At 34.1% G+C, this 72,089-nt stretch overlaps 4 protein-coding genes and 1 long non-coding RNA gene across 5 annotated transcripts; 3 read left to right on the forward strand and 2 right to left on the reverse strand.

Moving 5' to 3' along the window:
* Window positions 1-6,518: 6,518 nt before the first annotated feature.
* LOC140014318 (uncharacterized) lies at window positions 6,519-7,397 on the forward strand. Its single transcript, XR_011821043.1, has 2 exons — window positions 6,519-6,932; window positions 7,348-7,397. It is a non-coding gene; the product is annotated as an uncharacterized lncRNA (long non-coding RNA).
* A 13,169-nt stretch (window positions 7,398-20,566) lies between these two features.
* LOC113708656 (cold-regulated 413 inner membrane protein 1, chloroplastic-like) lies at window positions 20,567-24,136 on the forward strand. The gene is made up of 6 exons (XM_027231209.2): window positions 20,567-20,910; window positions 21,326-21,457; window positions 22,358-22,453; window positions 22,576-22,640; window positions 23,638-23,707; window positions 23,801-24,136. Exons 1-6 carry the CDS (start codon window positions 20,714-20,716, stop codon window positions 23,964-23,966), a joined length of 726 nt encoding a protein of 241 aa, XP_027087010.1. The 5' UTR covers window positions 20,567-20,713; the 3' UTR covers window positions 23,967-24,136.
* Window positions 24,137-24,684: 548 nt separating this feature from the next.
* On the reverse strand, window positions 24,685-27,364 carry LOC113708655 (uncharacterized). The gene is made up of 4 exons (XM_027231208.2): window positions 26,945-27,364; window positions 25,684-26,286; window positions 25,296-25,380; window positions 24,685-25,217 (listed from the first exon to the last, which is right to left on the reverse strand). Exons 1-4 carry the CDS (start codon window positions 27,003-27,005, stop codon window positions 25,034-25,036), a joined length of 933 nt encoding a protein of 310 aa, XP_027087009.1. The 5' UTR covers window positions 27,006-27,364; the 3' UTR covers window positions 24,685-25,033.
* A 37,709-nt stretch (window positions 27,365-65,073) lies between these two features.
* On the forward strand, window positions 65,074-67,754 carry LOC140014311 (uncharacterized). Its single transcript, XM_072064938.1, has 4 exons — window positions 65,074-65,494; window positions 66,153-66,755; window positions 67,059-67,143; window positions 67,222-67,754. The coding sequence occupies exons 1-4, from the start codon at window positions 65,434-65,436 to the stop codon at window positions 67,403-67,405; spliced, it is 933 nt and encodes a 310-aa protein (XP_071921039.1). The 5' UTR covers window positions 65,074-65,433; the 3' UTR covers window positions 67,406-67,754.
* Window positions 67,755-68,302: 548 nt separating this feature from the next.
* On the reverse strand, window positions 68,303-71,666 carry LOC140014312 (cold-regulated 413 inner membrane protein 1, chloroplastic-like). The gene is made up of 6 exons (XM_072064939.1): window positions 71,529-71,666; window positions 70,982-71,113; window positions 69,986-70,081; window positions 69,799-69,863; window positions 68,732-68,801; window positions 68,303-68,638 (listed from the first exon to the last, which is right to left on the reverse strand). The coding sequence occupies exons 2-6, from the start codon at window positions 71,077-71,079 to the stop codon at window positions 68,473-68,475; spliced, it is 495 nt and encodes a 164-aa protein (XP_071921040.1). The 5' UTR covers window positions 71,080-71,113; window positions 71,529-71,666; the 3' UTR covers window positions 68,303-68,472.
* Window positions 71,667-72,089: the final 423 nt, after the last annotated feature.

Consider the following 72,089-nt stretch of genomic DNA (forward strand, 5'->3'; position numbering starts at 1 on the left):
ATTTGACACTCACCAAGTAAATAAGAAGAAAAGGGCACTCGAAATTTAAGCGTCCACCGTGGGATCCTTTTGAAGTGCACCTTGTGTGCCTGAACAATTAATAAGGATTTATCACTCAAAATCCCCAATTATTACAAAGATTGCACTTAGTGCACAATCTAAGAAAAATTTCATGAAACAAATCCCAATCACTCGTAAATCGGGGTTTAAAATGGGATTTTTAAAGCACAGAAGCAATCGAGGTTTCATCTTGGAAATCAAGTTTAATACGCTCAAATAACATCAAAGGAATGAGGAGAATTCAAAAATTTCCATTTCCTTAAAATTCGGAAATTTCAGTTTTAGTATGAGATCTTTGAAAAATCGTATCTCATTCCTTACAAGTCCAAAATTGAAAAACGTGGTACCATTGGAAACCTTTTCCAAAGTACTAAAAGTTTCTAGAATACACTTTTCTAAGATTCCAAATGGAAAACATTCAAAATTGAGCTCAAAGTCGCTGTTTTGGTTCATAAGATAGATTTAAGTTGGTTTTTGGCCAATTTTGAAAATTTGGCAAAATTCACTTGATTGGAACTAGTTTTTGAAATTTGTAATTCTATTAGTGTTGTAATCGAAGTTTACAACAAAACAAGCATAACAAGAAACGGAGTTGTGACCACCAAGATATGGTAGCTCAAAGTTACCCAAATTTCCTTGTTAAACAAGGGTTTTCCAATATCAAGTCTTGAACTTTGGCAATTTAGTCAAGCAGCGAAATGGACTCGGATTGATACCAAATTCGGTAGTATAATACTCCTATATAAAGGGTATCCCTCTATCAATTTCATGGAAAAATACCTTCGGGAAGGTAGTCAACCAAACAATCAAAGTTTTGAAAAATCCTAAGGCAGAACTGCCTTGAGCTTTTTGGTTTTCCATTCCAAACATTTGGTCAAGGAAAATCCCTCAAACATGGTTCATTTGTGTAGGAAAAACCTGAGGAACATTCATGGTATATTTGGTAAGTGTTTTAACTCCAAGAAATTCAATTGGCAAGTCCACACCAAGTCTAGCATCAATTTTGCCCAAAATTTAGCGTTTTTAAGAACAGAGCAGGTTTCGAATTTTGATCACAAATCACTCAATTTAACTCGGAATTAAGCATGGTTGGTTGCGTTGGAAAAAAAATTCATAAAACTATAATTTCACAGAAGAAATAATTTTGAAATTCAGCACCCAACTAGCTCAAATTCGAGCCTCAAGTTGCAGCCTCTGTACTTCATTCCAGGAAAACAGAGAAACAGGACAGTCATCTTAAAATAGTTGGTACGGGCTACTTGGGTGGAACTAGGGGTTGCATTTTATACCGTTGGAAAGCTGGGAATGTATAGTTTCAAATTCCACTGACGGCCCTTGATTTCGACGTTGGAGCACAGAGTTATGGACGAAACAAGTAGACTGTCTGAGCATTACGGGAAAAATTTTCCAGGTTTACTAGCTTTGCAAGATTATTCCATTTGACCAACCAAACGTCAATATTTTTTGATGAAACTTTATACACCATCTATACAATATATAAACATCATATACAAGCCATCAAAACCTCAGAATTTCGAAAAAAGATGCACGATCAAAGCAGGGGCAGAATTGAAAATTTTTTAGCCATGCATTCCTTGAGGTTTATACTAGCTATGCACCATTAATCTACCAATTTGAGCACTAAACCAACATTAAATCCATCATCAATCATCATATCAGTCATCAATCCAAGAGTGGGAATTTATAGAACCCACCTTCACAATTTTTCCAACAATAACAAGCCACCCACATGAATAACTAAGCTCATAAGTGTAAATCAACTTCCATAAACCAAGTTTCTAGATTTAGATCATCACTTACTCTAGTTGATGTCCAAGGCAGTGATTTTCGATCTTTTTTTCTCCAGCAAAACCGTGAATATTAGCTCCTTTTTGCAGCTTAATCGGGTCTCCAAGTGTAGAGCTTAGTGTTGGTGAAATTTGGTGTGAATTGGATGAAGATTGGTGAAGTTTTGTGAAGAAAATTTGAAGAACAATGGTGTTCTTCTCCCTTGAGTTGGCCGGCCAAAGAGAGGTGAGGAGAGAGAGTATTTTGAGCAAATTTAGCTTCCTAAGGAAGATTCATTTGTGTGGCCCATATTTGTGCAAAAGTCAACTCTCTAATAGTGCACGTACGCGTGCGTTTCGTGCTCAATTCCTCTTGCATTTGTTTCACTAGTGCACTAAACCTCTAATGCACTTATATTCATATGAATATTATTCACCCTTAATTGTCCCAAAATAATAGTTTAAAGTCGCTCAATTAATCGCGCGCGTGAAAGCGCGTATTTCCAATTTAGACGCGATAAAGTGAAACCTTCGAGAAATTCTTATAACGATCGTACCACTAACTATCACTTGAGTACTTAAACCTAAAATTACCTATTTTAGGACCATTGTATAAGTCTCCAATTTTCCAAGCTTATTGTACTCCCAATTGGCTAAAATTTTCAAACACGTTTTCACTATTTTCGTTAATCGAGGTTCGAAAAATTAATTTTTGAAACGAGTCACTTTAAAAATATAATGAAGTCATAATTCCATGTATTGAAGTCTAATAAGGTTAGAAAATAATAATCGAAGCAAATATTAAGATAAATAATTAAATGAGCAAAAATAGGAGTCGAAAAATAATAATTTTTAGGAGTCCTCACAGTTTTGGCCAATTGTTAAATGTTCATTCATTCGTAAATCAATACAAAAAATGTAAGAGTTTGGTTAAGTCATAGACTATTATTGATGTGGTTGGTCTTGGATGACGAACTCTAAATGTGATTTCAAATGTCTAATGGTGTAACCCATTCAACCATAACGATATGGTGAAATTCAACCTTCAATGTCTTAGAAGATTAATTAATGTAGTTCAATTTTGTAGGCATGATTAAGGCCTTTAGCTTCGAAATGCTATAGGGCACTGATTTCCAAAACGAAATTGGATCCGGATGGCTTGACATTACTAATAAAGAATGCGAAGAAAAGGTAGAAGTATGAGTGCTTACATGTCCCCCAAGCAAATGTGAACAAACGAATTACACTTCTATGCTAATTTTATAGATTGTGTATGCTTTTTCAAATTGGATTCTTCTAAATTTCAACCTCATTTATTGTCTTCTTTGCATATGTTTGTATGCTTGAAAGCAAAATGCCTATTAGTTAGTAGAAATGTCAATGGAGTCGAACCAATCCAAGCTTGTTACGTTCGGTCAAAAAAAAAAACTCATTAAGCCTAAGTTTTAATTGAATTGGATAGAGATTGAACCTAAATATTAGATCCGAATTAAATGTGAATTGAGCTTGGGCTATATTAGGCTCAAACTCAATTAAAGCCCAACCATATATGAATATAATTATATGCGTAAAATATATATAACAATATCTATAATTTATAATTATCTATATGATTTATAAAGGAAAAAGAGGGGGTTTGAGGTAAACAAAAATTTGTCACTTTGTATACTTCTTAAACTACCCTTGATGATGGTGAAACTTTTGGTATAAACAAAAATCTATCTATCTTTGATAACTACCCACTACCAATATGATTTTTTACCAAGTAACATGTATTTTTTCATATTCTATTTTTCAACTTATTCAGTAAATCTTAATTTTAATTAGCAACTACCAATTATGGTTATGAATAACTATCAAAAAACTTCTTTTTATAAATTTTATTTTGTTGAATTTTTAACATATATATTTTCAAAATATAAAACCAATTTTCTTAAAAATGATTTCAATAAATATACTCAAAATACTTCACAAATATTTTTCTATTAGTAGCACGCACATTAGTGTGTGCTTTGAAGACTAGTATATATTATGACATAAAATGTTAATAATTTATATATAAATTTGTATTAATTCATAATTATAAAATATATATGATATATAATTATGAATCTGAGCCAAGTTTGATTTGAACTCGAAACTCATATAATAGTGTGAGCTGAATTTGACCCATTTTAATATGAGATCGAAGTTCGAAAATTCGAACCTCAAAAATGCATATAACTTGTGAGTCGAATTTGGGATTGCTGAAATCTGGTTCAAAAAGCTCGATTGACATCTTCAAGAACAACTTTTTAGTCCCTTTAAAGTACTATTCTCTCAACTTATATTTTTTTAATAATGATGATGATGAAAACACTTTGTTTTTTAAGTCATTAAAACTTTTACAATTTAAAGATATAAACACTTTTTTCACCATTCAATGGTAAATTTAGCTCGAGAATATAATATCTAAAAGGGAGTACAAAATCTCCTTTATAGAATCTTCTTGATTTAAAATCAAACCATGCTTAGTGTTCAAATCTTTTACCAATATTTAAAAAAAAATAGAAATCCTACTAGTTACATTTTTGCAGAAATTATTGTATTTAATTCTTTTTCGTCAAACGGTGCATGTTTACAACCCTGAAGACAAGAAAATTGGCATTTGCTTTGTTTATTTGCCCCTCTTCAAACTATGATGTTTGCCCCCCTCATACAACAACTCTAAAGGGATAACATTGGTTTCTAACACCCAACCCATAGTTTAAAAAGATTCAACATCCTTTCTTGATGGCCAACTTATTGAAGGCAAGCTGGTCCTTTTTCAAACTATGATGCTTGTGCATTAAAATCATTTTGAAGCCCCTCCATAACATTTTACAGAAAGCAAAGTATACATTAATACATATTTTTTTGATCAATTACTGATATCTACATTACTCCTATTTTAACCTACACTATCAAGCATCCAATTGAACTATTGGCGATAATTTCGCATTTAGATCAAAGGATATATTACTACACGCCGTTTGAATTTTACTACAAAATACCTGATTTACATTCGGACATGTATGTTATGCTTCTTCACCTCATGGTCATCTTCCTAAGCCAGTTAGTTTACATCACCCATTTTATCATGTTCTGAATTTCTACTGTAAATATGCATGTCACCGCGATGAAAAATTACACTGACCTCCCCTGAGGTTACTAATCCTTTGCAAATTTAGTCCAAATGATTAAAATATTATTTTAGGGAGTGAAATTAGAATTTTGTACTAGATTTTCCCTTTGTGCTACATATCCAATGAATGACAAAGTACTATAAATCAATTAACAATTAATAAATTTTAAGGAGTATAATTTATGGGCAAAATGCATTACTTTTTTAAAGTACCAGTTCTTTACGAGTATTTTACTTTTAAATATTTAATTTATGATAAATATATTAATATTTGTAAGTAAAATACAAAAATTGTTATAGTAATATTCTTTCAAAAAGGAAATCGATAGGTTATTTATTTAATATAAATTACATATTTTTTTAAAAAAATAAATGGCCCATAAAGTATTAATTTTTATGGCTTTCATCTATTACACGAGTAAAGTATTCGCTCTTTATGTGCATTTTATTCTGAATCATTTAATTTATGTTAAATACATAAATGTTTGTAACTAAAATTGAAAAAAGTGTTATATTAATATTTTTACGGAAGAGAGATTGGTAGGTTTTGTATTTAACAAAAATTAATATTTGAAAGTAAATACAAATCTGTATTTGAGCGTAAATATTTGTATTAAATTAAATGTTTGAAAGTAAAATACTCTTGAAGAACCAGTACTTTAAATAGTTACCGGTTCTTTATAGGCAAACACACATTACTCATTTAAAGTACCGGTTTTTTACGGATATTTTATTTTCAAACATTTAATTTATGATAAATATATCAGTGTTTGTTAGTAAAATTCAAAAAGTGTTACAGTAATATTCTTGCAAAAAGAAAATTGGTAGGTTATTTATTTAATATAAAATAAATATTTTTTTTAAAAAAAGACCCATAAAGTATTAATTTTTATGGCTTTCATCCATTACATGAGTAAAGTATTGGATCTTTATGAGTATTTTATTCTGAATCATTTAATTTATGTTAAATATATAAATATTTGTAACTAAAATTGAAAAAGTGTTATATTAATATTTTTACGAAAGAGAGATTGGTAGTTTTTGTATTTAATAAAAATTAAATATTTGAAAGTAAACACAAATATGTATTTGAGCGTAAATATTTGTATTAAATTAAATGTTTGAAAGTAAAATACCCATAAAGAGCCGGTACTTTAAATGAGTAATGCATATTTGCCTATAAACTATACTCTTTAAAGTTTATTAATTGTTAATTAATTTATAGTAATTTGTCGTTCATTGGATATGTAGTACAAAGAGCAAATCTGGTACAAAACAAAATTTTAATTTTACTCCCTAAAATAATATTTTAATCGTTTGGACTAAATTTGTAAAGGATTAGTAACCTCAGGGGAGGTCAGTGTAATTTTCAAACCATAGGAGAGGTCAGTGCAAACGTCAGAAACCTCAGGGGAGGTTTCTGCAATTATCCCGATAAAATATCATGTGGATCATTTGCATTGCTGGCGTGACAATAATTACATTATTAGTGTGCCGGATCGAGCGAGGATTGGGTGGCCCGATCTAGACAGTTGATTTTAAGTTTACTTTCTCTTTTTTCTTTTTTCTATTTGAAAAAAAACAAAAGATCTTTAACGGCCCAAATTAATTAGTACTCCAACAAAACCAAGTTCTCCCTCCGGCGAAGGCCGAAAGAAGCAATCAAACCAAAACAAAGCTAGAAAATAATAAGACGACGGCAGCGACCAGAACGAGAAGGAAGAAATGCGGACCCTTTCTCTTTCTGCGACCTCCTCTGCATTTTCTTTGTCTCTCCCGAACAAAAAATTGGCCACTTTGAAGACGAAGTGTCAGGTTCCTCAGTCTTGTTGCTCTTACCGCCGTCAACAGTATTCTCACACTCTTCAGCTAAATCAGCAACAACAGCCCGCCTCTACTTTTCTTGGCTTTAATCCCTTAAGGTACTAGTACATGAAGAACTGCATGCTTCTCTGCGTAGAGATGATTGAGTGATCAAAGGCTGAACTTATGAGATTTTTGTGGGTTTTTGCTGTTGAATCGTGGCTGAAAACTCTGTTTATGCAACCGATGCAGAGATTTTGTTTTATTGCAAAAGAGTCTCAAGATTTTGTGTGGGTTTTTGGCTGTGGGTTCTTGGGGTGGTGTTCCAATGTTTGGTGGTGTAATCAGGGTTAAATTTGTAAGACTCTTTTTTGTGGGTTTTTGGTGCTGATCCTTGGGTTACTTTTGGCTATTTTGTTTATCTGATGCAGAGTTTTAGTTTGGTTGTGAGTTTTTAAGTTTTTTTTTTGGTCGGTTTTGACTGGGGATTCTTGGGATTATGCTATAACTGTTTGTTTTGTTTGTGTGATGCAGAGTTTCGGAAAATGGCAAAAAGGTTGTGGATGTGATGATGAAGAAGAAAAGGAGTCACGGGTTGAGTGCAGTTTGCTATGCTGCCTCTCTTACTACTACCAATCTCGAATGGGTTGCTGCTGTTTGTTCCATGTAACCTAATGATCTCATCCAAATACAACTTGGCCAACTTCTCCAATGGATACTTCATGTTAATTGGCAGAAAATGAGCCGATTTGGTCAATCTATCCACTATCACCAAAATCACATCATGACCTCTCTGTGTTCTTGGTAATCCCGATACAAAATTCATGGTGATATTCTCCCATTTCCACTCAGGTATTTCTAGAGGTTGCAACAATCCCGATAGTTTCTGATCTTCGGCTTTAACCTGTTGACAAATTAAGTATGTCTGGACAAATTGAGCAATCTCCTTCTTCATGTTCTTCCACCAATAGACTCTTTAAGTTTTGGTACATTTTATTCCCTCCTGGATGTACCGTAAACTTTGATCGGTGTGCCTCTTCTAAAATTTTCTTTTTAAACCCTTCATCTTTTGGCACAACTACTCGATTCCGAAATCTCAATACACCATTCGATCCCAAGTTAAAGTTTGACTTGTTCCCCTTTTTAATCTTTTCCAACCACTTCTGCACTTCAGTGTCCTTGCCTTAAGATTCATTGATAGGTTCTATTAAAGTTAAATTCAATACAATATTCTCCAAAATTACTTTTCTCGGTTCCAGTAGAGAATTTCAATAACTAACTTCTTCCAACAATTGAAATTTCTTAATCATCAATCCAGCCATCTGTACTTGACGACTCAAAGCATCAGCCACTACATTAGCTTTCCCTGGATGGTACTTAATCGTACAGTCATAGTTTTTCAGAAATTCCATCCATTTACGTTGTTTCAAATTCAGTTCCTTCTGTGAAAATAAATACTTAACACTTTTGTGATCAGTAAAGACTTCAAACGTTACTCCATACAAGTAATGTCTCCATTTTTTCAAAATAAATACCATAGCCGCTAACTCCAAGTCATGAGTCGGGTAATTCTCTTCATGCGGTTTCAATTTTCTAGAGGCATATGCTATCAATTTGTCATTTTGCATCAAAACACGCCCCAAACCTTCCTTAAATGCATCTGTGTAAATCACAAAATTATCCTTTCCGTTTGGCAAAGCTAACATAGGCACCCTTGTCAACCGTCTTTTCAATTCTTGGAAACTATCTTCACACTTAGGAATTCATATAAACTTCCTATTTTTCTTGGTCAGCTCGGTCATTGGTCCAGCAATTCTAGAAAAATCTTTGATAAATCTCCGGTAATACCCTGCTAATCCAATAAAACTCCGAATCTCGGTAGGGTTTTCCAGTCGTTTCCATTTCGAAACAGTTTCAAATTTAGCTGGATCCACTTTAATCCCATCCTTATAAATTATGTGTTCCAAGAAAGTCACTTCTTTTAACCAGAACTCACACTTGTTAAACTTATCATATAATTGATGTTCCCTCAAAGTTTGTAAAATAATTCTCAAATATTTCTCATGATCTTTCACATTCTTAAAATACACCAATATGTCATCAATAAAGACCACCACAAATTGATATAGATAAGGTTTAAAGACCCTATGTATTAAATCCATGAAAGCAGCAGGTGCATTCGTTAACCCAACGGCATCACGGCAAATTCAAAATGCCCATATCTCGAGTTAAAAGCAGTCTTTGGTATGTCATTCTCCCAAATCCTCAACTGATAATAACCCTGTCTCAAATCCAATTTCGAGAATACTACAGCCCCTTGCAATTGGTCAAATAATTCATCAATGTGGGGCAAATGGTACTTATTCTTAATAGTGACCTAATTCAAGCCTCTATAGTCAATACATAGTCTCAAACTCTCGTCCTTTTTCTTAACGAACAAAACTGGGGCTCCCCACGGAGAATCACTCTCTTTTATAAAACCCCTTTCCAGCAAGTCTTGCATTGCAATTTCAACTCCTTCAATTCTGCTGGAGTCATCCGATATGGCGTCTTAGAGATAGGTGTCACTCCCGGAATTACATCAATTTTAAAAGCTATTTCCCGTTCTGGAGGTAGATACTCTAACTTTTCGGAAAAAATATTTGGAAAGTCTTTCATTACAGGCATATCCTCCAAATTCATCTTATCACTAGGGGTATTAATAAAAAAAGCCAAATACCCTTGAATTCCTTTACTTAATAATTTTCTAACCCGAATTCCTGAAATAAGTGCAGATGAAATCAATTTACCCCTTACATCCAACTTCAGGGTTGCCTCCCCTGGAATACACAATTCTACAATTTTCATCCTACAATTTAACTGGACATTATAACGGGCTAGCCCATCCATTTCTAAAATTACATCATATCCCTTAATTGCTAAACCTACAAGGTCGGCCAATAGTTTTCATTCCCCGACACAGACTTCACAATCTCTATATACCAGGTTAGCAATTAAACTTTGATCTCCAGTAGGTGTTTTAACTTCCAAATCATACGGTAACTTAATTGGTTTCAAGTCTATCTCACTCATAAAGTTAGGGTATGTTGCACCCGGATCAATTAAAACCCTAACTAAACGATGAAAGATTGGAATTGTACCTTCAACCACTTCAATTGCCTCAGGAACCTGCTGATAGTCCAGTGCATAAACTGTAGCCGGCACTTTCGGTCGACTTCCTCCAGCACTGGTCTGCTTAGAGGATGACCTTTCTGGCCTCTGAGTGTTACTTCCCATTTTTGGTACTTTTGGACAATTTGCGACTTGATGTTCGGCACTACCACAAAACAAGCACTTTCCCGACTTTCTCCAGCAGTCATTCTCGGAGTGATTGGGTTTTCCACAGTATCCACAAGTAACTTGAGAGGTCACTGCCGAACCAGTAGAAGGTGCACCCCTAACTTAAGTTGGGCCACCACGACCTCCTCTAGACAGAGCTCCCCTAGAAGCTCCAGCAATTCTTGTTCCTCCCGCTCTTCTTTCCATTTTAGAAGGTTGTGCACTCTTACCAGCCTGCCCTAATGCAGAGCCAGAAAAATGTCTCTTTCTATTGTGAAAGTCTCTCACTTGCAATCTTGCACTCTCAACCCTTTGTGTCTTCTCTAAAGGTTCAGTAAATGTAGAGATTTGCGTTGCGGTCAAGCTCTCCTGAATTTTCACATTGAACCCTTGTACAAATCGCCTTTATCGTCTTCCGTTCATTAGTTACCAATTTAAGGGCATATTTAGAAAGTTTAGTGAATTTTCCTTCGTACTCCGCTACACTAAGGGTCCCCTGTTTCAATTTGATAAATTCATCATCCCTCTTTTCTTGGACTAAGAGCGGAAGAAACTTTTCATTAAACTCCCTCGTAAAATTCTCCCAAGTCCAAGGGGTTTGAACTCTTTCCCATTTTCCTTTCACCATATCCCACCAAGCACGAACTACTCCCTCAAACTGGAAGGCTACAAAATTCACTCGCCTATCTTCAGTGTAGTCTAAAGCAGCGAATATGTTGGTCATCCTTTCTAACCAATTCTCCGCTACCTTAGGATCAGATTCGCCAAGGAACTTAGGCGGGTTAAATTTCAAGAACCTCTCTAAAGCTCTATCCTCACCCCTATCCTATCCCCTAGTTTGGTTAAGTGGTCTAAGACCTTGTCTATCAGCTAAACGTTCTAGGATATCAGTCATCCTGTTAATGGCAGTAGCCACTTGATTACTCTCGATATTTTTCTGACCCTGGGTCGGTCCAGTTGCCGATCCCTAGTTATTCCCCTGAGATTGAGTCTGGCTAGTCCCTCGCCCATGGCCTCGACCATAGTCTCGGCCCCTTCTTAGTCTTCCTTTAACCTAGGCGTGCCTAGTGCAAGAAATAAGTCAATTATGCGGTGCAAAGTAGAAAGCAGGAGCAATTCAAGAAAACATTGAAAATAACAATAATTTACATTCATTAATATGTCAAGTTTATACAATTAGTAAGTCATGAAAAAAATCACAAAAATATAGCACACAAGTGCCACAAAATACTTTTAGTTACAGAAGACTAAAGTAAAACAAGTGTCTCAATAATAGATCACACAGTCATGCAAAATACAATGGTCTCAGCAGTTAGTATCACCCCAACTAATTCTAACTATACTAGTCAAAAGGGTCAAAAGAGAGGTTAATCTGTCTAGACCTAGTCCGCAGTAGGACTATCAGTAGGAACCTCCTTCTTAGGATCCTCCTCCTCCTCAGAGCTCTGAACTACACCCATCGCCTCATCTACTAGTCTAGTGGCATCAGTTAGGATCCCGAAAGCCCTATCACGAATCTCCTCCCTCAACCTAGTAAGTTGAGCTCTAGTGCTCCGAACCTCCCCATTAACAATAGCAGATGTAGTTACCTCGCCCTCTATCACCTCCTCGAATTCGGCGATCCTCTCGTCCTGAGCGCTAACCATCTGTCTAAACTCGTCCACCTCTGCCTGAAGATCCCTGTTAAGATCCACTAGCTGACGACGCTCGTTGTCCAGAGCAAGCACGAGGTGATTCGGGTAGATAAAGGTAACCCTACACGAATATCGATGATATCTATCAGATGGGGAATAGTGTACTTGAACTTCCTCACTAAGCGCTCGGTAGTAGATAGGCTTAGGAGGCACTATATGACCATTCGCATGGCCATTCCCGTTAGCTGCCGGAACTCCATTTCCGTTTTCCATCCCTGCAAAATAATAGCACTTTTCGCGTTAGAAATTTAAATCACCATCTAGTTCGGATGTCGTTTATGCATGCCTAATCCAATCACTAGTATGCTCCAAATACCCCTTAAGGTATAACTTAACTATCCGGTTTCAGATCTTAAGGGTAGAGTATCTAATATGTCTCCCATATAGATCCCTAACCTAGCGCTCTGATACCAACTGTGACGCCCCCACTTCTCCTTAAAGCGAATCAAAGGGTATCCGCGGGATGCCTGCCCAATTCTCGTCAGGACTGAAGCGATATACATTCAAACTTATAACGGTACTAGGCATCACATCCAGATAAAATAAATGCAATTAGTGCGGAAGCGTTCAAGTTTAACAATATTTTACAATTCCCAAATCTATATAACGGGTTTCCAAAAACATCCCATAATATACAATAGTCGAAAAGTCTAAACAATAGTATTGGAACCCTGTTACAAAAGTCCACAAAAGTACTCAAAATAGAAATTTCCTTCGAGTCTCATACCAAGCCCAAACCTAGGGGTGGCAGTCGGGTCGGGTTCGGGTTGGCGGGTCGGATTGAGACTTAAGTATAACAAAGAACCTGTTGACCCGAACCCGACCCGCCAATCCGAAACGGGTCAGGGTACCTGACACGAATCCGAAAATTTCGGGTTGGCGGGTCGACCCGAAATGACCCGAAACTTAATTTTAATTTATTAATTTATCACTGTAATTTCTAATAAAATCAATTTTTCACAAAATTAATTACATCATCAAGTAATAAAAATTTAAATAAATAATTTCAAACCAAATCTAAAATAAATTAAACACCATAAAAGTGTTTTATCCCAAATCAAATATAAAATAAATTAAAACAGCATAAAAGTAAAAAATAACATAATATATTATTTGTCCAAATATAATAATTTTAACTTCACGCAAGTTAAATAAATTCATTTAGGATTAAGTAATTAATGCCTTTGAAAAAAAAGATTGATTTAATTTAGTTAGATAAAATAATTTTAATGTTTATTAAATTAGTTTTAATTCGTAAACGGGTCACATCGGGTCATATCAGGTCACCACGAGTTGATCCGAAATTGACCTGTTTTCTTTTTGGGTTCATCGGGTTCGACCCGATTCTGATCCGAACTTCCGAAACCTCAACCCAAACCCATTAATTTCGTGTTAGATTCGTGTCGTGTTTCGGATCGTGTCAGGAATTGCCACCCCTACCCAAACCTGTTAAGGAAAACAAATCTACAGGGTGAGCAAAACGCTCGTGAGACTAAAAATACACATGCAAGCACATTGTTCAAATAACAATTCCAAATTGACAAGTCGAGCAATAATATATACATGATTGACAATTTACGAGGAAAGTAACCATAAACAATTTAAGGATACTAGAGCTCTCAGGAGCTATGTTTCCCTTGCACGATCAATAACCTCCACGAGTTGACACTCCATCAATCGGGTAGGTTTAGTCCGCAGAACTCCACTTAACTTGTCCCCTTTCACCTTACATACCTCTGTTTCAGGCCCGCCTGTCATTTGTTGTTTAAGGCAATACTACTCGAGTATGCCAAGTAAGATCTCTCCAATAGATCAATCTTATCATGTGATTCTCATAACTCACCAAGATTCCCGACCAAACCCATGTCGGTTCGAGTCCAAGGATCGCCAATGAGATGTGAGCGTCCCCCAAGCATGTTTGAGTGTCAAGGAGATTCACTCCAACGACGTATGCAGCCATAGCATACTATTTCAAGTCAAGCAAGCATGTAACATGTACAAACAATTAAGACATTCGAGTATTTCAAGTACGAGTCATTTATTTCAAACGAGAACGAGGGCGATAAAGTACACCCCCGTCTCGAATTTTAAAATATCTCAAGTATCAATAACAGGTAACATGTATCGAGTTCACGGAGTTCAAGTAAACATGCATTTGACACTCACCAAGTAAATAAGAAGAAAAGGGCACTCGAAATTTAAGCGTCCACCGTGGGATCCTTTTGAAGTGCACCTTGTGTGCCTGAACAATTAATAAGGATTTATCACTCAAAATCCCCAATTATTACAAAGATTGCACTTAGTGCACAATCTAAGAAAAATTTCATGAAACAAATCCCAATCACTCGTAAATCGGGGTTTAAAATGGGATTTTTAAAGCACAGAAGCAATCGAGGTTTCATCTTGGAAATCAAGTTTAATACGCTCAAATAACATCAAAGGAATGAGGAGAATTCAAAAATTTCCATTTCCTTAAAATTCGGAAATTTCAGTTTTAGTATGAGATCTTTGAAAAATCGTATCTCATTCCTTACAAGTCCAAAATTGAAAAACGTGGTACCATTGGAAACCTTTTCCAAAGTACTAAAAGTTTCTAGAATACACTTTTCTAAGATTCCAAATGGAAAACATTCAAAATTGAGCTCAAAGTCGCTGTTTTGGTTCATAAGATAGATTTAAGTTGGTTTTTGGCCAATTTTGAAAATTTGGCAAAATTCACTTGATTGGAACTAGTTTTTGAAATTTGTAATTCTATTAGTGTTGTAATCGAAGTTTACAACAAAACAAGCATAACAAGAAACGGAGTTGTGACCACCAAGATATGGTAGCTCAAAGTTACCCAAATTTCCTTGTTAAACAAGGGTTTTCCAATATCAAGTCTTGAACTTTGGCAATTTAGTCAAGCAGCGAAATGGACTCGGATTGATACCAAATTCGGTAGTATAATACTCCTATATAAAGGGTATCCCTCTATCAATTTCATGGAAAAATACCTTCGGGAAGGTAGTCAACCAAACAATCAAAGTTTTGAAAAATCCTAAGGCAGAACTGCCTTGAGCTTTTTGGTTTTCCATTCCAAACATTTGGTCAAGGAAAATCCCTCAAACATGGTTCATTTGTGTAGGAAAAACCTGAGGAACATTCATGGTATATTTGGTAAGTGTTTTAACTCCAAGAAATTCAATTGGCAAGTCCACACCAAGTCTAGCATCAATTTTGCCCAAAATTTAGCGTTTTTAAGAACAGAGCAGGTTTCGAATTTTGATCACAAATCACTCAATTTAACTCGGAATTAAGCATGGTTGGTTGCGTTGGAAAAAAAATTCATAAAACTATAATTTCACAGAAGAAATAATTTTGAAATTCAGCACCCAACTAGCTCAAATTCGAGCCTCAAGTTGCAGCCTCTGTACTTCATTCCAGGAAAACAGAGAAACAGGACAGTCATCTTAAAATAGTTGGTACGGGCTACTTGGGTGGAACTAGGGGTTGCATTTTATACCGTTGGAAAGCTGGGAATGTATAGTTTCAAATTCCACTGACGGCCCTTGATTTCGACGTTGGAGCACAGAGTTATGGACGAAACAAGTAGACTGTCTGAGCATTACGGGAAAAATTTTCCAGGTTTACTAGCTTTGCAAGATTATTCCATTTGACCAACCAAACGTCAATATTTTTTGATGAAACTTTATACACCATCTATACAATATATAAACATCATATACAAGCCATCAAAACCTCAGAATTTCGAAAAAAGATGCACGATCAAAGCAGGGGCAGAATTGAAAATTTTTTAGCCATGCATTCCTTGAGGTTTATACTAGCTATGCACCATTAATCTACCAATTTGAGCACTAAACCAACATTAAATCCATCATCAATCATCATATCAGTCATCAATCCAAGAGTGGGAATTTATAGAACCCACCTTCACAATTTTTCCAACAATAACAAGCCACCCACATGAATAACTAAGCTCATAAGTGTAAATCAACTTCCATAAACCAAGTTTCTAGATTTAGATCATCACTTACTCTAGTTGATGTCCAAGGCAGTGATTTTCGATCTTTTTTTCTCCAGCAAAACCGTGAATATTAGCTCCTTTTTGCAGCTTAATCGGGTCTCCAAGTGTAGAGCTTAGTGTTGGTGAAATTTGGTGTGAATTGGATGAAGATTGGTGAAGTTTTGTGAAGAAAATTTGAAGAACAATGGTGTTCTTCTCCCTTGAGTTGGCCGGCCAAAGAGAGGTGAGGAGAGAGAGTATTTTGAGCAAATTTAGCTTCCTAAGGAAGATTCATTTGTGTGGCCCATATTTGTGCAAAAGTCAACTCTCTAATAGTGCACGTACGCGTGCGTTTCGTGCTCAATTCCTCTTGCATTTGTTTCACTAGTGCACTAAACCTCTAATGCACTTATATTCATATGAATATTATTCACCCTTAATTGTCCCAAAATAATAGTTTAAAGTCGCTCAATTAATCGCGCGCGTGAAAGCGCGTATTTCCAATTTAGACGCGATAAAGTGAAACCTTCGAGAAATTCTTATAACGATCGTACCACTAACTATCACTTGAGTACTTAAACCTAAAATTACCTATTTTAGGACCATTGTATAAGTCTCCAATTTTCCAAGCTTATTGTACTCCCAATTGGCTAAAATTTTCAAACACGTTTTCACTATTTTCGTTAATCGAGGTTCGAAAAATTAATTTTTGAAACGAGTCACTTTAAAAATATAATGAAGTCATAATTCCATGTATTGAAGTCTAATAAGGTTAGAAAATAATAATCGAAGCAAATATTAAGATAAATAATTAAATGAGCAAAAATAGGAGTCGAAAAATAATAATTTTTAGGAGTCCTCACAGTTTTGGCCAATTGTTAAATGTTCATTCATTCGTAAATCAATACAAAAAATGTAAGAGTTTGGTTAAGTCATAGACTATTATTGATGTGGTTGGTCTTGGATGACGAACTCTAAATGTGATTTCAAATGTCTAATGGTGTAACCCATTCAACCATAACGATATGGTGAAATTCAACCTTCAATGTCTTAGAAGATTAATTAATGTAGTTCAATTTTGTAGGCATGATTAAGGCCTTTAGCTTCGAAATGCTATAGGGCACTGATTTCCAAAACGAAATTGGATCCGGATGGCTTGACATTACTAATAAAGAATGCGAAGAAAAGGTAGAAGTATGAGTGCTTACATGTCCCCCAAGCAAATGTGAACAAACGAATTACACTTCTATGCTAATTTTATAGATTGTGTATGCTTTTTCAAATTGGATTCTTCTAAATTTCAACCTCATTTATTGTCTTCTTTGCATATGTTTGTATGCTTGAAAGCAAAATGCCTATTAGTTAGTAGAAATGTCAATGGAGTCGAACCAATCCAAGCTTGTTACGTTCGGTCAAAAAAAAAAACTCATTAAGCCTAAGTTTTAATTGAATTGGATAGAGATTGAACCTAAATATTAGATCCGAATTAAATGTGAATTGAGCTTGGGCTATATTAGGCTCAAACTCAATTAAAGCCCAACCATATATGAATATAATTATATGCGTAAAATATATATAACAATATCTATAATTTATAATTATCTATATGATTTATAAAGGAAAAAGAGGGGGTTTGAGGTAAACAAAAATTTGTCACTTTGTATACTTCTTAAACTACCCTTGATGATGGTGAAACTTTTGGTATAAACAAAAATCTATCTATCTTTGATAACTACCCACTACCAATATGATTTTTTACCAAGTAACATGTATTTTTTCATATTCTATTTTTCAACTTATTCAGTAAATCTTAATTTTAATTAGCAACTACCAATTATGGTTATGAATAACTATCAAAAAACTTCTTTTTATAAATTTTATTTTGTTGAATTTTTAACATATATATTTTCAAAATATAAAACCAATTTTCTTAAAAATGATTTCAATAAATATACTCAAAATACTTCACAAATATTTTTCTATTAGTAGCACGCACATTAGTGTGTGCTTTGAAGACTAGTATATATTATGACATAAAATGTTAATAATTTATATATAAATTTGTATTAATTCATAATTATAAAATATATATGATATATAATTATGAATCTGAGCCAAGTTTGATTTGAACTCGAAACTCATATAATAGTGTGAGCTGAATTTGACCCATTTTAATATGAGATCGAAGTTCGAAAATTCGAACCTCAAAAATGCATATAACTTGTGAGTCGAATTTGGGATTGCTGAAATCTGGTTCAAAAAGCTCGATTGACATCTTCAAGAACAACTTTTTAGTCCCTTTAAAGTACTATTCTCTCAACTTATATTTTTTTAATAATGATGATGATGAAAACACTTTGTTTTTTAAGTCATTAAAACTTTTACAATTTAAAGATATAAACACTTTTTTCACCATTCAATGGTAAATTTAGCTCGAGAATATAATATCTAAAAGGGAGTACAAAATCTCCTTTATAGAATCTTCTTGATTTAAAATCAAACCATGCTTAGTGTTCAAATCTTTTACCAATATTTAAAAAAAAATAGAAATCCTACTAGTTACATTTTTGCAGAAATTATTGTATTTAATTCTTTTTCGTCAAACGGTGCATGTTTACAACCCTGAAGACAAGAAAATTGGCATTTGCTTTGTTTATTTGCCCCTCTTCAAACTATGATGTTTGCCCCCCTCATACAACAACTCTAAAGGGATAACATTGGTTTCTAACACCCAACCCATAGTTTAAAAAGATTCAACATCCTTTCTTGATGGCCAACTTATTGAAGGCAAGCTGGTCCTTTTTCAAACTATGATGCTTGTGCATTAAAATCATTTTGAAGCCCCTCCATAACATTTTACAGAAAGCAAAGTATACATTAATACATATTTTTTTGATCAATTACTGATATCTACATTACTCCTATTTTAACCTACACTATCAAGCATCCAATTGAACTATTGGCGATAATTTCGCATTTAGATCAAAGGATATATTACTACACGCCGTTTGAATTTTACTACAAAATACCTGATTTACATTCGGACATGTATGTTATGCTTCTTCACCTCATGGTCATCTTCCTAAGCCAGTTAGTTTACATCACCCATTTTATCATGTTCTGAATTTCTACTGTAAATATGCATGTCACCGCGATGAAAAATTACACTGACCTCCCCTGAGGTTACTAATCCTTTGCAAATTTAGTCCAAATGATTAAAATATTATTTTAGGGAGTGAAATTAGAATTTTGTACTAGATTTTCCCTTTGTGCTACATATCCAATGAATGACAAAGTACTATAAATCAATTAACAATTAATAAATTTTAAGGAGTATAATTTATGGGCAAAATGCATTACTTTTTTAAAGTACCAGTTCTTTACGAGTATTTTACTTTTAAATATTTAATTTATGATAAATATATTAATATTTGTAAGTAAAATACAAAAATTGTTATAGTAATATTCTTTCAAAAAGGAAATCGATAGGTTATTTATTTAATATAAATTACATATTTTTTTAAAAAAATAAATGGCCCATAAAGTATTAATTTTTATGGCTTTCATCTATTACACGAGTAAAGTATTCGCTCTTTATGTGCATTTTATTCTGAATCATTTAATTTATGTTAAATACATAAATGTTTGTAACTAAAATTGAAAAAAGTGTTATATTAATATTTTTACGGAAGAGAGATTGGTAGGTTTTGTATTTAACAAAAATTAATATTTGAAAGTAAATACAAATCTGTATTTGAGCGTAAATATTTGTATTAAATTAAATGTTTGAAAGTAAAATACTCTTGAAGAACCAGTACTTTAAATAGTTACCGGTTCTTTATAGGCAAACACACATTACTCATTTAAAGTACCGGTTTTTTACGGATATTTTATTTTCAAACATTTAATTTATGATAAATATATCAGTGTTTGTTAGTAAAATTCAAAAAGTGTTACAGTAATATTCTTGCAAAAAGAAAATTGGTAGGTTATTTATTTAATATAAAATAAATATTTTTTTTAAAAAAAGACCCATAAAGTATTAATTTTTATGGCTTTCATCCATTACATGAGTAAAGTATTGGATCTTTATGAGTATTTTATTCTGAATCATTTAATTTATGTTAAATATATAAATATTTGTAACTAAAATTGAAAAAGTGTTATATTAATATTTTTACGAAAGAGAGATTGGTAGTTTTTGTATTTAATAAAAATTAAATATTTGAAAGTAAACACAAATATGTATTTGAGCGTAAATATTTGTATTAAATTAAATGTTTGAAAGTAAAATACCCATAAAGAGCCGGTACTTTAAATGAGTAATGCATATTTGCCTATAAACTATACTCTTTAAAGTTTATTAATTGTTAATTAATTTATAGTAATTTGTCGTTCATTGGATATGTAGTACAAAGAGCAAATCTGGTACAAAACAAAATTTTAATTTTACTCCCTAAAATAATATTTTAATCGTTTGGACTAAATTTGTAAAGGATTAGTAACCTCAGGGGAGGTCAGTGTAATTTTCAAACCATAGGAGAGGTCAGTGCAAACGTCAGAAACCTCAGGGGAGGTTTCTGCAATTATCCCGATAAAATATCATGTGGATCATTTGCATTGCTGGCGTGACAATAATTACATTATTAGTGTGCCGGATCGAGCGAGGATTGGGTGGCCCGATCTAGACAGTTGATTTTAAGTTTACTTTCTCTTTTTTCTTTTTTCTATTTGAAAAAAAACAAAAGATCTTTAACGGCCCAAATTAATTAGTACTCCAACAAAACCAAGTTCTCCCTCCGGCGAAGGCCGAAAGAAGCAATCAAACCAAAACAAAGCTAGAAAATAATAAGACGACGGCAGCGACCAGAACGAGAAGGAAGAAATGCGGACCCTTTCTCTTTCTGCGACCTCCTCTGCATTTTCTTTGTCTCTCCCGAACAAAAAATTGGCCACTTTGAAGACGAAGTGTCAGGTTCCTCAGTCTTGTTGCTCTTACCGCCGTCAACAGTATTCTCACACTCTTCAGCTAAATCAGCAACAACAGCCCGCCTCTACTTTTCTTGGCTTTAATCCCTTAAGGTACTAGTACATGAAGAACTGCATGCTTCTCTGCGTAGAGATGATTGAGTGATCAAAGGCTGAACTTATGAGATTTTTGTGGGTTTTTGCTGTTGAATCGTGGCTGAAAACTCTGTTTATGCAACCGATGCAGAGATTTTGTTTTATTGCAAAAGAGTCTCAAGATTTTGTGTGGGTTTTTGGCTGTGGGTTCTTGGGGTGGTGTTCCAATGTTTGGTGGTGTAATCAGGGTTAAATTTGTAAGACTCTTTTTTGTGGGTTTTTGGTGCTGATCCTTGGGTTACTTTTGGCTATTTTGTTTATCTGATGCAGAGTTTTAGTTTGGTTGTGAGTTTTTAAGTTTTTTTTTTGGTCGGTTTTGACTGGGGATTCTTGGGATTATGCTATAACTGTTTGTTTTGTTTGTGTGATGCAGAGTTTCGGAAAATGGCAAAAAGGTTGTGGATGTGATGATGAAGAAGAAAAGGAGTCACGGGTTGAGTGCAGTTTGCTATGCTGCCTCTCTTACTACTACCAATCTCGAATGGGTTGCTGCTGTTTGTACTGCGTAAACTTTTCCTTGCACCTTTGTTTTGATTGTTAATTGTGGATTTTTGAGACTAGATGTCCAATTGAGTTTTCATGAAGTTCGAATCCTGATGACCGGATGAAGTGAGATTTGGAATTAGATAGTTTTTTTTTATGATTAAGGTGAAAACAAATTAATTTGTTGTTGTGTCGTAAGTGGCAAATTGGATTGAAAATTTTGTTTATTATATTGCATAGTTTTTTTGATGATTAAGGTGAAAACAAATTAATTTGTTGTTGTGTCGTTAGTGGCAAATTGGATTGAAAATTTTGTTTATTATATTGCTAGAATTTGGTTTTGGTGCCTATATATATATATATATATATATATATATATATATATATATATATATATATATATTAAGAAATCGAAGAGAAAGGTAGTGTTAGATATTAAATGAATTTGAAAGTTTAATTGAATAAAGTTACGTGTGAGCACTGTGCATTCTCAAAGATGTACATTTCATCAAAACATGCAATCAAATTGGAGTGCATATGACACGGTTATGTTGTTGTGAATGTGGTTTTTAATTTTAACTGATGAGGAAAAGCAGAACAATTGTGTTTAGTGTTTGCATAGGCTTGAAAGCTATCTTCTTTTGAGGATTTCATCAGTAGCTCTCAATATTTGTTCTTTTGTCTTTTGTTAATGCATTTTCCTTGGGCTTCACTCTGAAAAGTCCATTGCATGGCTACTCTTCAAAGTGGAAGGCGATTTTTTTAGTGAATCTCCTGTAGAATGTAGTTTCATTTCTAATATGGATGACAAATTTGTTTGCTTCAGTTACAAGAGAACAACAAAATTTTATTCTTGCCAAGTGCCATGCACTAGCCAACTTATTTTGTGAATCCCACTACATGGTTAAAATTCTCCTTGCAGAATTCTAACGCTTTCCAGGGGCACTCCTATTCACAAGTCATTTCTTGTTCCTTTGTTCGCTTTACAAGCTCCTAACAGCATTGTCTCATGGATCAGGTTAACTCTTCTTTAGCAGATTGTATCCTGCTTTTTACATTGGTCATTGTGTGTATCTAAATTTGAAATTATTTGATTATTAAGTTTCAGTCTTACTGAAGTAAAAGAAAGTTGATGTGCAGGGGGGAGTATGGATATTGGACTGCATTCTTGGCTCTTCTTGTCCGTCTCTTCTTCTCCATCCCAGGTAAGTAATTCTTGTTCTCTGGCTTATACATTATTTTCTTTTGTATGGGTATGTTATTTAGATGATTCGGGAGATTTCCCTGGAATTTTCTGGTGGCTCTATAGGTAGTTTCTGTTAGGCACTTTTTAAGGTGGTTTAAGTGAAGTCTGTGAACAAGATGGAATCCTTCTTTATTATGGCAGTTGAGGTACATCAAATTTGTTTAATTTTGGGGTATTCTATTGAAAATTTACGATGTTGTTTCTATTCAACCTCAAATTTAAGAAACTAACAAGTGAAGATTAGAAGTTTGCAGTAGTATTATCCATAAATTGATGGTGTATTTTGCATTAATGACTGAAGGGATTTAACTATGACCTGGTAAAAAAGTTTAACCTTTGAAATATAAGATGCTTGATTCTATTTGTCAGGGGCATTTTTAACGCAGATTTTTGTTTTGCTACATTTTGCAAAGGTCCAGACACAATTTGGATCTGATGGACAGCATGAATGTCTGGATCTAAAAAATTACTAATAAAAGTTTGAACTTGAAGATTATGGAGAAGGACTTGGAGCTAGAAGTAAGACAAATTGAAGAAAAAATAGTATGGATTACATTTCCTTGGTGAATAATGATGCAACTAAATCAGGTGATAATGTTGCTTCATTTTGACAATGGAGGTCATATATCCGTGGGCCTATAGAGGATACGCTGCACACCTATTGCAGAAGCCTCATGCCATGTATTTTTTTGTACAAGTGAAATTTAAACAGTCTCCACATAATTTCTGCTACTGGAGAGATATTTCATTTGCATACTTATTAGCTTACATCTTAATTAGATCAAATCTATCTCAATTTGATCTGAGCCCATCATAATAAGATCGCAAATATTAAAATATACTGCAATGATAGATTTGGACATTGTTCAAATCAGATTCAAGTAAATGATAAGCCAGTCGACTTTTCTCTGCATTACTTTTAGAGGATTTGTTGATACTTTTTTTTTTGTTTTCAGGGGAACTTGAGTTGCTTTATATAGCACTACTTCTGGTAATTGTGGCACCCTACCAAGTTATGAACCTAAGGTTAGTAAAAGTATGTATAAGGGTTTTTTAAGTCTGTAGTGCATCCTCATTTTGTGGAAACTGGTACATGTCTCTTTTGGTTGTTTCTGGCAGGGGACAGCAGGAAGGTGTTATTATCTCCTTGATAATTGCGGCTTATCTGGCTTTCCAGCATTTCTCGCGGGCAGGTAGCTTGCGTAGAGCATTTGACCAAGGTTCTGTCATTGCCTCATTAGCAATCAGTTGTATTGTTGTTGTGCCATGCTTGCTCTTGATCTGACTGCGATAGGTGTTTGTGACATGACTTCTAAGCAGTGTCCGTAGATTATCGACTTACATACAGGAGCAATGGACAATGAGTAATTGTAATGTAGTAACTGGACCACTGGTTCGCTATGTTGAAAATGCTTATTTTGGAGCTTATATCTAATGTTTTCTTAGTTTTAACTATATAGCCTGTCATTACAGGTAATTAACTTGACTATATGATAAAAATCTGTTTTCTCCATTTACTGTTTTGATGCAAGTCTGAGTCAGGTAACTAATGTTTAGATGTTTCTATGACTCTTCCTTGGAAGTAAGAGCCTTGTATTTACAGGGTAATACAAAAGCAGAAAAAACAGAAGAACAATGAATGGCAGGGGCTGTAAAAATTTATGCCAATTGCCTCTAGGTTTGCTCATACAATCAAAGGACTGCCACTCTCACTTGTCCATGTTAAAAGATTGTTGTTATCATATCTGAAGAAACACTTGCATGATTTTCTTATGGCTCTCTGGACCTTATGGACAATAAGTGTCCATTGGCTGACTGGCAGTTGAGCGTAGAAGTTGAACCTTGTGAGATTGTAATTGTTATCCAATAATGTTGAAGATAGTAGGTGTAAAGCTCCGGTGCCTCTAATTAGATCTTTCTCTTTAGTACATAAATACTCCCCAGAGAAGTATTGCAGCAGATACCCTTAGCATGTATGGTAGGTGGGATAATGCCGATGTACATGGTGGGAAGAATAGTTTATTACTCTTCTGGAATTTGGTTAGTGATTGGACATTGTACATGATGCTTCACTAATATAATCCTAGAACTAGATCCTCTTATCTAAGATATTTATTTACTTCAGATGTGAAGGTATAAAGAACCACTAGGTCCTCTACTTGCTATCTGCCTGTTTGCCCTTGAACTAAAAGGCATACATAAGTTGAAGCATAACATTGACCTAAATGAGGGTCTTGAAATGATTAAGCCATGAAAATTCCCAGGCCGCCATGCATATTTGTGAAGTCTGGAGCCGGCCAAGTGAATAGCCTTGTCAATGTTGAGACATTAACTGATTACGACTGCAGTTGTTCAAAGGTAAATTGCTGCAGAAAACGATAGAGTGAGACATGTCATGATTAAGAGCTGCAGCTGTTTGTATGCTACCATCTCCGCAGAGCTGGGGGTACCCGTTGGTTCAGAACCATACTCTGTTGGTTCAGAACCAAAACCACTTGATCCAGGAGGAGTGTAAGGATTCACAGGTGTAGTTGTGCTGTAAAATCAAACCTTGTAAGCTTTCATTTGCCAGCTTCTCATAATCAGAAAAAGTTCTTGTCTCTAAAAAGTTTACCTGGGTGGTGTAGTGGGAGTCATGGGTGTTGGTGGCGCTGTTGGTGTTTTGGTAGATGTTGATGCAAAGTGACAGTTCCCGTAACCTATATGAGGCAAGTTTTCCATAAGTATTGCTTTTATTTTTCTCAATCACAATATGGAAAAGAACCAGATAAAGGGCATGACATAGTAATTGTACAGTAACTTTCGCAGTATTATAAACAGGAATTAGTTTTCCGAATAGTTTGAAAAGCCATCCTGCTGCTTTAACTAGAGTTTGAGAGGTGTTTGAGTGTTCCAAATAAAAGAATTAGATTCTTTTGATTGTATCAATCGGGCATTGGAGAGATGATTGCAGTTAGGACTAGAGTTTGCAATTAGAGTAACACAAGCAAATGTCAACTTACTTGGGTCAGTGTAAGTAAGCTGAGCTGCTCCTCCAAAAACACAGCTGGTTGGAGCTGGATTCTTCTGATAGTAGTCATTGAAAGCATAAGAAGCATGATCTTTGACCGTGTCTGGGTCATAGCAACTGGCACCTGGTTGAATTGCTGAACAGTCTGCACCGCCATAGCCACAGGCATAGTCCAGAGCCACCTGTAAAGCAGTTGGCGAAGCAGAAGGGTTGGCAATACACCAAGCTCCCCCTGCTGATGCAGGAGCGTTAGTGTTTGGTGTAGGATTTGTAGTTGGTCCTGTCATGGCGGGTGGTGATGGGCTTCCTGGGTTAGGATTTGTTATTGGTCCGGTCATGGCTGGTGGTTGTGGGCTTGCTGGGGTAGGATTTGTTATTGGTCCGGGCATGGCTGGTGGTTGTGGGGGGTTTCCTGGGTTTACAATCGGAGTAGTTGGTGTTGGTGTCGTTGGATTGACAATTGGAATGTTTCCTGGAGCTTCATCTAGCTCAGTAACAGCATTGGAAGATGAAAAGAAAATCTCATTTTCTTCAGAAGTCAGCTTTCCACTTTGAAAGAGAGCTTTGAGAGGAGGTTTCTGTGCAGTTGTTTTATCTGAAGGCAAAACAACCACCATCAATTACTCTTTAATTCTTTGAATTTGTGCTCTGGATGACCTTAAATGCAGGTTGGCTCCATGCTACCATTCCAAGACAAGAAATGTTAAAAGAGCCAGCGCTCTGATTTTCCCCTTTTTCCAGTTTTCTGATAAAGTCCGGTCTTGTTAAAAGTCATGCCCCTGTGGGCAGAAAAGGGCCGGTAAACGAACTAGCCTATTATTAAGAGTGTGAAGTGTGTTTTAATTAAGTTTTAGCCTATTGCTATGATGTGATTGATCAGGAAAAGTTTTCGCTATTTATGAGAATTAAACGAACTAGCTGATAACTTCAATTAATTAACGAGTTATGGTGCTCCAAACAAAATGATTAGTATGCCTTCTATAAACTTATTCTTGTTATATAATGGCCATCCTCCAGTCCGAAAACATGAATATGATTCATTGTTTTCTAGCAGGTTTAAAGCGTGTAACAGAACGCAAATGCAAAAAAAGAAAAGCTGAAATCATGAAGAGCATGTAGGGTGTATTGTAGAATAATTCCAGTTGAACATAACATTCATGATTCGCAGTCATATGTAGCAATAAGACAGAAGCATGCTTGATTGAAAATGATTCCATGCACCCAATTTGAGTAAAAGATAACTAAATATTTACCTGAAACAAAGAAGATACAAAGTAGGAAGAACATGGAAAGCTGAAAAACTCCAGCATCCATAGTGTATCTGGTGCAGTTCCAAATGGATGTTCTGAAATTTTCTTCTTAGGCTGAGATGATACGGATGACATATATGGGATTTCTGGAATGATAGAAGAACTATTGATGTTTGTCAAGAAGAAGTTATCTCCTGCTTGTAGTATATAAATAAAGTACAAAGAATCATAGCTTTCTTGCATTGAAGAGGCTGTGAAAGAGAGGCTGGTGTTGGGGGAATATGAGAAAACTTAAGAGAGGAGGCATTGGTAGTTGGAAACTGCAAGCAAGGAGGTGCCTAAATAGGGAAAAAGTTGTAATGAGCAGAAAAGGCTAAAGAATCAGCTGGTTGGAATGTACGTCTCTTGTATTTCTGCTCATCGAATATTAGAATCCACACCATACCACCATATTGGAGAATCAAGCATACTCCAATGGTCAAAAACCTTTTTCTTAGTATTCGGATGAACTTTCAGTTCTCACTACTCTTTCTTCCATTTCTTGTAAACACAAAAAAGAAACAAAGAATCAATTGAACCATCATTTTCATTTATTATAACTCGTGAATGTGATGCTGCTGGTATAGAACTCTCTATTCTCTTTTCTGCCTATCTTTCTACTGTTTATAGGACTTGCTCAAAAGGTAAAGACAGAGACAGATACACAGAAATAAGAGAGATTTTATTCCAAGTAGAATTCCCTAGATGATGCTAAAAGGTAAAAGGTTTGCTCTCAAATGTCTGCCTCCCTAGCGCATTGGATCTCTCAAACATAGGAACTTGAATAGATGCAACCTGTCTAAAGGAAAAACGTATCCAACACCTTTCCTTTCTGTGTGTGCGCTGCAAAAGCGAAAATTGGATCTCTTGCTAACATAATAACAATTAAGTGCACAAGCTGCAAACCTTTTTCTTTTTCTGGTCCTGCAGGCCAACAAATACCACCAAAATTGAAGTCTAGTGTAGGAGTCGGAACACTTGTTTTTTTTTTTTTTTTTCACAATTTGGCATACTTTCTCTAAAATGATAAACCCTAATGGAAAATATATTTATTTGTCTTGTACGATAAACGGCACAGGCAAATCTTTAGATACTTGTTCATTTACATTAAGGCTTAAGCCGTTATCTTGCATATTGGTTATTAGGTCTTTTGAAGTGATAATGTATACACTGTCAGTATATGTAAAATTAACAATCAAAGCAAAATAATTATGTGATCCAACATTTTTTGTTATTGTTATTTAAACGACTGCATAAGGTTTCTGCACTATTCTCCCATGGCCTATCGGATACGTAAATGGCAAAGCAATCTACATCTGAAGATTGCCAGCTAATTCCAAAACAGGAAACTCTCTTAATTCAAAAAATTTTATTTTTTTTAAAACAGAAGCTAATTGGAGACACCGGAGTATGTAATTTAATGGAAATACTAAATAAATGTTAAAGCAATCGTTCTGTAACTTCTGTTGATATCACTGGTTTATTTTTTACAAAGAGCATGGAAAACCCTCCTCCCATCCCCAAGGCCCTAATAACATTTATTAAACATATTTGCAATACCACTAAACAATAAAAAGAAAAATGAACACACAGAAAAGGAGCTTAATTTGATCAAATCCTCTTTATCCTAATAAAAAAGAATACACTAACAAATATGAGTAGATCCGATTTTTTACTTTCTTTTTCTCAAGTAATTAAACATCACGATCTTTACTCCAGTTTTTTCAGCCGGTTTAATAGCAGCATAATGCATTAGGTTACGTTCACAATGTTCTGAGAAGATGGCAAAATAGCCGAATGATATAATTATTGACATGATATATTTACTTTGGCTGTATAATTTTTTATGCATACAAGTGCTATCAGAATCCTATGTTCAAGAGTTACTTGAGGTATCTGTAGTGCTTGAATGGTATGCAGAGTTTGTGATAGAGAAATCTATGCCATACAAAGGTGCAAAGATTGTAGTAGAGTATTGAAGGATTGGACCATGAGGGTTGGCCTTGGAGTACTCATTCATTGATTGATAATTAGGAAAAAAATGACTCTAATTGGACAGAGGTCTAAAAAAAAGAACTTTGTCGAGATTGTTGGTGTTGTGCAGTGATAAAAAAAAAAAAAAAAAAAAAAAGAAAAAGACCCAAGGGTAAAGGTAGGGAGGCTAAGAAATTCAAGCAGAAAATGAAAATATTGTTGGTCAAGGTATGTAAATTATTTTGAATTGCCATAGAAAGAAAATTTATCAATAGTACAAAATTAAAAAATTTTCACATATTGAGCACGTATGACGAAATATTAGAATGGGAGAAAACAATGGAGAAATATCTCAAAAGGCGTAATTTGGAAGAAATTCTCAAAATCAATTTTTTCTATGATTTGTCAAAAGATGATAAGAAAAGGAAGGCCAAGTTATTTCGCAAAATAATGCAGAAATTCATGGTTGAAGAATATTATATGAGAGTTTTAATTAGTTTTCAATCATCTCTTTAGTTTTGGTCAGATCTTTGTTATATTTTGATGAAGTATAATTATGAGTCTAATCATAAATCAAAATTTGGTTTGACATGGAAAGTTAATTTGGAAGAAGATGCGTTTGTTGATTATGAAAAATTACTCGTGAAACTTTTCATATGGTTGAAACAAATGATTCGCATGCTTTGTTTGGGGTGATTGATGAAGAAGAATATGTTAGTGGGTGCATTAATTTGATTGTGAATGAGGATGCAAAAGAAATTGTTGGTACTTGTGGGGTGAATGAATCCGTTGACAATTATATAATTGGGAAATCGTTATGACGTGCATCTAACCATGGTAGCATATAAATTGTCAGTATATATAAAATTTACTCAAAAAGAACGCATAAATTATTTTTTAAAGATTGTGTGAATCACCTCTAATGGTGAATGGGTTAATATGGATGAAATTTTTGGTCAAGCAGCAATAGCAGTTGAATTGCCTCACATTTACGGGTGAAAATAAAGATCAAAATTAAATTGGAGTTGCATGTCAGCTACATTGGGGCTGAAATTTGCATGAAGATTGTTGCTAGAGATGAAGTTGGACCTGAAAGTTTTTAGAGTTTGATTTAAGGGAAACATTGTCGTCATATTTGAAACCAAGCCTTGTTAGAAGTTTAGTAATTTTAGAATTGTATTTATTATTTAGTAACTAGATTATAATTGGTGTCAAAGTTGGTTTAGAAACTAGAATTAAGTTGTATTTTGATATCACAATTAGGACAAGTTTACGATAGCAAAGTCTAATAAGCAGTTGTCAGTTTCTTTCCTGTGTATATGGCCTTATGGCTGAATGCTTAATTGAGCAATTCCATGTAAAAGTTGAGTCAGTATATGTTAAGCATTACTCCCCGCATCTTTCTTTTAGTTGCTTGTGTGATTAATCACCCGAACCCTACTCTTATTCTTTTATTTTTTGACTAATCAAGGACTTGGTTTGATGGATATTGTGAGTTTATTTTTTGGCCTATAAATTATTCATCTTCTAATTTTTGAAATGATATATTTACTTTAGCCGCATGATTTTTTATGCTAATAGAAGTTAGCGAAAAGAAAATAGAAATGACAAATGTTTCCATATACCTTAAATCTTCCATTTATTTAAAAAGTTGAACATCCATTTGCCTTCGCGTTTAACCACATGCTACATCTAAAAATTAATTCCACTTTGTATCTCCAAACTTTGGACGATTACCTACTTTAGTCCCTAAACTTTAAAATGGGACACTTAAGTCCATAAATTCCTAAATACCTCCCGATTAAGAAAATTTGTTGATAGAATCCTGAATGTCGTTGGTGGTTAAAGTGTCCCATTTTATAAGTTTAGGGACTTAAGTGTCCCATTTTGAAGTTTAAGAACTGAAGTGGGTAATCGTCCAAAATTTGAAGGGACAAAGTGAAATTAACCTAAAAATAACTATTGTCGTTTGGATTGTTTGTATATGAAAAACTAATTGTTTTTTAAAAAAACCCATAGCTTGGATTCATTTGTCTTTGAAAAATAGGTAATTTTTGTTTTTCTTTTCCAAAAACTTCTACAGAACCTAGGGGCACATAAAAGCACGTATTTTTGGAAAGGAACGGCCATGTAGCGTGTTCAGCTGCAATCTATTTCCGGTGATTGCTAATTGTTCTTCATTTTACCTTACATAGGCAAGAGATGCTAAGGACTACTGGTCATTTCCAAGCTCAACAACATGATGGTAACCGAGACAAATGCATGTGCCCCATCTTGGAGATAAATCCGTAGAAATTAGTAATCCAACAAAAGCATACAACTGCTACGTGGAAACTAACTAGCCCCACCACAAAAGTAACTTTGCATGGTCTTTCAAATCATCTAGATGTATTAGTAGTTAGGAAAGTCTTGAATTGAGTACAGATCTGCTTCCGCTGAACCATAACACAACACCAAAAAAAATTCAGAAAGAAGCGGAGCCGGACCGACTTCCCAAAATGGCCTAGATTCAGTAATTGTCAACTGTTATTGTTGGGGACCGTGCATTTGCCTTATTCTAGTAGTGTCAATTAAGATCCATATGATTGGCAATTGCCTGCCAATCTTCATTCCACTCAACAATTCCCTGTTGCGACAGCTGTGGTGGTGGGACTTGGTAACCTTCTTCATGTGCATCTGCAAAGGCTTCAATAGCAGCTTCTTGGCTGAAATAGTTACCGTTGGCCACATGCTCCCTCATGAAATTGTGTAGGACATGACATGCAAGCACAATATTATTTTGGGTTACCATCATATAATTTTGCATTGAGCCTTTAAGTATGAGGAACCGCATTTTTAGTACACCAAATGTGCACTCTATAATACCTCTAAGGGATGCATGTCATTTATTGAATAGAGATTTAGTTGCACGCTCTTGAAATGTTCCCTGAGCACCCCTAAATGGTACCATAAATTCATGCATATTAGTATATGTGGTGTCAACTGCATGTCCACACAAGCCTCATTTCACTTTTTAAAATGAAATAATTTTCATGTAAGATTCTCCTTCTATTAAGCGGGATCAACTCCCTGATGTCATCCAAATATTCATTTGAACCACGGGTGCCATAACATCTTTGGATGTAAGAAATAAAAATTTGAAGTTTGAGCCTTTAAGTATTAAGGAACCGCATTTTTAGTACACCAAATGTGCACTCTATAATACTTCTAAGGATGCATGTCATTTATTGAATAGAGATTTAGTTGCACGCTCTTGAGGTGTTCCCTAAGCACCCCTAAATGGTACCATAAATTCATGCATATTAGTATATGTGGTGTCAATTGCCTGTCCACACAAGTCTCATTTCACTTTTTAAATGAAATAATTTCCATGTAAGATTCTCCTTCTTCTATTAAGCGAGGTCAACTCCCTGATGTCATCCAAATATTCATTTGAACCACAGAGTGCCATAACATCTTTGGATGTAAGAAATAAAAATTTGAAGTTTGAGGGTTAGTTTTAGCGCATCAATTGGTGGCATCGGGAAGGCAAAGTTTGGATCAAGTAAAGTGTTTTGCAAAACTCGTCCATTGTGCACTGCCATCCCACCCTACTCTAACATAGACAAATCTCATGTCATGGTTGCACGTTGTTAACACATTTTGTAATAAGCCCCCATGCCTATTTCGGACGTATTCTCTAATATCAGCTCTACACTAGGCCGAGACATAAGTACCATCTATTGCTCCAATGCAATCCTTTAAAATAGCACATCATGGTTCGGTTAACCTTGATATTACCACATATCAATATGGTATTTCTTTACCTTGAACCATGGCCAAAACTTTTCCCTAGAAGTGGCAAAATGGATTCATATCCACCAATCCATCCATATAAACCAACCTTAAATGGATTTGGATTATCCATATAAATTCAATGGTTTTAAATGGATAACCATTTAAATCCAATTATGTTGGTGGATTTAAATGGATTATCCATCTTATCCATATACATCCATTTAACTTAAAAAATAGAAAACACATTTATAAAAATGTGAGATAAAATCTTGTGGGACTATCTATTCTTTTCTTCATAACTTCCTCATATGTCAAATTAATTTTGTGGGACCACCTATTCTTTCTTTCATAACTTCCTCACATGCCAAGTTGCCAATAACATTAATTACATTTTATTTGCTTCTAGTTCCTAGACTTCTTCCATACTTTTCAAAATTATATTTTAGTCTCTACTCTTGTTTTTTTTTAATTAAACTCTCATGTAGTAATGATTGCAAACATTTATATTCTTAAGTAAAGAAAAAGCGAGAATGCATCATGCAGTGTCAAAATAATTTTTATTTTTTTAATTTTTTAATTATAAAAGAATTTTTCTAACGAGTGTCCCCGCAACATTGGTTAAGATATGTAAATGACACCTTTTTTTTTTTTTCCAAATCCTCATACTTTCAATCCCTCTCCCCTTATCACCCAACCCAACTATCCAAAAAATATATATATATACCTAATTTACTAAGTAATATAAGGTAGCTTGTATATCAATGGTATAATAAGGAGTTTTATATATGTTTAGGTACTACGTGCACATGTGATGAAAATATTTTACTTGTCAAATAACATAAGATTTCTTATTAGAACTCCACTTTTATTCAAGACATCACTCTTGAACAGGAGTGCAAAAAATTGGAAACGTAAACTTTTTTTCACTGTAAAACCGTATTCAATTCATTCAAAAGTTATAAAAATATAGCTAAGTTCTTAATTGTTCATTACTTTACAAAATGATACTTAAAGTAATGACGAAAGGTTAAATTGACCACAGCAGTTAAATTTTCTTGGAACTAAACTAATTTTATGAAGAACTGAAATAAAGTAATAGTACAAGCATTTGTTATTACCAAAAGGTTTTAGGTGATTTAAGGATAAAACTTTGGGGATCTGTATTTTTTAGAAAAAAATATTTGGATCTTAAATTTAGGATTTGAAAGAGTAAATGGATAAATGGATGGATCATGGTTTACACTATCCATTTAAATGACATCCATTTAGATCCATTTATTAAATGGTTTTAATTGGATTGGATCAATTTGATCCACTATCCATTTAACTAAAACCATTTATCAACCATATATCCATTTTGCCACTTCTACTTTTCCCTATTAAGAATTTGTGGGTGAGTTCCATGGTTATTCCTCAATCTAACTAGATCCCGCCCTAAGTGCACCATTGCTCCGAGACGACGGCGTAGATGCTGATTAATTGTTTCCGTGGAATGTTCAAAGCGCTTGGCTAATACCTAATGATGGTTGTTATGGCTAAGACACACCAATGGAATGGCAATAGACTCGTGAACTCCTACCCTCTGTGTGGGGTGGGGTTGCCAATAGCCCCGCTCAACTAACAAGTTGCACAAGTGCATGAATAGTGGAACCTCCATGCGCAAGTTCTCGAATATTCTATCCCAATGGCCGTTTATCAACTCAGTAACCCAATCTTGCCTGGAGAGTGCACTATTTCGAATCCTTCGTCTCGGGGGTGGAGGGTTTAGGTATGGGTCAAAAAGAGCCAATCCCAGTGGGACCAACGTGGCGAAGGCGAGCTCCAAATCAACATCATCACTATTGTCATCCAAATCTCTGTCCTGGATGTGTATGCTATTATCCATGCTTGAACAGCCACCACTTTCCTCAAGGGATTACAAGATTTATCCTGCAATTTGATGCAAACAAAGAATGGTTATACCATGCCATAAATGCACTCTAAACCTTTATATTAAAAGAACTTGCTTGATTTCACCATAAACCATGCCATGTATGCACCTTAACAAGCTTTACCGTCCATTTTAAACCCCAAAGATACCTACTAGACATCAGCTAATAGCAATAGAGATACAAAACAGGACTCAAACAGCATTTCCAAAAATGCAAAAACACCACGAATACTCCAGCCAGTATTTAGCAATTAGTCCAAACATGACTCCAACTATCGGGGCAGTAGTATACTTGGACGAAGAAAATAATAAATCAAATAGTTGAATCGAAAATAGAAAGATGGAGCAAAATTTGAAGCTAAAATGTCCACGCAAGCAATTGAAACACTAAAACAAAAGAATTGTCACTACAAATGGCCAAACCATGCCATGCCTGTGAAAGATAGCTCAAGAATGAACTCCTAACCATCGTTACAACAACATGCTAGCCAAACAATCCAAATAAAAAAAATAGGAAAAATTTATTCCATGGTACATAAGCACAAACTCCACTCTAGTTCCTAAACTCTTTCGGTTGAATAAGCCTAAAAAACACTCAAATGCACATCCCAATACATAAGCCCAAGCACTCGCAGAGGTAAAAAAATGGAAAAAAGAAGTCGAAACTCCCTATTCAGGGGGGAAAGACCCATGGTGCTTCACAAACACAAGGCGGGCTGCTTTTGTCCTATAGGTAAACCAAATCGCACGCTCCAAAGGGTCCTTCAAAATGTCAGAAATCTTCAGATGCACATTGATATCCAAGTGCAAGGTGCAAAGCTATTCCAGGGCAACTTCTAAGTCGGAAGAGGGTCCAGACCGGCCATGAGCATTTTTGGAAGACAAATGATAACAAAATACTTTTAAGTAATTAGTGATGCACAGATGCAAATCATTTTCTCTCCAAGTTGACTTGGCAGCAATGATGGAGCCAAGGGGGGCAGAGGGGGGCCATGGCCCCCCCTAAGTTTTTAAAATTTTAATTCATAATATGTAAATATGTGTGTAAAATAAAATTGAGAGTTGATATATATATATATGAATTAGTCATCGAGTGGATATATTTCTTGCAACAATTGATTATCAATTGCAAGAGTTACATAGCAGGTTTAATGATCATACCATGGAATTGCTTGTTTTGAGCACTGCTTTAGATCCTAAAAATGAATTTATGCTGTTCAAGATTGATTATATTTGTAAACTTGTAGAGAAGTTCTATTCGAATGATTTTATGGAGCAAGAACTAGTACTTCTAAAAATGGAACTTCAACATTTTGAACTCAGCATTCCAAATCATCCTGAATTGCAAGAATTATTTGGTATTCATGAGTTATGTCAAGACTTGGTGAAGATAAGAAAATCAGTGATATATCATCTTATTGACAGATTGATTAGATTTGTTCTTACTCTTCCTATATCAACTGCAACTACAGAGCGGGCATTTTTAATTATGAAAATAATCAAGACAAAATTCCGAAACAAGATGGAAGATAATTTCTTGAATGATTGTCTAACTATATATATAGAAAAAAAAGTTGCTAAAAAATTTAGCAGTGATTCAATCATAAATGAATTTAGTTCTATAAAAGAGCGTAGAACTCAATTTACTTGTAAGAGAATATGTTGAAATTTCAAAGTATGTTAACATAACTTTTATCTTTTTTCAATTGAAAATAGTTACATTTATATTACATGGTTATATATATATATATATATATATATATATATATATATATTACACAGGTGACATATTGGAGAGCATCTTCTCATAATGTGCAAATTGGATGGTTTGTGATGTTATAAAATATTTAATCAAAAGTTATTTTTTTGTTAGTTTTTGCTATGACTGTACCGCATATTTATGAATAGACATACCTTTATAATTAAATTTAATATTTGATATTTTTAGATGTCATGTATTTAAATAGAAGAAAATTATTTTGAACATAATATATTAAGATAATTTTATTAGGAAAAAATTTTGGCCCCAAAAAAAAAAAATCCTGGCTCCGTCACTGCTTGGCAGTACAAGTACTTAGTCTACTTCTTTCTTGCAAAGCTATGATCATATCTATTAAGAGAATATAAATACTCTTGTGGATAATAAATTAGTAAGAGTATTGTTGTAAATAATTTGTAAGATTTTTACTATTATAAATACTAGTTGATCACTCATAATACGTGAGTTAGACGTTTTTCTACCAAAATACATGTTATTATGGTACTAGAGCTAAAGTCCTAAATTTAGGGTTAAACATCTAGCAAAAGTCCTATTTAGATGATACTTTTTATCGCGCTACTGTTCACGCGTTACTGTTTCAGGTTACTGTTCACCATGAATTTTGATTGTTTTTGGTTTGAAGTGCTATTCATTATGGCTGAAAATTTATCAAAAAGTGTCATGGCATCCACTAATGTTATGACAATGATGGCGTCTCAAATCACAAATTGGAAGTTGAACGATACTAATTATCAATAGTAGTCAAAAGCTGTTAAGTATCTGACAGACTTAGAAAAACAACGATATCTCATAGATAACTCTCTTACGGAGGATAACAAGAGACTAATGTGGATTTAAGAGGATGTCCAAATATTTGGAGCACTATGGAATTCTATGAAGCCACGAATTGCTTATTTGTGTTCTCATTGTGACACAACAAAACAAATTTGGAATTGTGTCAGATTATTATACTGCAGTAATCTTTCACGGATGTATGATATTTTTTTGGATTATTTTCAGTTGCAACAAGATAACAAGACAGTAACTGAATACTTTGCTGATCTCAAGCGAATTTCAGAAGAATTGAATTCTGTAATGTCTCTCTCAAGTGATATTACAATTATGTAGAGGCAAAGTGAATAAATGCTTGTGCTCAAATTCTTGATTGGCCTTAAGCCATAATTTGAACAAATCAAATCTCAAATTTTAGCTGATGAAAAATTACCATCCTTTGCAAAGACGTATGCTTGTGTTTTACGTTCTGGATCTAAGGACAATGCATAGGGTGATGGTGTTCTAATTAATGACAAGTCTGCTTTAATTACTAACAATAATTGGATAAAACAACTTAGTTCTGGACATGAACAACTTAGTTCTGGATATGGCTCTCGTGGAGGAAGAAGTAGATGAGGTCTTGGGCATCATGGAGGTCGAGGCACCCGTGAGTATACTTATTGTGATTTGAAAAATCACACGCTTGATACTTGTTAGGATTTAGTTGGAAAACATCCTTGGTTTGCTAATGCGGTTACCACTGATCAAACTAAATCAGGTTCTTCAGCACAAGGGTCCTAGAAGACTTTTACTATTTTCGAGAAAGATTATGTTAAATTCCTGCAGTACTAAATTGTAAATCGTGCATCTCTTCCCTCTACTTCTTTAGCACAAAAAGGTAATATTATGGCATGTCTCTTCACATCTTCTTATTCTGACTCATGAGTTATTGACTCTAGGGCTACTGATTATATATTAGGTATCTCTAGAAATTTTTTTAATATTCAAGAGTTTACGTCCTTTCCTCGTGTTGCTTTAGTTAATGGATCTATAACTAAAGTTAAAAAACTAAGCATTGTAAAAATCAACCCATCTCTTTTGCTATCTTCTATTCTTTACGTATCCAATGTACCTTTTAATCTAATGTCTGTTAATAACTTACAGTGTTTAGTTATTTTTTCTCCTGATTTTGTTGTCATTCAGGATTTGAAAACAAAGAGAACGATTGGTGGAAGACATGGACATAATAATTTTTATTTTCTTAACACCAATGGTCTGATTGCATGTTCTGCAATTGTTTCTCCTCTTGAAATTCACTGTCGTTTAAGTCATCCGTCTCTACAAAATTTGAAGAAGTTGGTTCTTACTTCGAATCAGTTGTCTTCATTAGAATGTGAGTTTTGTCAATTAAGAAAGTATCACCGTATTTCTTTTGTCCCTAGAATTAATAAACAGATTTTTGAACCCTTTTTGTTAGTTCATCCTGATGTTTGGAGTCCTAATCACGTCATTTCAAAGTTAGGCTTTAATATTTTGTAATATTTGTTGATAACTTTTCCAGAGTTACATGGACTTATTTAATGAAAGATTGTTGAGAATTATATTCCATTTTTTGTGCATTTGTTATAGAAATAAAGAATCAATTTAGTATACTTATATGTATATTTTACAGTGATAATGTGAAAGAATATTTTTCACTCTTTTTGGTACTTTTATAACTAAATCCGGTATTATTCATTAATTCTCTTGTCCTTACACTCCACAATAGAATGAAGTTGCTGAAAGAAAAATTGGACTATTAGTCAAAGTTGCTCGAACAATTTTGTTGCAAATGAATGTGGCTAAACAGTTTTGGAGTGATGCAGTTTTAAATGCATGTTTTTCAAATTAATTGCATGTCATCTAATATTTGTGAAGGCCAATTACTTCACTCAATTCTTTTTCTTTGTGAACCTGTGTTTAAATTACCTTATCGTATTTTTGGATGTGTGTGTTTTATTTATCAGCTTGCTTCCAGGGTAGATAAATTAGATTCTCGTACTATTAAATGTATTTTTTAACAATACGCACGAGCATAAAAGGATATAGATATTATAGTCAAATTTTAAATCGATTTTTTACTTGTGTTGATGTTACTTTCTTTGAATCAACTTCTTATTTTATGAAGCAAGGTATGTCTATTGAGGTAGAATAGTATTCCTCTTTTTCTTCTCTTGTTTTACCAATTCTTTCATCTTTATTACCTGAGTTATACAGTCCACCAAATTTCACAATTAGATTATCTCGTCCTAATTTTTAAGTTTATTCTTGTCATTTCGTAGTTGAGAAAGTTCCTGATATACCACGCACTTCGCCAATTAACTTTCAATTTTCAAATCCAAGTATGACGCCCTCTTGTGAGTTAGATTTTCCTATTATTTTACGCAAAGATAAGAGGCACTGTAGTTCTCATTATATTTCTAATTTTATTTCTTATTCTCATATCTCTCTGTCATATTGTTCTTTTGTTGTTTCACTTGATTTTATATCCATTTCTAAGTCTATTACCCATACTTTCAATTATCCTGGTTGGAGATTAGTTATGCAAGAAGAGATGTTTGCTTTGGAGCAAAATGGTATTTGGAATGTTGTCCCTCTTTCTTTTGGTAAGTCTGTTGTTAGTTGTAAATGAGTGTACACTATAAAAGTGCAATCTAATGGTTCTATTGATAGATTGAAGATTCGTCTAGTAGTTAAAGGATTTACTCAAGTGTATAGAACAGATTATTTAGACACATTTTTTCATGTTGCAAAGATTTCCTTTGTTTGTTTTCTTATCTTTTTGGCAGCAACTTATAATTGACTATTGCATCAATTGGTTATGAAAAATGCATTTTTACATGGAGATTTGGAAGAAGAGATATATATGAAATAACCTCCTGGGTTTGTTGTTCAGAGGAAGAATTAACAGTCGATTTGTCATTTGAAAAAATTCTTATATGGATTGAAATAATCTCCTAGGGCTTAGTTTGACTGATTTAGTAGTGTTATCATGGAATTCAATCTGATAAAATATAAAGTAGATCACTTTATATTTTATTAACATCCTAATACTGGTAAAATTTTATGAGTTATTTATGTGGATGATATTGTGATTACATGTAATGATATTGTGGGAATCCAGAAATTTAAGTCCAATCTGCAGACAAGCTTTCAGATAAAAAATTTAGATCACTTACAATATTTTCTGAATATTGAGGTAATTCGGTCTAAATATGAGATTTATTTATGTTAAAAAAAAATATGTACTCAATATGTTGAATGAAGTTGGAATGTTAGGTTGCTAAACTGTTGATACTCCTATGGATCATAATATGAAATTAGTAGGAGATCAAGGTACATTACTAAATGATCTTGGGTAATATTGAAGACGTGGGTAAATTAAATTATCTCATTGTAACGAGACTTGATATTTCGTTTGCAGTGAGTGTCATGAGTCAATTTCTTGAGAGCCCTCCTTCCAGTTATTGGGATGCTGTTATACGAATTTTTAGGCATCTTAAGAGTGCTTTTGGAAAAGAGTTGTTGTATCAAAATCATGGACACGCTAATATTGAAAGATATAGTGATGCAGATTGGATTGGTTCTGTCTCAAATCGAATATCGATCATATGATATTGTATGTATGTTGGTGGCAATTTAGTGTCGCAAAAGAGTAATAAACAAACAGTTGTCTCTAGATCAAGTTTAGAATCTGAATACCACACTATGATTCACACTGTGTGTGAGTTGATTTGGTTGAAAAGCATATTATTTGAAATTGGATTTGATTGTTTGAGTATAAACAGTCTATAAATTTAGTGTGTGATAATCAGGCAACTGTTCATATTGCGTCTAACCCAATGTTTCATGAAAGGACAACAAATTGAAGTTGATTGTCATTTCATTCGAAACAAAATTGTTTGATGGAGTCATCAAGACATCTCATGTACCATCTGTAGATCAATTGGTTGATTTGTTTGCCAATGCTTATGTTTTCTTTTTTCATGAATATTCATTTTTTTATTAGCTTTTCGCAGTCAAAGGAAATTGTGCATGGTTGTTTAAAGAATATGACAATTTTGTTAATTTTTTAAGAAGTACTTATTGATTGATAATCTGTGGATTTTTACAGCATAGAAATAAATTAGCTGGTTTCCGCAATGTGGACAGTTTTTTTGTTTAGGCAGAATATCAGGAGTATCAACTATGAAATCCAACAGTCCTCTTCCTTTCTTGCAAATTCTTCCTAAAACCAAGTAATAAAAAATAATTGAAAGCATTAAAAATTTATGCAAATCTTATTCAACATAACTTGTTGGAAGGAATCAAGTCTAACCCGAAGGCTATCTTCTTGATTTACCGTGGCCTGTACAGACTGATTACCCGGAACTAACGCCGATGCGTAGAAGTTAAAATATAGTTATGGATTAATTTTTTTTAAATTGACAGTGTATACATTATCAGTTTTAGATAAATGACAATTATACAAAATTTAAATTTGAAATCCAACTTTTGCACATGTGTCATAAATCTAACGATGATAGTGTATATACTATCAGTGTCTATAAAATTTATCCGTTAGTTATCACTAAACTTAATTGAAGTTGAAACACAACTTAGTTGATACTAAAAATCACGGTACCTGAATCTTGATGCATAAGAACAGAGCTATTGTCACAGGAAGCAGAAGGCTGGATCAAAGGTCGAGCCTCTACCACTGCATTATTGCCGTACTAAGATCAATCTTGAAGCTCGCCAAACTCTGCATCTTGGTCAAGTTACTTTTGGCCCAGAGCAATGAACATTATTGATCTGAAGAAGATGTGTGACCTACTTTTTAATTGCCAAGAAATTTATAGGGAGACTTGACCAGATCCTAAATGAAGACTTTAAAAGTAGAATTTGATTGAATCTCGAAGTTGGCTTTCATCCAATTTTCGTTAGAAAGAGAGAGAGATACAAATTGTTGGAATCATTATAAAGCAAAGGCCAATTGGAAGGTAAAGAAGGCCAAAAAGGGTGTTTAGTTAGTCCAATATTAATCTCGTTTAGCCAATCATATTTCGATCCCATTCTATTTTTTTATTTTTGTCTTTTCCATTTGAGTACAGTTAAGAAGACATAATGAAAGAACACAGAGACCAATTACGTCCAAGTTTAAACTTCAGGAACCAAATTTAACGTGTAGAAAACAGATAAAAGGAACTGAGGAGGGTATTTCCAGCTCGGCTAGAGCTGGGGTCCCTCCCTGTGTTTCTTCGTTTGCAGGCTGCTTCGGCCTCTCACCATCGGGAATTCACTTCGGCCCAATTACTGCCTCGGCCAGGGCTTTCCCTCATGAAGCCAAAGTCACGTATAATGACCTGGCAACCGGAGTTGTGGAACATGGTCCCTGACACCTCTGATACTTCTGATAAAGCTGCCCTGACATGCGCCGCCTGACACACGGCTGTTCCGGCGCACCTTTCCGCAGAGTCCATCAAGTCACTTTGATACGCTGACCCTGCCAGATCTCTAGGGACCTGTGCAAGCAGTTCCTCTTTCTTGTCCACCCCCTATAAATACTCAACGCCTCCACTGAGAAAGGGGACGATCAATCTTCTGGTAAGAGCATACCAGTCTTATTTATACTTATTACTCTTTCACTATCGAACTGACTTAAGCTTCGGAGTTACACCGAGGACTTTAGTCCCTCTTACAACTTAAACAGGTGACCTCGTCTAAGAGGACTACCCAAGATAAGAGGTCTTCTCCAGCTCGGGTGACTCACTCCAGCGAGACGAAAACAACCTCTTCAGGAACTACATTCTCTACCTGGTAACGTACAAAATAAATCCCGTTCCCAGAAGAAACAAAATGAACCGGTAAAAAAAAAAAGAAAAAAGAAAAAAAGGGATAACACCATAGATGGGATGAGACTGCGTGTTGTCAACTTGCTTTCTTTTCTAAATATGTATTAATCTAGAATTAATATCAAAAACCTCCCTTGAGGTTTCTCTTAATATCACTTAGCACTTCTAAAGTTTTAAAAAATCACTTACCTCCCTTATTTTTGTTATTGTGTAACAAAATTTTTAAAAACCCTAAACTACCCTTTAATTGCTAAATAAAAATATTCCTAAACCACTTTGCTTATTTCAATAAAACCATAACCTAAAAAATAATCTCTAGTAATACTGCCAGGTCATAATGCTATAGGCCATAAAAATATATTTCAAAAATAAAAAGATATTTACAAAGAAATACACTTGCGCCAATTGAATTCTATATGCTCAAAACTAATTTTTTATGAATTATATATTTTTTTCCAACTTCATCTAAATCAGTGCCCAAATCTTTTAAATTGTACTGATCATTATAAAAAATCAACTCAAAATAAGAAAATGAATCATACCCCACTCTATCACAATCACAAGGAGTAAAAGATAAATAAAATTTAATTTATTATAATTTACAAATAAAATACTATTGTATAATCATCCAAAAAATGAATAAGAGAGAATGTTGGAGAAAAGGAAAAGAGAAGAAAGGGGCTTTCGTTTCATCTTTTTTAAAAAAAAATTTGAATTTCATTTATTTGATATGTAAATTATGCATCAAGTGAGGGTTAATATAGTTTTTTATAATTATTAGGGAAGGTAAGTGATATTTTTAAAATCTTAAAGGTGCAAAGTGATATTAGAAGAAACCTCAATGGAAGTTTGTGATATCATCCCTTTATTCTACAAAGGACAGGAAGTGTTGTCAACAGGTACCTATGGCTATGGCTGTACTGGCTCTAACTAAAATTGTATATGGACGCAAGTCACATAACTATTAGTGAGAAAAACTCATGGGTTGCTAGAACAAAGAACCGTTGCATTCTTTTTTAACCTTTCTCCGAATTTTAGTAGCAATTAATAGATGCACATGAAAAGATAGATTTATTTCCTGCATTACAAACACATTTTTCAATCATCTCATATATATTATATTCAAAAGAAGCAGGTTAATTGTATGCATATGTTACCTTATCCTCTCTCTTATGTCTGTTAAAGAACCGGCATTAAGTAAGGCCGGCTGTAAAGCGATCCTAAGCAGGGAGATATTCCTATATGCCCTCAGTTACTGACGTGCTGCCAGCATGGTTCAAAGTCGCGGTTGCGGCCCAGAACTTTCACATCGGTCACGGTCTCGGTGAGACTCAAATTTTAAAGCACTTAATATTCTAAAAATTGTTAATAATATAAAAAAAGTATGCTAAACAAAAATAATAAAAAAAAAATAGCAAAAGAAAATTTGTAAAATGTACTATTTTTATACATATTAAAAACAATAAGTACTTTTAATTATTTAAGACAATGGCATCACAAATAAAATCAAAATAACATAGACCACAATTTTAAAACTAATAATTGCAAAAGTAATATCAACCATTAACAATACAAACTAAGGATTTATTTATAGCATAAAGTTGGAATATTTGATCAATCTCCTGCCAACAATAAAAAGAAATCATATTAAATAAAAGGCAAATATATAAAAAGATATACTAGTACTTTATATTTTCGTACTTGTTAATACCAAGTAGAATGACAATGTGGTTCAAAATCACCCTCATTTCTCGATGAATGGTAAAACAGATGTGGAAGTGGCATAGGACCTTGACTAGGTAGTGTATAAGAGTTATCTGGTATATTTATTGGATGTGAGGATTGACTAGATGTTCCATAATCACTAGATGGAAGAACTTCTGGATTGGAGATGAATTGCTGAGTATGATGGTAGTATCCAAACCCTCGATAGTTAACACTATTGCTAGTACCATATGATGCAGTAGAATCATGACCATAAAACCCAATGTTATTGGAATCAAAAGAAGAACCATCATGAGATTTATCTATTTTTTTTTTCATAGTATCCACTACCATGAATGCTAGTAGACCTATCGACCTGTCCAGATCCATCAAATAACCGATATCCACTGTAATAGTCAGGAGTGATTCCATATGATTGGTCATAGTCATATCCCAATTGACTAGTACTGCAGTTTTGGCTAGATTCATGTTCATAGGTTGGGTGTATACCCAAATTTTGCATCTGATCATCGATTCCTCTATATCTTTGTAACCCTAAATGGTGAGAGAAAGTATCCTCACTTGAAAATTAAGTTAAATTATTGAGGAATTGAAGTTGTGCTTCTATGCCAGGACGATAGCATGATCAGTATCTTGAGTGGCATAATAATTATCTTGTCCTTGAGCCCATGACATACCTCCTGTTTGTTGGCTATCTTGATTGTAACCACCACCATGCTTGAAAGAATTGTTCTCTCCATCTCCATTGTCACCATTGTCATCATCATCATTATCGTTGTCACTTTTATTTGAAGATGATGAAATAATATGCTTATCGGTTTGTTTAGTCTTACTTTTTTGTTTCCTACTTGATGATTCAGCAAGACCTTTTTTATTTTTTTTGGTAATATATTGGGACAATGTATCAACCAAACCATCATTGTCATGTTCTTGATATTCACTACTTTCTGATTCAGTTTGATGAATGCCCTTATCCAACCAATCCAGATTATCTTCGAGCAATGTGGGTTGTTCATTTTCTCTTATCCAATCATCTAATATATTATCTTGGTGAAAAATGTGATTCAAGTCAATTGGGTTGTAGAAATCATCAGTATCTCCTTGATGCATCAAAATTTTCACCTTTAATCGCATATTGTAATGCACAAAAACTAATTTATGCAATTTTTTAACTACCAAATGGTTACGTAATTTTGTATGAATTAATGACCATGTACTCCAATTTCGCTCACAACCAGAGGATGTGCAGGTTTGACTCAATATTTTCACTGCAATATTTCTTAAATTTGGCGCATCCTCACCGTAGTTAAGCCACCATTCAGCTAAACAAACAAAGTAATAATAATAATAATAATAATAATAATAATTTATTATTATTTTAAAATTATAAAAATATTAACTTCATTAACATGATTTAGATGTTTATATAAGTATGAATTAAGTTGAAACCTGGTAAAGATTTTGCTAACGCTCTTGCTGCAATTAAGGATGACAATGGGGGCGGGTGACCGCGGGGGGCTACGGGGGAAGGGGTTGGGGCAGGGGGTGGGGTGGGGGCGCTGGGAATTTTTTTCCCCTCGCTTAGAAACGGGGCGGGGGGCGGGGGAGTGTACCCCCGTCCCGCCACCCGCTTTAAAAAAATAAATATATAAAATATATATGTATATAATTATATATAATATATAATTTAATTAATTACAAACTTATGATAACGATATTATTAGTTATATGTGTTATATAATGTCCATTAGTGTATATAATATAATTGATATTATTAATTATACTAATAATTATATATGTGTACTAATACAAATTATTAATTGGTTATACTAAATTTTGCTAATACATTTATACTAAATCCCTAATTAAACTTAATACAATAACATTTTTTTCTTAAAAAAAGTACAAGCACAATAATGAATTAGTGATTGTATTTGTGCAAAACGTGAAAACTTGACTACTTTAGTTATATTTATTTCATCATGTTGGATTGTATTCAAATAATTTTTATTTGATTGTTTTTATAAGTTTCAATTGTAAAATTATAATGAATAATAATTTGATGATGTGTTGATAGTTTAGTACTTGATTATTTGCTAAAATTTAACCATAATAAAATTATATAACAAATTTTTATTAGCCCCACGGGAGCACCTGCGGGGGAAGCAGGGAGGGGCGGGGGCGGAGCGGGGGACGGGGGATAGGGCGGGGGGCGGGGGGAGTTTGTAGGCAGCGGGGCAGGGGATGGGGGAGGGGTCCCCCGCCCCAACCCCGCCCCGTTGCCATCCCTAGCTGTAATAGCACTTCCAAACCCTCCTTTTTTGTCTACAAAAATAATATATACATAGGCATTAAAATTTTAAAATTTGTTCATTAATATAAATAAATAAAATAATCAAAAGAATACCTCATTTATTGAATCAACTTGTGCATCTAAATTTGGCTTCAACTTTACAATGATTTTCTTCAACCCTTTTCGAACTTCATCCAGATTAAACTCACAAGTTCCAGAATATTGAAGGATTGGATTCAAAAAATATGCTAAATACAATAAAATCACAAAATTAGAAAATAAATAAATACATATATGTTACATATTTAAATTTGATGTAATATTTTAAATTACCAGTCGCATGTAAATCATAATGAAGTTGATTGTACCATCTATTATCAATGATTTCCCAAATCTTTTTCCAAGATTTCACCGACTTTTGAATAGCCATTTTTTGCTCTATCCATTGCTTCATAAATATTTGGCAATGTTGGCTTATTATCTTGATCAATAGTTTTTAAAACTTTGACCAGAGGCTCCATTATTGTACACACATATCTAACTTTTTCCCAAAACTTCTCTGACAATATCAACTCAGCTACTTTAACAGCTTCTGCTTTTCTCTTGGTAGTGTTATTGAACTCTGCCCATTCATCTGAGGTGAACATTCTTTTTAGTTCTATAGAATGCTCAAAAAGACTTTCCATAGAAATGAATCCAGTTGCAAATCTAGTGATACCTGGACGTATCAGTTCCCTTTTTCTTGTATATGTCTTCATCAGATTCACTATTTGTCACTGTTATATATGAAACTTTTTATCTTCTTCCCTTGAGCAACAGTTTCTTTTACATTATCTATTTTGTCAATATCCTCCAACATCAAATCTATACAATGAGCAGCGCAAGGTGATCAGAATAAATTTTTTCTTTTTTCATCAACAGTTGTCCAGCTGTTTTCATACTAGATTCACTATCTGTCACAACTTGCACAACATTTTTTCTCCCATAGCCTCTACTACCTCATCCATTAACTTGAAAATATATTCAACAGTTTTCTTGGCATTGGTACAATCAACTGAACTATGGTATATCATGTGCCTATCACAGTATACCATAAAATTTATTATTGGATGTTTTGTACGGGTGCTCCACCCATCACACATAAGTGTACAACCAAAAGTTGAAAATTTATCATAAATATCTCCAAGATATTTCTCAAGCTCTTCAAATTTGATAGGCTGAAAGGCCTTTAATACCAGAACCAGCTTTGGCAATTTCATCAATCATCGATTGATAATAAAGATTGTTAGCTGCATGAAATGGTATAGCATTGAAATGAAAAAACTTTGAAATTGCCTTACCAACTCTTTTTATATTTTCCCCTGCAAACATTGATTTGACTGATTTTTGTTTCGAAGGAAACATATGTGAGTCAATTCCTCTGCTTGTCATTTCATCCGCTTATCTGACACTAAAATTACGTGACAATCCTCTTTTATTTTCAGAAGTTGTTGGTTTTGAATGCCAGCACCCATATTCCCTAAAATTCACAATGTTTAACAAATAAAAAATGAATGAATAAATTACAACTTTATTTAATTATATTTAATAAAATGATATCAAATTTGTTATAATATTTTACTTTACAAATGATACCTGACATAAACATAGAAGGTCGACTTCCAGATACTGAATGCCTTCGTTGTTCGTCTAAAAATTGCAAGTATTGGCTCTCTCTAATTGCTTGCTTCATTAGTTTTTTTTCCAACACCATCCTACTTTCTTCATCAATTTAAAAAATGTTTTCGTCCTCCTCGTCACCAACCATGTTGAAATTACTATACATATTTTGTTGTTGGAGAGATTTCAATATTTCGTCTTTTTTTTATTTTAGTGTAGCTCTTTGAATCTTACTAGCCTTTAGATGCATTTTCATTACATCTGTAACTTCTCTTGAGGCCTTGGATAAGGTTCAACTTGTCTTGTAACATGACTGACATGTTCTTTCAACCTTGTAATGCCACCATGCATTACTTTTCCATAATAATTGCATCTTACAATTTTTCTATTCCCACCCACGGGTTTACCATGTTCCCAACCAATATTCTTGGTCGTCATTGAAACTATTACACGTATCAATATAAATGATTAATTTATCACAAAATAATTAAAGATATATGAAAAAAATACAACAAGTAGTTTATGACATTTTATAATAGTAATAATTTATTTTTATTATATTAGTAAGTTAAACATCTAATCTATAATGTAAACCTGCAACAATGATCATTTTTTCATTTATTAAAATAACTTCAAATTTTTAAATATTTATTAAAATTATTACTGCATTTTAGAAAATTTTATATTAAAAGATCTAACAGTTTTTTTAATATTTTCACTAACTATCAAATGAATTTGAACTAATTTATTATGTACTTTGAATTATATGTGAGATAAGTGTTAAACTTATGTTTGGCCCAAAATAAATTTCAATAACACAAATTAGCCAGAAAAATCTAAATTTTTAAATTTTATTTTGGACACAATCATAATTAATCCAACCTTGGCCAATTACAAAAGGGCTATAATTAATCCAAATATGTTTCTAATTCATACCTACTAATAAGTATAGAAAACTTAAATAAATAAATTCATACCTGTTGACCCACGGGAAAAGTTCTTATTTCAAAGGAAAGACCAAGGGAGGGCAATGAAAGGGCCGTTGCTGCAACTAAAGTTGACGACTAGCTATTTTCGATAAGAAAGAGAAGCTTGATCGGAATTGATTCCTTCTATTTTAGGTAGTATCTCGCTTCCCTAAAAACATCCAAATAAGAACAAAGATGAGAGAAAGTATAAAAATTTTAAATCTGTGGACTCTTGCACTGACACATAAAATGACTAGTCTAGTCTTTTATTTAAAGAATTTCGTACCCAAGTGCCAAAACTCCAGAAAGTTGCAGGAGAAAGCCAAGCAAAATCGATATAAGAATGGCAGTCGTATTATGGATATCCCATTTGAAGGACAAAACTCCAGGCGGATCCCACCATGGCATAAGAGTTCGTAAGAAGAGTACTATGACCGGGGTGGTCTTCCAGTTCACTTTTGGGCATTTCTCCTCTGACTTATTCTATCACCTTGGATGCCTGCCGGTTTTAAAAGAATAGTAAAGTGATAACTTTGAAAAAGAAAGTTGGAAGTAATAGCCTTTGAAAAAAAAGAAAAGTAAAGTGAAGGTACATATACTTGAACCAAGTTGGAATAATATAAACGCGTCTTTTCTCATGATCAGTACTTTGGCAAATTTGTTTCTATTTCCCAATGAATGATTTCGATATTGACTTCTCCTTCTCGTGTGTTGGGATCTTGCTGTAGTTTTTACTCCAAGGGTTGATGTAATTGAACTGTGGTCCAAGTGCTTCTCCCAATTATGTCTGGTGTTTCGGATATGCTTGTTCCAATTATGTCTGGTAATAGGATAGGAGGGAACCACTATGATTAATCTAAAATAGGCCCCACGAACTCTTTTATGACGTGCCCATCACTCGCATTTTTTTCCCTGTATGAAAAAGCATCAATACTAGCATACTTGACAGGAGATTGACACAGGCAGTAAAGGTGTCCTCGGATTTCCCTATTTTAATCCTTTTTTTCTTTTTTTTCTAAAGGTTTTTTATTGAATTCAACTTGACTCGAAATAACTCGAAATGATTCGGTGTGATTCGATCGAATCAACCCGTCGCAGTGACGTCTCGGCCGATTTTTCGACAATTCAAGTATTTCGATATCGTTTCATCACGATATCGTATTGGGAGAGGTCAAGACGGTGACGACTCGGCCGAGTCTTCAAACCATGGCTGCGAAAGGTAATCACCATTGCCTGCCTGATTCAATCTTGTAATTGCCTTCACAATTATTTAGTAGTATATTAATATTTTTTTGGATATTGATAACATGTATTTTGGAAGAAAAATGTCTAAATCACGTATTATGAGTGACCAACTAGTATTTATAGTAATACAAATTTAATAAACTATTTACAAAAATACATTTACTAATTTATTATCCACAAGAATATTTGTATTCTTTTAACACTCTCCCTCAAATTGGAGCATATTTATCATAAAAGCCTAATTTGTTACAAATATATTTCATCCTAGAACCTCCTAAATTCTTAGCAAACAAATCAACCAATTGATCTACAGATGGTACATGAGATGTCTTGATGACTCCATCAAACAATTTTGTTTCGAATGAAATGACAATCAACTTCAATTTGTTGTCCTTTCATGAAACATTGGGTTAGACGCAATATGAACAGTTGCCTGATTATCACACACTAAATTTATAGACTGTTTATACTCAAACAATCAAATCCAATTTCAAATAATATGCTTTTCAACCAAATCAACTCACACACAGTGTGAATCATAGTGTGGTATTCAGATTCTAAACTTGATCTAGAGACAACTGTTTGTTTATTACTCTTTTGCGACACTAAATTGCCACCAACATACATACAATATCATATGATCGATATTCGATTTGAGACAGAACCAATCCAATCTGCATCACTATATCTTTCAATATTAGCGTGTCCATGATTTTGATACAACAACTCTTTTCCAAAAGCACTCTTAAGATGCCTAAAAATTCGTATAACAGCATCCCAATAACTGGAAGGAGGGCTCTCAAGAAATTGACTCATGACACTCACTGCAAACGAAATATCAAGTCTCGTTACAATGAGATAATTTAATTTACCCACGTCTTCAATATTACCCAAGATCATTTAGTAATGTACCTTGATCTCCTACTAATTTCATATTATGATCCATAGGAGTATCAACAGTTTAGCAACCTAACATTCCAACTTCATTCAACATATTGAGTACATATTTTTTTTTAACATAAATAAATCTCATATTTAGACCGAATTACCTCAATATTCAGAAAATATTGTAAGTGATCTAAATTTTTTATCTGAAAGCTTGTCTGCAGATTGGACTTAAATTTCTGGATTCCCACAATATCATTACATGTAATCACAATATCATCCACATAAATAACTCATAAAATTTTACCAGTATTAGGATGTTAATAAAATATAAAGTGATCTACTTTATATTTTATCAGATTGAATTCCATGATAACACTACTAAATCAGTCAAACTAAGCCCTAGGAGATTATTTCAATCCATATAAGAATTTTTTCAAATGACAAATCGACTGTTAATTCTTCCTCTGAACAACAAACCCAGGAGGTTATTTCATATATATCTCTTCTTCCAAATCTCCATGTAAAAATGCATTTTTCATAACCAATTGATGCAATAGTCAATTATAAGTTGCTGCCAAAAAGATAAGAAAACAAACAAAGGAAATCTTTGCAACATGAAAAAATGTGTCTAAATAATCTGTTCTATACACTTGAGTAAATCCTTTAACTACTAGACGAATCTTCAATCTATCAATAGAACCATTAGATTGCACTTTTATAGTGTACACTCATTTACAACTAACAACAGACTTACCAAAAGAAAGAGGGACAACATTCCAAATACCATTTTGCTCCAAAGCAAACATCTCTTCTTGCATAACTAATCTCCAACCAGGATAATTGAAAGTATGGGTAATAGACTTAGAAATGGATATAAAATCAAGTGAAACAACAAAAGAACAATATGACAGAGAGATATGAGAATAAGAAATAAAATTAGAAATATAATGAGAACTACAGTGCCTCTTATCTTTGCGTAAAATAATAGGAAAATCTAACTCACAAGAGGGCGTCATACTTGGATTTGAAAATTGAAAGTTAATTGGCGAAGTGCGTGGTATATCAGGAACTTTCTCAACTACGAAATGACAAGAATAAACTTAAAAATTAGGACGAGATAATCTAATTGTGAAATTTGGTGGACTGTATAACTCAGGTAATAAAGATGAAAGAATTGGTAAAACAAGAGAAGAAAAAGAGGAATACTATTCTACCTCAATAGACATACCTTGCTTCATAAAATAAGAAGTTGATTCAAAGAAAGTAACATCAACACAAGTAAAAAATCGATTTAAAATTTGACTATAATATCTATATCCTTTTATGCTCGTGCGTATTGTTAAAAAATACATTTAATAGTACGAGAATCTAATTTATCTACCCTGGAAGCAAGCTGATAAATAAAACACACACATCCAAAAATACGATAAGGTAATTTAAACACAGGTTCACAAAGAAAAAGAATTGAGTGAAGTAATTGGCCTTCACAAATATTAGATGACATGCAATTAATTTGAAAAACATGCATTTAAAACTGCATCACTCCAAAACTGTTTAGCCACATTCATTTGCAACAAAATTGTTCGAGCAACTTTGACTAATAGTCCAATTTTTCTTTCAGCAACTTCATTCTATTGTGGAGTGTAAGGACAAGAGAATTAATGAATAATACCGGATTTAGTTATAAAAGTACCAAAAAGAGTGAAAAATATTCTTTCACATTATCACTGTAAAATATACATATAAGTATACTAAATTGATTCTTTATTTCTATAACAAATGCACAAAAAATGGAATATAATTCTCAACAATCTTTCATTAAATAAGTCCATGTAACTCTGGAAAAGTTATCAACAAATATTACAAAATATTAAAGCCTAACTTTGAAATGACGTGATTAGGACTCCAAACATCAGGATGAACTAACAAAAAGGGTTCAAAAATCTGTTTATTAATTCTAGGGACAAAAGAAATACGGTGATACTTTCTTAATTGACAAAACTCACATTCTAATGAAGACAACTGATTCGAAGTAAGAACCAACTTCTTCAAATTTTGTAGAGACGGATGACTTAAACGACAGTGAATTTCAAGAGGAGAAACAATTGCAGAACATGCAATCAGACCATTGGTGTTAAGAAAATAAAAATTATTATGTCCATGTCTTCCACCAATCGTTCTCTTTGTTTTCAAATCCTGAATGACAACAAAATCAGGAGAAAAAATAACTAAACACTGTAAGTTATTAACAGACATTAGATTAAAAGGTACATTGGATACGTAAAGAATAGAAGATAGCAAAAGAGATGGGTTGATTTTTACAATGCTTAGTTTTTTAACTTTAGTTATAGATCCATTAACTAAAGCAACACGAGGAAAGGACGTAAACTCTTGAATATTAAAAAAATTTCTAGAGATACCTAATATATAATCAGTAGCCCTAGAGTCAATAACTCATGAGTCAGAATAAGAAGATGTGAAGAGACATGCCATAATATTACCTTTTTGTGCTAAAGAAGTAGAGGGAAGAGATGCACGATTTACAATTTAGTACTGCAGGAATTTAACATAATCTTTCTCGAAAATAGTAAAAGTCTTCTAGGACCCTTGTGCTGAAGAACCTGATTTAGTTTGATCAGTGGTAACCGCATTAGCAAACCAAGGATGTTTTCCAACTAAATCCTAACAAGTATCAAGCGTGTGATTTTTCAAATCACAATAAGTATACTCACGGGTGCCTCGACCTCCATGATGCCCAAGACCTCATCTACTTCTTCCTCCACGAGAGCCATATCCAGAACTAAGTTGTTCATGTCCAGAACTAAGTTGTTTTATCCAATTATTGTTAGTAATTAAAGCAGACTTGTCATTAATTAGAACACCATCACCCTATGCATTGTCCTTAGATCCAGAACGTAAAACACAAGCATACGTCTTTGCAAAGGATGGTAATTTTTCATCAGCTAAAATTTGAGATTTGATTTGTTCAAATTATGGCTTAAGGCCAATCAAGAATTTGAGCACAAGCATTTATTCACTTTGCCTCTACATAATTGTAATATCACTTGAGAGAGACATTACAGAATTCAATTCTTCTGAAATTCGCTTGAGATCAGCAAAGTATTCAGTTACTGTCTTGTTATCTTGTTGCAACTGAAAATAATCCAAAAAAATATCATACATCCGTGAAAGATTACTGCAGTATAATAATCTGACACAATTCCAAATTTGTTTTGTTGTGTCACAATGAGAACACAAATAAGCAATTCGTGGCTTCATAGAATTCCATAGTGCTCCAAATATTTGGACATCCTCTTAAATCCACATTAGTCTCTTGTTATCCTCCGTAAGAGAGTTATCTATGAGATATCGTTGTTTTTCTAAGTCTGTCAGATACTTAACAGCTTTTGACTACTATTGATAATTAGTATCGTTCAACTTCCAATTTGTGATTTGAGACGCCATCATTGTCATAACATTAGTGGATGCCATGACACTTTTTGATAAATTTTCAGCCATAATGAATAGCACTTCAAACCAAAAACAATCAAAATTCATGGTGAACAGTAACCTGAAACAGTAACGCGTGAACAGTAGCGCGATAAAAAGTATCATCTAAATAGGACTTTTGCTAGATGTTTAACCCTAAATTTAGGACTTTAGCTCTAGTACCATAATAACATGTATTTTGGTAGAAAAACGTCTAACTCACGTATTATGAGTGATCAACTAGTATTTATAATAGTAAAAATCTTACAAATTATTTACAACAATACTCTTACTAATTTATTATCCACAAGAGTATTTATATTCTCTTAATAGATATGATCATAGCTTTGCAAGAAAGAAGTAGACTAAGTACTTGTACTGCCAAGCAGTGACGGAGCCAGGATTTTTTTTTTTTGGGGCCAAAATTTTTTCCTAATAAAATTATCTTAATATATTATGTTCAAAATAATTTTCTTCTATTTAAATACATGACATCTAAAAATATCAAATATTAAATTTAATTATAAAGGTATGTCTATTCATAAATATGCGGTACAGTCATAGCAAAAACTAACAAAAAAATAACTTTTGATTAAATATTTTATAACATCACAAACCATCCAATTTGCACATTATGAGAAGATGCTCTCCAATATGTCACCTGTGTAATATATATATATATATATATATATATATATATATATATAACCATGTAATATAAATGTAACTATTTTCAATTGAAAAAAGATAAAAGTTATGTTAACATACTTTGAAATTTCAACATATTCTCTTACAAGTAAATTGAGTTCTACGCTCTTTTATAGAACTAAATTCATTTATGATTGAATCACTGCTAAATTTTTTAGCAACTTTTTTTTCTATATATATAGTTAGACAATCATTCAAGAAATTATCTTCCATCTTGTTTCGGAATTTTGTCTTGATTATTTTCATAATTAAAAATGCCCGCTCTGTAGTTGCAGTTGATATAGGAAGAGTAAGAACAAATCTAATCAATCTGTCAATAAGATGATATATCACTGATTTTCTTATCTTCACCAAGTCTTGACATAACTCATGAATACCAAATAATTCTTGCAATTCAGGATGATTTGGAATGCTGAGTTCAAAATGTTGAAGTTCCATTTTTAGAAGTACTAGTTCTTGCTCCATAAAATCATTCGAATAGAACTTCTCTACAAGTTTACAAATATAATCAATCTTGAACAGCATAAATTCATTTTTAGGATCTAAAGCAGTGCTCAAAACAAGCAATTCCATGGTATGATCATTAAACCTGCTATGTAACTCTTGCAATTGATAATCAATTGTTGCAAGAAATATATCCACTCGATGACTAATTCATATATATATATATCAACTCTCAATTTTATTTTACACACATATTTACATATTATGAATTAAAATTTTAAAAACTTAGGGGGGGCCATGGCCCCCCTCTGCCCCCCTTGGCTCCATCATTGCTGCCAAGTCAACTTGGAGAGAAAATGATTTGCATCTGTGCATCACTAATTACTTAAAAGTATTTTGTTATCATTTGTCTTCCAAAAATGCTCATGGCCGGTCTGGACCCTCTTCCGACTTAGAAGTTGCCCTGGAATAGCTTTGCACCTTGCACTTGGATATCAATGTGCATCTGAAGATTTCTGACATTTTGAAGGACCCTTTGGAGCGTGCGATTTGGTTTACCTATAGGACAAAAGCAGCCCGCCTTGTGTTTGTGAAGCACCATGGGTCTTTCCCCCCTGAATAGGGAGTTTCGACTTCTTTTTTCCATTTTTTTACCTCTGCGAGTGCTTGGGCTTATGTATTGGGATGTGCATTTGAGTGTTTTTTAGGCTTATTCAACCGAAAGAGTTTAGGAACTAGAGTGGAGTTTGTGCTTATGTACCATGGAATAAATTTTTCCTATTTTTTTTATTTGGATTGTTTGGCTAGCATGTTGTTGTAACGATGGTTAGGAGTTCATTCTTGAGCTATCTTTCACAGGCATGGCATGGTTTGGCCATTTGTAGTGACAATTCTTTTGTTTTAGTGTTTCAATTGCTTGCGTGGACATTTTAGCTTCAAATTTTGCTCCATCTTTCTATTTTCGATTCAACTATTTGATTTATTATTTTCTTCGTCCAAGTATACTACTGCCCCGATAGTTGGAGTCATGTTTGGACTAATTGCTAAATACTGGCTGGAGTATTCGTGGTGTTTTTGCATTTTTGGAAATGCTGTTTGAGTCCTGTTTTGTATCTCTATTGCTATTAGCTGATGTCTAGTAGGTATCTTTGGGGTTTAAAATGGACGGTAAAGCTTGTTAAGGTGCATACATGGCATGGTTTATGGTGAAATCAAGCAAGTTCTTTTAATATAAAGGTTTAGAGTGCATTTATGGCATGGTATAACCATTCTTTGTTTGCATCAAATTGCAGGATAAATCTTGTAATCCCTTGAGGAAAGTGGTGGCTGTTCAAGCATGGATAATAGCATACACATCCAGGACAGAGATTTGGATGACAATAGTGATGATGTTGATTTGGAGCTCGCCTTCGCCACGTTGGTCCCACTGGGATTGGCTCTTTTTGACCCATACCTAAACCCTCCACCCCCGAGACGAAGGATTCGAAATAGTGCACTCTCCAGGCAAGATTGGGTTACTGAGTTGATAAACGGCCATTGGGATAGAATATTCGAGAACTTGCGCATGGAGGTTCCACTATTCATGCACTTGTGCAACTTGTTAGTTGAGCGGGGCTATTGGCAACCCCACCCCACACAGAGGGTAGGAGTTCACGAGTCTATTGCCATTCCATTGGTGTGTCTTAGCCATAACAACCATCATTAGGTATTAGCCAAGCGCTTTGAACATTCCACGGAAACAATTAATCAGCATCTACGCCGTCGTCTCGGAGCAATGGTGCACTTAGGGCGGGATCTAGTTAGATTGAGGAATAACCATGGAACTCACCCACAAATTCTTAATAGGGAAAAGTAGAAGTGGCAAAATGGATATATGGTTGATAAATGGTTTTAGTTAAATGGATAGTGGATCAAATTGATCCAATCCAATTAAAACCATTTAATAAATGGATCTAAATGGATGTCATTTAAATGGATAGTGTAAACCATGATCCATCCATTTATCCATTTACTCTTTCAAATCCTAAATTTAAGATCCAAATATTTTTTTCTAAAAAATACAGATCCCCAAAGTTTTATCCTTAAATCACCTAAAACCTTTTGGTAATAACAAATGCTTGTACTATTACTTTATTTCAGTTCTTCATAAAATTAGTTTAGTTCCAAGAAAATTTAACTGCTGTGGTCAATTTAACCTTTCGTCATTACTTTAAGTATCATTTTGTAAAGTAATGAACAATTAAGAACTTAGCTATATTTTTATAACTTTTGAATGAATTGAATACGGTTTTACAGTGAAAAAAAGTTTACGTTTCCAATTTTTTGCACTCCTGTTCAAGAGTGATGTCTTGAATAAAAGTGGAGTTCTAATAAGAAATCTTATGTTATTTGACAAGTAAAATATTTTCATCACATGTGCACGTAGTACCTAAACATATATAAAACTCCTTATTATACCATTGATATACAAGCTACCTTATATTACTTAGTAAATTAGGTATATATATATATTTTTTGGATAGTTGGGTTGGGTGATAAGGGGAGAGGGATTGAAAGTATGAGGATTTGGAAAAAAAAAAAAAGGTGTCATTTACATATCTTAACCAATGTTGCGGGGACACTCGTTAGAAAAATTCTTTTATAATTAAAAAATTAAAAAAATAAAAATTATTTTGACACTGCATGATGCATTCTCGCTTTTTCTTTACTTAAGAATATAAATGTTTGCAATCATTACTACATGAGAGTTTAATTAAAAAAAAACAAGAGTAGAGACTAAAATATAATTTTGAAAAGTATGGAAGAAGTCTAGGAACTAGAAGCAAATAAAATGTAATTAATGTTATTGGCAACTTGGCATGTGAGGAAGTTATGAAAGAAAGAATAGGTGGTCCCACAAAATTAATTTGACATATGAGGAAGTTATGAAGAAAAGAATAGATAGTCCCACAAGATTTTATCTCACATTTTTATAAATGTGTTTTCTATTTTTTAAGTTAAATGGATGTATATGGATAAGATGGATAATCCATTTAAATCCACCAACATAATTGGATTTAAATGGTTATCCATTTAAAACCATTGAATTTATATGGATAATCCAAATCCATTTAAGGTTGGTTTATATGGATGGATTGGTGGATATGAATCCATTTTGCCACTTCTAGGGAAAAGTTTTGGCCATGGTTCAAGGTAAAGAAATACCATATTGATATGTGGTAATATCAAGGTTAACCGAACCATGATGTGCTATTTTAAAGGATTGCATTGGAGCAATAGATGGTACTTATGTCTCGGCCTAGTGTAGAGCTGATATTAGAGAATACGTCCGAAATAGGCATGGGGGCTTATTACAAAATGTGTTAACAACGTGCAACCATGACATGAGATTTGTCTATGTTAGAGTAGGGTGGGATGGCAGTGCACAATGGACGAGTTTTGCAAAACACTTTACTTGATCCAAACTTTGCCTTCCCGATGCCACCAATTGATGCGCTAAAACTAACCCTCAAACTTCAAATTTTTATTTCTTACATCCAAAGATGTTATGGCACTCTGTGGTTCAAATGAATATTTGGATGACATCAGGGAGTTGACCTCGCTTAATAGAAGAAGGAGAATCTTACATGGAAATTATTTCATTTAAAAAGTGAAATGAGACTTGTGTGGACAGGCAATTGACACCACATATACTAATATGCATGAATTTATGGTACCATTTAGGGGTGCTTAGGGAACACCTCAAGAGCGTGCAACTAAATCTCTATTCAATAAATGACATGCATCCTTAGAAGTATTATAGAGTGCACATTTGGTGTACTAAAAATGCGGTTCCTTAATACTTAAAGGCTCAAACTTCAAATTTTTATTTCTTACATCCAAAGATGTTATGGCACCCGTGGTTCAAATGAATATTTGGATGACATCAGGGAGTTGATCCCGCTTAATAGAAGGAGAATCTTACATGAAAATTATTTCATTTTAAAAAGTGAAATGAGGCTTGTGTGGACATGCAGTTGACACCACATATACTAATATGCATGAATTTATGGTACCATTTAGGGGTGCTCAGGGAACATTTCAAGAGCGTGCAACTAAATCTCTATTCAATAAATGACATGCATCCCTTAGAGGTATTATAGAGTGCACATTTGGTGTACTAAAAATGCGGTTCCTCATACTTAAAGGCTCAATGCAAAATTATATGATGGTAACCCAAAATAATATTGTGCTTGCATGTCATGTCCTACACAATTTCATGAGGGAGCATGTGGCCAACGGTAACTATTTCAGCCAAGAAGCTGCTATTGAAGCCTTTGCAGATGCACATGAAGAAGGTTACCAAGTCCCACCACCACAGCTGTCGCAACAGGGAATTGTTGAGTGGAATGAAGATTGGCAGGCAATTGCCAATCATATGGATCTTAATTGACACTACTAGAATAAGGCAAATGCACGGTCCCCAACAATAACAGTTGACAATTACTGAATCTAGGCCATTTTGGGAAGTCGGTCCGGCTCCGCTTCTTTCTGAATTTTTTTTGGTGTTGTGTTATGGTTCAGCGGAAGCAGATCTGTACTCAATTCAAGACTTTCCTAACTACTAATACATCTAGATGATTTGAAAGACCATGCAAAGTTACTTTTGTGGTGGGGCTAGTTAGTTTCCACGTAGCAGTTGTATGCTTTTGTTGGATTACTAATTTCTACGGATTTATCTCCAAGATGGGGCACATGCATTTGTCTCGGTTACCATCATGTTGTTGAGCTTGGAAATGACCAGTAGTCCTTAGCATCTCTTGCCTATGTAAGGTAAAATGAAGAACAATTAGCAATCACCGGAAATAGATTGCAGCTGAACACGCTACATGGCCGTTCCTTTCCAAAAATACGTGCTTTTATGTGCCCCTAGGTTCTGTAGAAGTTTTTGGAAAAGAAAAACAAAAATTACCTATTTTTCAAAGACAAATGAATCCAAGCTATGGGTTTTTTTAAAAAACAATTAGTTTTTCATATACAAACAATCCAAACGACAATAGTTATTTTTAGGTTAATTTCACTTTGTCCCTTCAAATTTTGGACGATTACCCACTTCAGTTCTTAAACTTCAAAATGGGACACTTAAGTCCCTAAACTTATAAAATGGGACACTTTAACCACCAACGACATTCAGGATTCTATCAACAAATTTTCTTAATCGGGAGGTATTTAGGAATTTATGGACTTAAGTGTCCCATTTTAAAGTTTAGGGACTAAAGTAGGTAATCGTCCAAAGTTTGGAGATACAAAGTGGAATTAATTTTTAGATGTAGCATGTGGTTAAACGCGAAGGCAAATGGATGTTCAACTTTTTAAATAAATGGAAGATTTAAGGTATATGGAAACATTTGTCATTTCTATTTTCTTTTCGCTAACTTCTATTAGCATAAAAAATCATGCGGCTAAAGTAAATATATCATTTCAAAAATTAGAAGATGAATAATTTATAGGCCAAAAAATAAACTCACAATATCCATCAAACCAAGTCCTTGATTAGTCAAAAAATAAAAGAATAAGAGTAGGGTTCGGGTGATTAATCACACAAGCAACTAAAAGAAAGATGCGGGGAGTAATGCTTAACATATACTGACTCAACTTTTACATGGAATTGCTCAATTAAGCATTCAGCCATAAGGCCATATACACAGGAAAGAAACTGACAACTGCTTATTAGACTTTGCTATCGTAAACTTGTCCTAATTGTGATATCAAAATACAACTTAATTCTAGTTTCTAAACCAACTTTGACACCAATTATAATCTAGTTACTAAATAATAAATACAATTCTAAAATTACTAAACTTCTAACAAGGCTTGGTTTCAAATATGACGACAATGTTTCCCTTAAATCAAACTCTAAAAACTTTCAGGTCCAACTTCATCTCTAGCAACAATCTTCATGCAAATTTCAGCCCCAATGTAGCTGACATGCAACTCCAATTTAATTTTGATCTTTATTTTCACCCGTAAATGTGAGGCAATTCAACTGCTATTGCTGCTTGACCAAAAATTTCATCCATATTAACCCATTCACCATTAGAGGTGATTCACACAATCTTTAAAAAATAATTTATGCGTTCTTTTTGAGTAAATTTTATATATACTGACAATTTATATGCTACCATGGTTAGATGCACGTCATAACGATTTCCCAATTATATAATTGTCAACGGATTCATTCACCCCACAAGTACCAACAATTTCTTTTGCATCCTCATTCACAATCAAATTAATGCACCCACTAACATATTCTTCTTCATCAATCACCCCAAACAAAGCATGCGAATCATTTGTTTCAACCATATGAAAAGTTTCACGAGTAATTTTTCATAATCAACAAACGCATCTTCTTCCAAATTAACTTTCCATGTCAAACCAAATTTTGATTTATGATTAGACTCATAATTATACTTCATCAAAATATAACAAAGATCTGACCAAAACTAAAGAGATGATTGAAAACTAATTAAAACTCTCATATAATATTCTTCAACCATGAATTTCTGCATTATTTTGCGAAATAACTTGGCCTTCCTTTTCTTATCATCTTTTGACAAATCATAGAAAAAATTGATTTTGAGAATTTCTTCCAAATTACGCCTTTTGAGATATTTCTCCATTGTTTTCTCCCATTCTAATATTTCGTCATACGTGCTCAATATGTGAAAATTTTTTAATTTTGTACTATTGATAAATTTTCTTTCTATGGCAATTCAAAATAATTTACATACCTTGACCAACAATATTTTCATTTTCTGCTTGAATTTCTTAGCCTCCCTACCTTTACCCTTGGGTCTTTTTCTTTTTTTTTTTTTTTTTTTTTTTATCACTGCACAACACCAACAATCTCGACAAAGTTCTTTTTTTTAGACCTCTGTCCAATTAGAGTCATTTTTTTCCTAATTATCAATCAATGAATGAGTACTCCAAGGCCAACCCTCATGGTCCAATCCTTCAATACTCTACTACAATCTTTGCACCTTTGTATGGCATAGATTTCTCTATCACAAACTCTGCATACCATTCAAGCACTACAGATACCTCAAGTAACTCTTGAACATAGGATTCTGATAGCACTTGTATGCATAAAAAATTATACAGCCAAAGTAAATATATCATGTCAATAATTATATCATTCGGCTATTTTGCCATCTTCTCAGAACATTGTGAACGTAACCTAATGCATTATGCTGCTATTAAACCGGCTGAAAAAACTGGAGTAAAGATCGTGATGTTTAATTACTTGAGAAAAAGAAAGTAAAAAATCGGATCTACTCATATTTGTTAGTGTATTCTTTTTTATTAGGATAAAGAGGATTTGATCAAATTAAGCTCCTTTTCTGTGTGTTCATTTTTCTTTTTATTGTTTAGTGGTATTGCAAATATGTTTAATAAATGTTATTAGGGCCTTGGGGATGGGAGGAGGGTTTTCCATGCTCTTTGTAAAAAATAAACCAGTGATATCAACAGAAGTTACAGAACGATTGCTTTAACATTTATTTAGTATTTCCATTAAATTACATACTCCGGTGTCTCCAATTAGCTTCTGTTTTAAAAAAAATAAAATTTTTTGAATTAAGAGAGTTTCCTGTTTTGGAATTAGCTGGCAATCTTCAGATGTAGATTGCTTTGCCATTTACGTATCCGATAGGCCATGGGAGAATAGTGCAGAAACCTTATGCAGTCGTTTAAATAACAATAACAAAAAATGTTGGATCACATAATTATTTTGCTTTGATTGTTAATTTTACATATACTGACAGTGTATACATTATCACTTCAAAAGACCTAATAACCAATATGCAAGATAACGGCTTAAGCCTTAATGTAAATGAACAAGTATCTAAAGATTTGCCTGTGCCGTTTATCGTACAAGACAAATAAATATATTTTCCATTAGGGTTTATCATTTTAGAGAAAGTATGCCAAATTGTGAAAAAAAAAAAAAAAAACAAGTGTTCCGACTCCTACACTAGACTTCAATTTTGGTGGTATTTGTTGGCCTGCAGGACCAGAAAAAGAAAAAGGTTTGCAGCTTGTGCACTTAATTGTTATTATGTTAGCAAGAGATCCAATTTTCGCTTTTGCAGCGCACACACAGAAAGGAAAGGTGTTGGATACGTTTTTCCTTTAGACAGGTTGCATCTATTCAAGTTCCTATGTTTGAGAGATCCAATGCGCTAGGGAGGCAGACATTTGAGAGCAAACCTTTTACCTTTTAGCATCATCTAGGGAATTCTACTTGGAATAAAATCTCTCTTATTTCTGTGTATCTGTCTCTGTCTTTACCTTTTGAGCAAGTCCTATAAACAGTAGAAAGATAGGCAGAAAAGAGAATAGAGAGTTCTATACCAGCAGCATCACATTCACGAGTTATAATAAATGAAAATGATGGTTCAATTGATTCTTTGTTTCTTTTTTGTGTTTACAAGAAATGGAAGAAAGAGTAGTGAGAACTGAAAGTTCATCCGAATACTAAGAAAAAGGTTTTTGACCATTGGAGTATGCTTGATTCTCCAATATGGTGGTATGGTGTGGATTCTAATATTCGATGAGCAGAAATACAAGAGACGTACATTCCAACCAGCTGATTCTTTAGCCTTTTCTGCTCATTACAACTTTTTCCCTATTTAGGCACCTCCTTGCTTGCAGTTTCCAACTACCAATGCCTCCTCTCTTAAGTTTTCTCATATTCCCCCAACACCAGCCTCTCTTTCACAGCCTCTTCAATGCAAGAAAGCTATGATTCTTTGTACTTTATTTATATACTACAAGCAGGAGATAACTTCTTCTTGACAAACATCAATAGTTCTTCTATCATTCCAGAAATCCCATATATGTCATCCGTATCATCTCAGCCTAAGAAGAAAATTTCAGAACATCCATTTGGAACTGCACCAGATACACTATGGATGCTGGAGTTTTTCAGCTTTCCATGTTCTTCCTACTTTGTATCTTCTTTGTTTCAGGTAAATATTTAGTTATCTTTTACTCAAATTGGGTGCATGGAATCATTTTCAATCAAGCATGCTTCTGTCTTATTGCTACATATGACTGCGAATCATGAATGTTATGTTCAACTGGAATTATTCTACAATACACCCTACATGCTCTTCATGATTTCAGCTTTTCTTTTTTTGCATTTGCGTTCTGTTACACGCTTTAAACCTGCTAGAAAACAATGAATCATATTCATGTTTTCGGACTGGAGGATGGCCATTATATAACAAGAATAAGTTTATAGAAGGCATACTAATCATTTTGTTTGGAGCACCATAACTCGTTAATTAATTGAAGTTATCAGCTAGTTCGTTTAATTCTCATAAATAGCGAAAACTTTTCCTGATCAATCACATCATAGCAATAGGCTAAAACTTAATTAAAACACACTTCACACTCTTAATAATAGGCTAGTTCGTTTACCGGCCCTTTTCTGCCCACAGGGGCATGACTTTTAACAAGACCGGACTTTATCAGAAAACTGGAAAAAGGGGAAAATCAGAGCGCTGGCTCTTTTAACATTTCTTGTCTTGGAATGGTAGCATGGAGCCAACCTGCATTTAAGGTCATCCAGAGCACAAATTCAAAGAATTAAAGAGTAATTGATGGTGGTTGTTTTGCCTTCAGATAAAACAACTGCACAGAAACCTCCTCTCAAAGCTCTCTTTCAAAGTGGAAAGCTGACTTCTGAAGAAAATGAGATTTTCTTTTCATCTTCCAATGCTGTTACTGAGCTAGATGAAGCTCCAGGAAACATTCCAATTGTCAATCCAACGACACCAACACCAACTACTCCGATTGTAAACCCAGGAAACCCCCCACAACCACCAGCCATGCCCGGACCAATAACAAATCCTACCCCAGCAAGCCCACAACCACCAGCCATGACCGGACCAATAACAAATCCTAACCCAGGAAGCCCATCACCACCCGCCATGACAGGACCAACTACAAATCCTACACCAAACACTAACGCTCCTGCATCAGCAGGGGGAGCTTGGTGTATTGCCAACCCTTCTGCTTCGCCAACTGCTTTACAGGTGGCTCTGGACTATGCCTGTGGCTATGGCGGTGCAGACTGTTCAGCAATTCAACCAGGTGCCAGTTGCTATGACCCAGACACGGTCAAAGATCATGCTTCTTATGCTTTCAATGACTACTATCAGAAGAATCCAGCTCCAACCAGCTGTGTTTTTGGAGGAGCAGCTCAGCTTACTTACACTGACCCAAGTAAGTTGACATTTGCTTGTGTTACTCTAATTGCAAACTCTAGTCCTAACTGCAATCATCTCTCCAATGCCCGATTGATACAATCAAAAGAATCTAATTCTTTTATTTGGAACACTCAAACACCTCTCAAACTCTAGTTAAAGCAGCAGGATGGCTTTTCAAACTATTCGGAAAACTAATTCCTGTTTATAATACTGCGAAAGTTACTGTACAATTACTATGTCATGCCCTTTATCTGGTTCTTTTCCATATTGTGATTGAGAAAAATAAAAGCAATACTTATGGAAAACTTGCCTCATATAGGTTACGGGAACTGTCACTTTGCATCAACATCTACCAAAACACCAACAGCGCCACCAACACCCATGACTCCCACTACACCACCCAGGTAAACTTTTTAGAGACAAGAACTTTTTCTGATTATGAGAAGCTGGCAAATGAAAGCTTACAAGGTTTGATTTTACAGCACAACTACACCTGTGAATCCTTACACTCCTCCTGGATCAAGTGGTTTTGGTTCTGAACCAACAGAGTATGGTTCTGAACCAACGGGTACCCCCAGCTCTGCGGAGATGGTAGCATACAAACAGCTGCAGCTCTTAATCATGACATGTCTCACTCTATCGTTTTCTGCAGCAATTTACCTTTGAACAACTGCAGTCGTAATCAGTTAATGTCTCAACATTGACAAGGCTATTCACTTGGCCGGCTCCAGACTTCACAAATATGCATGGCGGCCTGGGAATTTTCATGGCTTAATCATTTCAAGACCCTCATTTAGGTCAATGTTATGCTTCAACTTATGTATGCCTTTTAGTTCAAGGGCAAACAGGCAGATAGCAAGTAGAGGACCTAGTGGTTCTTTATACCTTCACATCTGAAGTAAATAAATATCTTAGATAAGAGGATCTAGTTCTAGGATTATATTAGTGAAGCATCATGTACAATGTCCAATCACTAACCAAATTCCAGAAGAGTAATAAACTATTCTTCCCACCATGTACATCGGCATTATCCCACCTACCATACATGCTAAGGGTATCTGCTGCAATACTTCTCTGGGGAGTATTTATGTACTAAAGAGAAAGATCTAATTAGAGGCACCGGAGCTTTACACCTACTATCTTCAACATTATTGGATAACAATTACAATCTCACAAGGTTCAACTTCTACGCTCAACTGCCAGTCAGCCAATGGACACTTATTGTCCATAAGGTCCAGAGAGCCATAAGAAAATCATGCAAGTGTTTCTTCAGATATGATAACAACAATCTTTTAACATGGACAAGTGAGAGTGGCAGTCCTTTGATTGTATGAGCAAACCTAGAGGCAATTGGCATAAATTTTTACAGCCCCTGCCATTCATTGTTCTTCTGTTTTTTCTGCTTTTGTATTACCCTGTAAATACAAGGCTCTTACTTCCAAGGAAGAGTCATAGAAACATCTAAACATTAGTTACCTGACTCAGACTTGCATCAAAACAGTAAATGGAGAAAACAGATTTTTATCATATAGTCAAGTTAATTACCTGTAATGACAGGCTATATAGTTAAAACTAAGAAAACATTAGATATAAGCTCCAAAATAAGCATTTTCAACATAGCGAACCAGTGGTCCAGTTACTACATTACAATTACTCATTGTCCATTGCTCCTGTATGTAAGTCGATAATCTACGGACACTGCTTAGAAGTCATGTCACAAACACCTATCGCAGTCAGATCAAGAGCAAGCATGGCACAACAACAATACAACTGATTGCTAATGAGGCAATGACAGAACCTTGGTCAAATGCTCTACGCAAGCTACCTGCCCGCGAGAAATGCTGGAAAGCCAGATAAGCCGCAATTATCAAGGAGATAATAACACCTTCCTGCTGTCCCCTGCCAGAAACAACCAAAAGAGACATGTACCAGTTTCCACAAAATGAGGATGCACTACAGACTTAAAAAACCCTTATACATACTTTTACTAACCTTAGGTTCATAACTTGGTAGGGTGCCACAATTACCAGAAGTAGTGCTATATAAAGCAACTCAAGTTCCCCTGAAAACAAAAAAAAAAGTATCAACAAATCCTCTAAAAGTAATGCAGAGAAAAGTCGACTGGCTTATCATTTACTTGAATCTGATTTGAACAATGTCCAAATCTATCATTGCAGTATATTTTAATATTTGCGATCTTATTATGATGGGCTCAGATCAAATTGAGATAGATTTGATCTAATTAAGATGTAAGCTAATAAGTATGCAAATGAAATATCTCTCCAGTAGCAGAAATTATGTGGAGACTGTTTAAATTTCACTTGTACAAAAAAATACATGGCATGAGGCTTCTGCAATAGGTGTGCAGCGTATCCTCTATAGGCCCACGGATATATGACCTCCATTGTCAAAATGAAGCAACATTATCACCTGATTTAGTTGCATCATTATTCACCAAGGAAATGTAATCCATACTATTTTTTCTTCAATTTGTCTTACTTCTAGCTCCAAGTCCTTCTCCATAATCTTCAAGTTCAAACTTTTATTAGTAATTTTTTAGATCCAGACATTCATGCTGTCCATCAGATCCAAATTGTGTCTGGACCTTTGCAAAATGTAGCAAAACAAAAATCTGCGTTAAAAATGCCCCTGACAAATAGAATCAAGCATCTTATATTTCAAAGGTTAAACTTTTTTACCAGGTCATAGTTAAATCCCTTCAGTCATTAATGCAAAATACACCATCAATTTATGGATAATACTACTGCAAACTTCTAATCTTCACTTGTTAGTTTCTTAAATTTGAGGTTGAATAGAAACAACATCGTAAATTTTCAATAGAATACCCCAAAATTAAACAAATTTGATGTACCTCAACTGCCATAATAAAGAAGGATTCCATCTTGTTCACAGACTTCACTTAAACCACCTTAAAAAGTGCCTAACAGAAACTACCTATAGAGCCACCAGAAAATTCCAGGGAAATCTCCCGAATCATCTAAATAACATACCCATACAAAAGAAAATAATGTATAAGCCAGAGAACAAGAATTACTTACCTGGGATGGAGAAGAAGAGACGGACAAGAAGAGCCAAGAATGCAGTCCAATATCCATACTCCCCCCTGCACATCAACTTTCTTTTACTTCAGTAAGACTGAAACTTAATAATCAAATAATTTCAAATTTAGATACACACAATGACCAATGTAAAAAGCAGGATACAATCTGCTAAAGAAGAGTTAACCTGATCCATGAGACAATGCTGTTAGGAGCTTGTAAAGCGAACAAAGGAACAAGAAATGACTTGTGAATAGGAGTGCCCCTGGAAAGCGTTAGAATTCTGCAAGGAGAATTTTAACCATGTAGTGGGATTCACAAAATAAGTTGGCTAGTGCATGGCACTTGGCAAGAATAAAATTTTGTTGTTCTCTTGTAACTGAAGCAAACAAATTTGTCATCCATATTAGAAATGAAACTACATTCTACAGGAGATTCACTAAAAAAATCGCCTTCCACTTTGAAGAGTAGCCATGCAATGGACTTTTCAGAGTGAAGCCCAAGGAAAATGCATTAACAAAAGACAAAAGAACAAATATTGAGAGCTACTGATGAAATCCTCAAAAGAAGATAGCTTTCAAGCCTATGCAAACACTAAACACAATTGTTCTGCTTTTCCTCATCAGTTAAAATTAAAAACCACATTCACAACAACATAACCGTGTCATATGCACTCCAATTTGATTGCATGTTTTGATGAAATGTACATCTTTGAGAATGCACAGTGCTCACACGTAACTTTATTCAATTAAACTTTCAAATTCATTTAATATCTAACACTACCTTTCTCTTCGATTTCTTAATATATATATATATATATATATATATATATATATATATATATATATATATATATAGGCACCAAAACCAAATTCTAGCAATATAATAAACAAAATTTTCAATCCAATTTGCCACTAACGACACAACAACAAATTAATTTGTTTTCACCTTAATCATCAAAAAAACTATGCAATATAATAAACAAAATTTTCAATCCAATTTGCCACTTACGACACAACAACAAATTAATTTGTTTTCACCTTAATCATAAAAAAAAACTATCTAATTCCAAATCTCACTTCATCCGGTCATCAGGATTCGAACTTCATGAAAACTCAATTGGACATCTAGTCTCAAAAATCCACAATTAACAATCAAAACAAAGGTGCAAGGAAAAGTTTACGCAGTACAAACAGCAGCAACCCATTCGAGATTGGTAGTAGTAAGAGAGGCAGCATAGCAAACTGCACTCAACCCGTGACTCCTTTTCTTCTTCATCATCACATCCACAACCTTTTTGCCATTTTCCGAAACTCTGCATCACACAAACAAAACAAACAGTTATAGCATAATCCCAAGAATCCCCAGTCAAAACCGACCAAAAAAAAAACTTAAAAACTCACAACCAAACTAAAACTCTGCATCAGATAAACAAAATAGCCAAAAGTAACCCAAGGATCAGCACCAAAAACCCACAAAAAAGAGTCTTACAAATTTAACCCTGATTACACCACCAAACATTGGAACACCACCCCAAGAACCCACAGCCAAAAACCCACACAAAATCTTGAGACTCTTTTGCAATAAAACAAAATCTCTGCATCGGTTGCATAAACAGAGTTTTCAGCCACGATTCAACAGCAAAAACCCACAAAAATCTCATAAGTTCAGCCTTTGATCACTCAATCATCTCTACGCAGAGAAGCATGCAGTTCTTCATGTACTAGTACCTTAAGGGATTAAAGCCAAGAAAAGTAGAGGCGGGCTGTTGTTGCTGATTTAGCTGAAGAGTGTGAGAATACTGTTGACGGCGGTAAGAGCAACAAGACTGAGGAACCTGACACTTCGTCTTCAAAGTGGCCAATTTTTTGTTCCACGTATGACGAAATATTAGAATGGGAGAAAACAATGGAGAAATATCTCAAAAGGCGTAATTTGGAAGAAATTCTCAAAATCAATTTTTTCTATGATTTGTCAAAAGATGATAAGAAAAGGAAGGCCAAGTTATTTCGCAAAATAATGCAGAAATTCATGGTTGAAGAATATTATATGAGAGTTTTAATTAGTTTTCAATCATCTCTTTAGTTTTGGTCAGATCTTTGTTATATTTTGATGAAGTATAATTATGAGTCTAATCATAAATCAAAATTTGGTTTGACATGGAAAGTTAATTTGGAAGAAGATGCGTTTGTTGATTATGAAAAATTACTCGTGAAACTTTTCATATGGTTGAAACAAATGATTCGCATGCTTTGTTTGGGGTGATTGATGAAGAAGAATATGTTAGTGGG

This window comes from Coffea arabica, chromosome 9c (assembly GCF_036785885.1).
Source record: "Coffea arabica cultivar ET-39 chromosome 9c, Coffea Arabica ET-39 HiFi, whole genome shotgun sequence".
In the NCBI taxonomy this organism is placed as follows: domain Eukaryota; kingdom Viridiplantae; phylum Streptophyta; class Magnoliopsida; order Gentianales; family Rubiaceae; genus Coffea; species Coffea arabica.

Bases quoted from the DNA above. Each gene is read 5' to 3' on its own strand.
- LOC140014311 (XM_072064938.1), top strand. From the start codon at position 65,434: ATGGATGCTGGAGTTTTTCAGCTTTCCATGTTCTTCCTACTTTGTATC. The intron at 65,495-66,152 runs GTAAATATTTAG...TTTTGCCTTCAG, and splicing joins TTGTATCTTCTTTGTTTCAG to ATAAAACAACTGCACAGAAA. The intron at 66,756-67,058 runs GTAAGTTGACAT...TGCCTCATATAG, and splicing joins GCTTACTTACACTGACCCAA to GTTACGGGAACTGTCACTTT.
- LOC140014312 (XM_072064939.1), bottom strand. From the start codon at position 71,079: ATGATGAAGAAGAAAAGGAGTCACGGGTTGAGTGCAGTTTGCTATGCT. The intron at 70,082-70,981 runs GTAAACTTTTCC...TTCTCCTTGCAG, and splicing joins GTTGCTGCTGTTTGTACTGC to AATTCTAACGCTTTCCAGGG. The intron at 68,802-69,798 runs GTAAGTAATTCT...TTTTGTTTTCAG, and splicing joins TCTCTTCTTCTCCATCCCAG to GGGAACTTGAGTTGCTTTAT.
- LOC113708655 (XM_027231208.2), bottom strand. From the start codon at position 27,005: ATGGATGCTGGAGTTTTTCAGCTTTCCATGTTCTTCCTACTTTGTATC. The intron at 26,287-26,944 runs GTAAATATTTAG...TTTTGCCTTCAG, and splicing joins TTGTATCTTCTTTGTTTCAG to ATAAAACAACTGCACAGAAA. The intron at 25,381-25,683 runs GTAAGTTGACAT...TGCCTCATATAG, and splicing joins GCTTACTTACACTGACCCAA to GTTACGGGAACTGTCACTTT.
- LOC113708656 (XM_027231209.2), top strand. From the start codon at position 20,714: ATGCGGACCCTTTCTCTTTCTGCGACCTCCTCTGCATTTTCTTTGTCT. The intron at 20,911-21,325 runs GTACTAGTACAT...TGTGTGATGCAG, and splicing joins CTTGGCTTTAATCCCTTAAG to AGTTTCGGAAAATGGCAAAA. The intron at 21,458-22,357 runs GTAAACTTTTCC...TTCTCCTTGCAG, and splicing joins GTTGCTGCTGTTTGTACTGC to AATTCTAACGCTTTCCAGGG.